The sequence below is a fragment of the Oncorhynchus clarkii genome, chromosome 24, assembly GCF_045791955.1.
Source record: "Oncorhynchus clarkii lewisi isolate Uvic-CL-2024 chromosome 24, UVic_Ocla_1.0, whole genome shotgun sequence".
Lineage (NCBI taxonomy): Eukaryota > Metazoa > Chordata > Actinopteri > Salmoniformes > Salmonidae > Oncorhynchus > Oncorhynchus clarkii.
In genome coordinates this window covers 9,859,813-9,931,901 of record NC_092170.1, presented here as the reverse complement: position 1 = coordinate 9,931,901, position 72,089 = coordinate 9,859,813, and positions in this window count along the sequence as shown.

The following is a 72,089-nucleotide window of genomic DNA, read 5'->3' as shown; positions in this document are numbered from 1 at the left end:
TACCAACTGAGCTACAGAAGACCATTTATAAAGAACATTTTACTGTAACCGTAACTAATATGTCAGTTTAGGTGATTATGTTAGTGATAAACAGAAAAAGTTGCCAAGTAATGATGTAACCAACTGTCTGCAAAGCTTGAGACATAATCATTTGTTTTCCCTAAAGCCTTTTAAAATCATAATCAATAAAGAGCTATATCCAGTGAACAGCAACCAGAATTTGGAATATAATATAATTGAAATATAATCCTCACTATATTTGGAGCCACATGAAGAATGTGACATTTAAAGTGCCAGAGAGCCACCAAGCCAACAACTTCAGTGAAATGTAATGCCACTTGAAATGTCAGTTCTTCTCTGCATTTCCGGTAAGCTTTGAACATTACAAGAAATGATCCGTATCAATATTAGCGCTGGCCCCAATTTATATATAAATATATATATATATATATATATTATTGGACACGCAACGCCTTTCTTATTTGTGGCCATCTCAGTGAACTAATCCATTGCAGAGGCTGAGACTAATCCATTGCGGAAGCAGCAGTAATGGCACAGCCCCCCAAAAAGAGGAGTCTGGAATACACTCTCTCCAGAATACACTCTCTCCTAACAATTTGTGCACATTTGTTATTTCATAACCTCATTGTGTGAATTGTTTGCATTTGATTGTTAGTGTCTATCAATCCCCAAATACATAGGGTACCAGTCAAAAGTTTGGAATGAGTAGGTGTGTCCAGGGTTTTCCTCTATTTTTACTATTTTCTACATTGACATCAAAACTTTGAAATAACACACATGGAATCATGTAGTAACCAAAAAGTGTTAATCAAATCTAAATGTATGTTTTATTTTAGATTCTTCAAAGTAGCCACCATTTGCCTTGTTGACAACTTTGAGTAAAGATCTGAAAACAAGTTTTTGTTAATGTTGTGGTGTATTGACAAAGCTTTGGGAAAGTAATACAAAATAAATAACTATATGGTAGCCTATATTCTAATCCTTTTCAATATTAGATTAAATACTACACTTTTGCTTCATATTATTGGTACAAGGGTAACTCCATAATCGCTTAAATGTACACAGTTTTCTGTGAAGTTGGTCATGGTGTCAGGGGAGTGTTTGTGACAACGAACCCCCAGATACAAATCAACAGAGCTTGACAGTTTGTTGTCAGGAGCATTTACATAACATTAAGACTGCCGCATGAGGCAACAACAGGGAAAAGCAGGCATCATTAAGTACTTTGACAGCATGCATCTGTGATGATGTGCCACGCAGTCTTGCAAGAGGCTGGCGAACACACCCGTCTATTATCTGTCAGCACGTCATTGCCTCTTCCCCATCGATCAGACCCTCCCCTCTATTGTGTGTGTGTGACCTCAATGGATGGGAGGGAACGGAACCAGATCTCCAGCGAGCCACTTCTTCCTTTCTTGAGTCCCCATCCCAGCGGAGGCCCATATCCCAGATGTCTGTCACATTGAAAATTCTCCACCTCGGCATCAACAGATCATCCTGTCTACCTCAAACGTGCTGTGAGGTGGTGAGGTTGCGCCAAGGTGCAGAGAAGAGAGCAGATTAGGAATCAGTGGTTAAGAACATAATACTTTACTGAGAAACGGTAGCCGCAGGATCACAGTACACTTGGGGAGAAAAACAACAAACACTAAGTCTTGCAACCTCACTCAGGAACCAACCACACACAGTAAGCAATTCAAGCTTCTGCAAAGGACAACCGAAAACACACCTCTTTTAACAGGGAAATCATACACATCTGAATGTCGTTAATGTCTCTAGGACACTCTCTGCCTCCCTCTGGTGACAAGTGGAACCATGACATGATGCCTGCTTTTCCCCTACAGTCATGGGCAAAAGTTTTGAGAATGACACAACTGTACATTTTCATAAAGTCTGCTGCTTCAGTTTGTATTATGGCAATTTGGAAATACTCCAGAATGTTATGAAGAGTGATCAGATGAATTGCAATTCATCAACTCACGCCCTGACCATACTAAAACACAGACAAAAAAAGAAGCCACTTCTCTCCAGGAAAAACATCAGGGACAGACTGATATTCTGCAAAAGGTACAGGGATTGGACTGCTGAGGACTGGGGTAAGGTCATTTTCTCTAATGAATCCCGTTTCCGATTGTTTGTGGCATCCGGAAAAAAGCTTATCCAGGGAAGACAAGGTGAGTGCTACCATCAGTCCTGTGTCATGCCAACAGTAAAGCATCCTAAGATCATTCATGTGTGGGGTTGCTTCTCAGCTAAGGGAGTGGGCTGACTCACAATTTTGCCTAAGAATACAGCCATGAATAAAGAATGGTACCAACACATCCTCCAAGAGCAACTTCTCCCAACCATCCAGGAACAGTTTGGTGACAAACAATGCCTTTTCCAGCATGATGGAGCACCTGCCATAAGGCAAAAGTGATAACAAAGTGGCTCGGGGAATAAAACATAAATATTTTGGGTCAATGGCTTAATCCCATTGAGAACTTGACTTGTGGTCAATCCTCAAGAGGAGGGTGGAAAAACAAAACCCCACAAATTCTGACAAACTCCAAGTATTGATTATGCAAGAATGGGCTGCCATCAGTCAGGATGTGGCCCAGAAGTTCATTGACAGCATGCCAGGGCAGATTGCAGAGGTCTAGAAAAAGAAGGGTCAACACTGCAAATATTGACTCTTTACATCAACTTCATGTGATTGTCAATAAAAGCCTGTGACATCTATGAAATGCTTGTAATTATACTTCAGTATTCCATGATAACATTTGACAAAAATATCTAAAGACACTGAAGCAGCTAACTTTGTGGAAATTAATATTTGTGTCATTCTCAAAACTTTTGGCCACGACTGTAGACACTATATTTTGCATAGGTAATTAGAAAAATTCCAAATACAGATTTATATTTATTACAATGACTCTAAGACAGTGTGACATATAGGCACTAGATATAGGAAAATTCACAATAGACTAACTCCTCCCTAACAGCAAACCAATACTCTCCCTGCAGGGGCTCCTCCTCTTCCATTCTGGCTATAAACAGACCCAATCTTAAACAAAGCTCCATCCATAGGCCCTCTCCCTAGTCAGACCGGCCAGAGCAAATGTGTCAGCGTTACCGCAGGAGTTCCAAGGACAGAGCGGTACAGCTTTGCCACAGTGGTGTGTGTCTCCTGGTGAAAGGGATTCTGCTCTCCACTGCTTTGCTTTCACACAATAGAATGCCAGCACTACAAGGGACCCCAAGCGCTGGGCCGAGCCAAGGACATTTGCGCAGTAAAAGTAAACAACTGCACCATCCCACAGATTGAGATGCCTTCCATTTCTGGCATTATGTGGCTGTGTAATCAATGCCTGGCAAAGTCCCCCCATCCCGCTCCTCCGTCCCCCCCTTCCAATGTGTGTGGTGGGCCACTTTACCTGCCAAGAATGTAATCTTTCCTCTGTTTTGCATAAAGCCAGTGTGGCTCTCGTCAATGCGATGGACACATGCCAGGGAACACCTCTTGTCGTTGATCACAGATGTCCACTCGCAGATTTCGATTGGATTCTGAATGCACTGAGATGCCAAACTGGGACGAGAAGCTCCAAAACCACTCACTCCAAATAAACAATCAGCCACTAATGGGACAGAGAGACTAGGTCTAAATCAAATAGCACTGGAATCAAGATGAAAGTCATCCAACCCAATTTAACACTTTACATTAGTAAGACCTGATGGGACCACACAAAACACAAACCTGTAGATGAACATATTTTGGGCTATGATGCCACAGAAAGGGAATACTGTAGGTTAGATTGGGTAACTAAATCTTCTGACAACAGGATCCAATACTGCAGTATGTTTGAATCATAGATCATCATGATTGAATGTAATATGATACAGAATTATCATGTTAAAGCAGATTGACTGGTGACTGTCATCGCTGCTTGCAGCCATATTCATCATCTGATAATGCATCAATTTCAAATCTCCACAGTCAAATGAATGAAATATTATGCTAATTTGACTGTTAATTGACAAAATCCTGTTTAATGACCATGGAGTCGCATTAGTTCCCGATTCTCATGCTGATGAACATTTCAAAGCCCTGGGTTTGTTAGTGTCACATAGGGAGGCTGCTTTTAAGAGTTCCCCATTAACAAGTCAGTCAATTATTCAAGACTACAATCATGCTGGCTAACGGTAAACAAATACAATGATTTCTGGAAATGTAACGGGTGTCTGCCAAAACTCAAACTTTAATATGATGAAAAGAATATGAGCAAAGACTTAAGTTTGATCACCAAAACAAGCTAGACCAGCCAGAGGACTGTGTTCGATGTGGGAAAGATAGCATGATTAAATGAGATCTTTTCTATTTCTCTGGACATATTCAGTACAGGGACAAGTCAAATTACCCCCAAGAGAGTCTTTAGAAAATGCTTTGCGTTATGTGATATGAATTTACCCCTTAAATAATGTTAGATAAATGGTTTGACTGACAAACAGAACAAAATGTAATGGCTGGTGCGCAAATGAATGACCGCCAATGTGCAATGCTTGTCTTTGACCTGAAACATTTGGGCTCATGGTAAAAGCCAAGCACATCATAGTAGAAACTATGGCTGTCTCAAAACGATACTTCAGTGGCTGTCAAATCCTTGCTTCTTCTATCCTTGTTCCTCAATTCCTCTCAAAGTTCATTTGAAATTGAGAAAACAAAAGGTGGAGGGCAAGGACTTGACGGCTAATAACGCTTTCAGACAAAGACTATGTAGTCTATTGTAATGTCTGTAATGTCTGCTTTGTTGCACTCTCTACCTGTCTGGGAAAAAAAAAAAACAAGACAAAAAAACTGTCTGTTTAAATGTTCAAATACAACTTTCGTATTGCGAAGCAAGCATATTTGAAATTTTGTTGCCAGGCTTCAAGTGCCAGGCTTCAATTGTTTTTCAATGTCAGTGCCTCTAGTTTTTCAATGTCAGTGCCTCTAGTTTTTCAATGTCAGTGCCTCTAGTTTTTCAATGTCAGTGCCTCTAGTTTTTCAATGTCAGTGCCTCTAGTTTTTCAATGTCAGTGCCTCTAGTTTTTCAATGTCAGTGCCTCTAGTAATAAAACCCCAACCACTCTGGGGTTAGATGCTTATATATTTTGAGAACGAGGGCTTGGAGTATTCAAGCCGCTCATCGAGGCACTGGAAAGCAGTATCACATTTACAGGAAGAAAAGGACCAGTGAATGTGTCTCATGACAACTGTCCCTACATGAGGTGGAAGCCTCATTTAGATTGTTTTGATAACTGGGGGAGGAAGAAAACTGGGCTGCTTCTTTATTTTCCATGTGGTTCCAAATTCATTTTCTAGTCTCCCTCTTTCTTTTCCCAGGCACATTTTAGCTCCTGAAGGAGGAATGCTGGGCACGATGTCATCCAAGCTCACCCAGACTTACATCACAAACCAATTAAGAATTCCTCCCCTGTTCTCGCTGCCAGCTCTCTGCTCCCACTCCCAGCTCCCTGTAGGAATGAGAAGGAGCAGGAGCAGACCCGAAGCAGTCATGCCTGGGAAATATAATAAACCTCAAATGTGTTATTAGTGGCTGTCATAATGAAGAAATTAAGAACATCAGACCGCCGAACCCAATGACACAACAGACTGGTGGAGCAGTTCTTAACAGGATCACCGTGTCAGCATACTGATTAAGAAAGAAAGAGAGATGAACACCCCATCATTCTTGTCAGAAGAAGATGTCTTTCCTTCAGCGCCCAAACAATAGTACTCTACAAAATGTGTTTATGCACTTGTTATACAGCAATAAAGCTCATAGATTCTCCGACATACTGCTCTGTTCTCAGGTTACCTCATATTGTGCTACTTTGATAAACTATCCTGTTTGGAAGACTGAAGAGATCTACAGTCATACCTTCTGGATATTCATGTTGCTGAAGGAGCAGCTAATGATATCCCATCTTTATGTTGATGTAGCGCACACACACACACACACACACACACAATTAGCTGATCTCACAAAGGGATCAAGGGAAGATTAATTACTACGACAAATAACGTCATTACATGAATTGATACCGTATCAATTATCCCCTGAGCAAGAAAGAAAGAGTTATGATCAGAATGAATTGCCATTACAGGTGCTGTGTAGTACCTAGAGATATCTGGGCAATCATCATTATGTTCCCCTGTGTGAAACTCTATAGTGTTAATAGTCCAGGTAGGCCTCTGTGCTTCAGCAAACAAGGGAAATAGGAGGGGTGCTCAACAATGACAATCCAGTGATAGAGTTTACCCATGGAAAACATCCCATAATGACTAATTCCTGGTAAACAAGTTAGAGCACTCAGTAAACAGGCAGAGATAAATATCTTCTTAACTCAAGACGTTATTCTATGATCAGACGTCACATGACTTCTGTGACGTTTAGACGTCACATGACTTCTTTCTGAGAGATCCATTTTTAATGTCTCACTAGCATTCCAATGTGGAGACCAGATTACCACAGCTCAGGTCCCTTTACAATGGTAGGCAGTGTGTGTCTCACTGATCTTTACGCAATAGTCATCTAATTCCATTCGTGCATTGGGATTTGGTGATTCATTATCGGACTGGTAACAAGATCAAGTTTGAGGAAAACAGAGCTTACAACCATTTTCCTACGACTGAACTCAAAACGGAGAAGTTACTAATGAAAATTAAAAAGTGTAATTTCCTTTAATTAAATCTGAACTCTCCGGAGGATAGGGTTGGCACTCCGATGAACAAGGAAATAGAAAACACTCCCTGCTATACGCATGTCAAATCAACATGCTGTCTGGCTGGTGGAAAGACTGGAAACTAAAACTAAAAGCCTCAGGTTCATAACAACTCTCTAAAGCCTAGAGTCTAAATATTGCAAACACTCACCAAGACAGCACTGTCAGTGGTTGTTTCTTATAGTCTATAACGAGGGAAACCGTGGACTGAAACGGATACATTCTTACATTTATGAAGCCAATCTTAATTAGGGAGCTTTGGGAAAACAGTTAAGGGTCTGGATTCCAGAGGAGAAGGATGGCGGTGGATATTAAAAGAGAACATGAGACAAATTGCTTCCCTGCGAGGTTCACCACACCCTAAAATGTCTTGAGACATTTTGTATGGTTAATAATCTAGAGATTAATAACAATTATTAGCTGAAATTACCCAGCCACATGTGGATAAAATCCCTTTAGTGTACCAGAATCAATTCCAGTTTGAATGATCACCCCTTGTCGCATGAAAAATATATCACTGTCTTCTGGGAATGCTGGAGATGTGCATCTGCCAGTAAAGCCAAGATGAAACCAGAAGGCTTGGAACTCAAGAAATGGAGACAAGGAAGAGTTTGTCAAACACTATAAAGAGACAAAATGGAGTATGTGGTTGGGAAACAAGCAGTGTTTTAAGTCCTCCATTGAAAGAGTGTTTTGATATCTTAACGTTGTAAAAAACTACACTCTGGTAGTGAGCTGGAACCTGACAGATGAAACATGTTTCCGACCCTATTCTGGAGTCACTGAAGCACACTATTAAGTATGCCAGGTGTTGTAGAGAGGACTGGTAAAACAAAGGCTGAGAGAAAGATACGTATTAGCACAGGTACCAAACAGAAGCATATGTCCCTTAATATGTCCTTTCTCCTGATGAAACCTAAGTGCCTGTGTGCATGTAACACACACCAACAACATCCTCACCCAGCCAGACAGCAAACAGCTGGGAAGAAATGTACTTAGCATTGGGTTGATGAAAAATGCAGAGGAGTGGCTGAGTAGGCCGGTTATAGAGGTCAGGAATCAGGAACAGACGGGCTTGTTCAAGACACACTCAGAAGGAGTAGTGCTGTCTTCATTACAACAGTGGTACACTACTTCTATACCAGCAAGAGGAAGATGAAAGGAAGAAAAACCTCCTTAGTTGGACTTCAAGATGAGATTCAGAAGCAGAGAGAAAGTTTTGTCAGGGACTGGAAGGCAGAGGAATACTAATACTAATAAGTCTCATTTCATCTTCATTGCGCTATTGGAAGACTTTCTCTAAACATAAGTAGTATAGTATTTATCTGCCGAATTCCAACATTGTGTATGAAGATAAATTGATTCGATTTTTGCATGGGGTATATTTTGCGTTCCCTCTACGCATTCGTACAGCTTCTCCATGCTCCTATGTCAGCAGTGATGAATACAGCATGTCAGGTTGCCCTGATAGAACAAACAGATAAAAATGAAATATGTGGATTTCAACTGCACGATAGTTGTAGTGATTATGATTCTCACTGGAATAGGGGTGTTCTACACTGGGTTTCTGTATAAGCACTTTGTGACAACTGCCGATGTAAAAAGGGCTTTATGAATAAATGTGATTGATTGATTGTTCCATAGAGACACAGCTAGAGATCTTACTATTGAGAGATAGAATAGAAGAATACACAAGGTGCAATTTCTAAACTTGGTTGTGCAGAAGCAGTTTTCCTGTAGTGATATTAATCATTGACATTCACTCAATTAGTCCATGTCAGTTTAATTTCAATTTAATTTTAGTTTCATTTACCAACCGATTACTACAACTTGTAGTAATCATGGCCCGAATTACTGACCGGACACGCAGGGCACGTACCCAGGGGCCCCGACCTCCAGGGGGCCCCCATTGATTTTGTTAGCCCCCCTCACTCAGATATCATATTAGAATGGCATAACTTGTGGCAAAATGTGTAGAATTGCAGGATATTAGCTTTTAAAACTGCAAAAATATCCTGGCTACGGCCCTTGTGAATTCACAGTGAGTCTTAAGTGTTATATGCTTTCACTTTGTGAAGGAAATGTCAGCTACATTCAGCGTACTAACAATAAAATGTGATAGTAATAGACCTAAATACAGTCAACAACACTGCCCTATATGCCAAAGGTCAGGGGTATATAGCCTCAGTATAAAGTGGTTTTCATTTCCCAACCTCTTCAAAGTGCACAGATTCTTCTCCTGTGCCCAACTAGGCTGCACTCTGGAAAACCAACAACCCCACTGAGCACATCAAGGTCCTGTAGTGCTAACCTGGAGGGATGAGGAGAGAAGCCCCTCCAACACACACCATGCTTACGGATAGCGATCCATGTTTCACACCAAAGTACCGGAGGATCACGGGCACCAGAAGCATTGTACAGGGAACACAGAGCTAATTGCAATGTTCCTGGTTTGGGGCTCTGAGTAGGGAAGCGTTGCAGACATTAAAGAGGACGAAAGCGTGGTGGCACGGAGGGAGTATAAAGGTGTATTGCTGTGGCTCCGCTCCATTGTGTTTTATTCCAGACCCAACTCAGAACCTGTCTCTGCTTCCCTCTCTCCCTTCCTGTGGCCACAGCACAGCATTTACATAATTCACAAGCCCAGCACATCCTGCCTACAACCAACCACAGAGACATGGTTGGAATACAGGAAGACCCAACAAAACACACTGGAGTCAATTCAGTCAGATCAGTTTAAATAGAGGGAGTCTGTGGACGCCACAGTGGGGAAGAAAATCACTAGTCCCCAAAGAGAGATCATCGTGGACTCCAGTGAAAGGCCCGGCGAGAGAGAGCATCAATACAAATCCTCCAATTTAATTAATTAAATCGGACTGTTTAGCTCAATCTTTCCAATTCATTTGTGAATGAGTGTGTACTCCCTATGCGCCTGACATTCTGAAGGAGGTTTATTTCATGGGTATTGGGTAATGTTTCTTAGTTCTCCGTCCAAGGCTGTTTTGGGTACAGCTCTAGAGTCCATTCCAAACAGATTTTATTTAAGGATCATTCTCTTGTTTCCTATTTTCCTTCAACTAAGCATATTTCAAAATCGTGTTCCTCCCAGGGGCCTAGCGTGCATTGATCGCCATATGAAAGGCAATTATTTGTATTACTGGAAAAAGATGAAGAAATAAATTAAATTCTATTCACTGCTATCCTAATTAACTGCTAATGCTAATTAACTGCTAATGCCATCTCTTTTCCTCAGAAAAGATTAACAGCATCTACACCATTAAACAACTCTGTACCTCAAGGTTCCTAATACTTTCCATCAGAAAAGGATGAACCAAAAAAGAAAGAAAGACAATTCATGGCACAAGGCCAAACTGTTATTTTCGTCCTATTTTTCAACATAAGGGAACAATACACTACTGTATAGTATTGTATGTGCTATGACAGCCCCAAACAGTACATGTGCTATATGAAGCAGCCATACTAAAAACTAGACGTTCTCCTGACTACGATAGTGGTGCAGTTTCATCACTAGTTAACCGTGTTGGCTGCACTGCACTCAGAAGGGGCTCCATCTCCACAGAGAAATGAACAGTTGGCATTTAGAGCAGCATCTTGCCCTGCCTACCCCAATTCATTAAACAAATGAGCATTATGTTAATACACTAATACGGGTAATTTAAAGTTAGATGAAGAGGAAAAGTTGGCCAGCGAGGTGGGCCCGACGTGGTCGACGCCACCGACCTATGACACCGCCCCCAAGGCGTGAGACATGGCCAGACTGGTTAAGCATACAGGGTTCTGTTGGAGATCAATGTCAAAATTCTGCTGTGTCTCTCCTGCTGGGGGTTCCATGTAAACAGACCTAGTGAGGGCTCTACGCTGACCTTTATTACAAGGAGCACGTGTGCGACTAAGTTGAAAAGCGGAGCCGCACACAAAGAAATGTAGGAGCACAATGAAAAATATTTGAGATATTAAAGCTAGAATCTTTCATTTTTCTAAGCGATACTGTTGCTCCTAAATAAAATGACAAGTCGCACAGCAAAATATTTCGACAGATATGCGAGACCTCACATGACAGCCCCTGGCGGTTGCTTATAACATTCTGGTGTCATGATAAGGCTGAATCATGTATTGCATTTCATAGAGAATATATTACACATTTAATGTCACAAGTTAGTGCAAGCCCCTAATGTTATTGACCTGGTGGTTGTGGGTTAATTTGAAGCCATTTCCTAATTAAGCCCCATTGACTTAACTGTACACACAACTTTAGAATCAGACAATTAAACAAATTACTTCAATAGTCATGTCACACGGCAACCATTTACCGAATTAGTCTGCACAGGGGTCATTGGGTACATGGTCACCATCATGAACACCCAAAAGAACACAACTTCTTGGCAACAGCATACAAAAGGAGTTGGACTGAGAGCCACAAGGTAGAAGGTTCAAATCCTGTGCAGGCCAACAATCGAATTTGCTACATTAGTGTTAATAGTGGGATGCTGCCATGAGTCCATCGGATATGTGCTGTGGAACTGTGGAAAGAGAGGGATGACATACTAGTGGACATTACCTTAGTACAACACCATAAATCTGTTGAATGGAGGCGTATTGCTGTTATGTGTAGATGTTGTATTGCACATACCAGCACAAGAAGCTGTCTGAAACCAGGCAGGGATGGGCCTGGTTGATCCCTGTATGGGAGATGGAAAGCTACTGAAAGTGGGTTGGAGGGCCAGTAGGGTAAACTCTTCCCTCTGGTCTAAAGGAGACCCAAATGCCCCAGGGCAGTGATTGGGGTGAGGTCACTGCCCTCAAACAGTTCCATCCCTCGAATGAGACATAGCACCCAAGATCTGACTCTGTGAAAATAGGGTTCCTGGCTTAATTCCCAATACCATCATACTATTTGGGGATGAATGAACCAGCTCCCATTCATTCATTCAACCCCTCTAATGTCCTTTTCCCTGCAACTCTTCCCCAGGGTCATTGTTATAGCCTAAATGCATTCTCAGTCAACTCACCTTGTAAAATAAAGCTTGAATCAATGAATATTAGACATTTTATGTATCATTATTTATGTTATTGTATCAATTAAAGTCACTTGACAATTCACCACCTTGCAACTTCAACCAAACTTGTTACCTGTCTGACACTTGAGTTACAGTGAGGTCTCCCCACAAAGTAGAATGTTCAGTAGGCTACAGTGACAGATGAGGCCATCAGTTCTACAACCACAAAAGAGGGCACAAAAAAATATAGCAACAAGATTCAAATTCAGCAGAGACATCGCAGACATGTCACTTAAGAAATCATTTAAAAACTTGTGGCTTGAGCAATTTCCCATATACACTCGCCACTGAATGAGTCACCCCCCCACTCACTTTGAATCGTATTGGTGTCATCTTCAGGTACTTTCAATGTCTCCCCCTCTGCGTGTGTGTAAGTGTAGCCTACTTCTCCATGTGTGCATAACTACACAGTGTGTCAAGAGAGCAATAAATAGGCAAGGGTGAAAGTCATAGATACAGGGGATAAACAATAAGTAGTAGAAGACACCAGATGTAGCCGATCAGAGCTTCAAAAGCAGAAGCTCAGCAGGCGTAAGAACACAAACTGAAAAGAGGAATGTGACTGGTAATCTAAAGCATCTAAAACATAATTATATTAAAAATGAACTAGAATGGAACTGTACCTTGAAATCCAAAGGAGAAAAAGAACCCAGGTATCCAAATTGTGTGTATCCAGAAAGAATTCATGTTGTCCTCATCAGCTTCAAAACCTCTCCTGACAGTCAGATAGGTCTCTAGCAATAATGTTGTGAGCAGGCAGTATCGTGTTTTGGTAGAAAGGATGCTCAGAGGGCGTACAGCTCCAATGCTATGTTCTAATGCTGCAGAGCACTATACATCTCAAGTGATTGAGCGCTAAATGCATCCTTTTTTGCAATCACAAATAGTGGTGCGCTTCAGATCTTGCCTCTCCTGGTTGTCACTGCCGCCTAGTGGTTAAGCAAGTACCTACAAAAATGGACATCGTTTTCTGATTATTGATATTGATGACGATATGCAGTGGCGACCCGTCATGAGAGCCACATATTAGGTAAAAAAAGCGGGTTGGGCTTGCCTGTTTTGCTTGTTATTTTGGCATTAATACGTGTAACATATCAGTTTGAAAATAGTGTAAAAAGAAAAAATGTAATTGAGTTAATAAAGCGGCATGGTCTCTTTTTTGCTTTCTTGACTAAGGCAGCTCCAAAATGCAGGTGTTTCATCCTAGCTCAGTGCTTTCTGTGGTGGTGGGGCTAGCCAGCAGAAAATACAGAGCGTCGCGCCTGATTGGCTCGGTTTTCTGTCACTCATGGGACAGTACGTCATCACCAATTCTACGGTTAGAGTTTGAAAATTTTAGCCATAGAGCCATAGAGTTATGTTAGAAGTGCCCATCCAAGAAGGCTCAAGGTAATTGACAACAGATAGAATGACATCAAATCACATCAATATCTTACTTTCTAAATCTTAGCTAGCGGTCATCATCAGTTGTCATCAAGTTGACAATCTACTGGCAAATCCTCTTTAATCTTTGTCATATGAAGAGAAATAATGAAGAGAAATTATAAATAAAACGTATCGGTGCTCATTAGCCATTGCACATAAAGATTACACAACAAGTTGGAAATTGCAAATTCAACAATGAGTCGTTTGGAAGGAATCAGTGGCTAACTGCAAGCGCTGCAAAGAAACCACTAACGTTAGCCTGCTATTCAATGGAGTGGCATTGTTTTTTCCCCCTGAGTTCCCACCATAAATCCAATGACAGACTTTGATTACAAAGTTTGATGACAAAGGACCGCTGCGCCACCTTGAATCCAAAAATGTATTGTAGGCTGCTGCATAAATTCTGTAATATGCCAGGGAAAAAATGTATACCGTAGCTAAGAAAGTAATACTAAGTGTATGTTGTGTAGCAAGCTGTTGGTAGCCCATTTGCCTCACCCTAATCATTTGGTCTATTTTCACCAACTCGATATTCACCAACGTCGTGGCCCGATGTGTGCTTGTTTGGCTACTTTTTTGTTGTACAGCTTTAACAGTGCTACTGATAGTAGTGGTGGTACTTGGCTCGCACGTGCAAATTCAGCACACACAACATTCTATAATAGAATTGTGTTATTTGACGTGTCAAATTAAAAGCGTCAAATAGTGTCACATGACGTGTACTTTCTTTGACACGCAAAGACAGATGCGGACTTCAATGTTCCTCACCCTAATAATTTGGTCTATTTTCACCTCTTAATTTCGCCTACTGTTCTAACTGGGTGGTGCACAGATAGCCTATAACCTGTTATAGAGGAATGTTATCATCAAATATTGTAAGAGCTTTCATTGTCTGTTTATATCCCCCATTTATTTATCCTACGGTGATGACGTATACAGGGAGTACACTGTAAGAACGGCCCATGTTCTGAACTCTGTCGCTGTACATTTCAAAAGTGCTGAACAAATAGTTATATTAACTACGTCCGTCGTCGCCTGCTCATTAATCTCTTAATTGAAATTACGCATCGCCTCTCATCCGCTTTTTATCCCCTTACATCTCAATTGTCAGTAGAAACCACATATGTTTAAGCAAATCTACCATATCAGCTATGTTTTTATGTGTAGTGGCTTTGCTGGAATGCATCCCACATTTTTTTATTTTTTTGCCCACCAAGATTTACATGCTAAAATCGGCACTGACGATATGGACTCATGCTGCACGAAGGGGTCACTGGTCAGCCAGCCTATGTTCCAACTGTGTTCATTGTGCAATTGAATTGGTATTTCAGCAACGCTTTATGGATTGACAGTCACATGAGTGCCTGTCATCTAGAATAGCATTCTGAAACATTGCATAACATCTGACATCCACAATTTCGTGATATCCAATTGGTAGTTTCACGCCGCACTGCTTCTTGACACACTGCTCGCTTAACCTGGAAGCCAGCCGCACCAATGTGTCGGAGGAAACACTGTACAACTGGCAACTGTGTCAGGGTGCATGCGTCCGGCCCGCCACAGGTGTCGCTAGAGCGCGATGGGACAAGGACATCCCTCCCTTAACCCAGACGATGCTGTGCGCCTTCTCTTGGGTCTCCCGGTCGCGCCGGCTGCAACACAGCCCGGGATCAAACCCGGGTCTGTAGTGACACCTCAAGCACTGCGATGCAGACCAAATATGATTAATGATTTCACATCTGACATATTCTAATGAATGTGTGCCTCAGTGTCTAGATCCATGTACATGCTTCCATGATCTATTTTCCCTCTTAACACCACTGTATCTACTCCAGCCATAACGTCCAGGTATCTCAGATGCATAGGCTACTACAAAACCAAGAAAATAAATCCGGACAAATGCACACAATTACAGTTATTTCAATAACTTAATCCAGATTGATTCTCTCATTGCATGTGATATACAATCTGTGATAATACCATTATTTCCAAAATAAAGTCCTACAACAGACTACAACCCATGCAATGAGACAGCCCACACTTACTATGAACCCTTCAACAGCCACACAGCAGTCCTCAAGAGAGGAATGACCTTTTTCTACCCTCTGTAAACCAACGACAAAGGTCCTCTGTACTGCATGAGTTGTGTCCCTACCAGAGGTGAAACTTGGCAGAGGACAGGAGAGGAGGAAAGCAGCACAGAAATCTGTGGAATCCCAATAGTGACATTTGGTTAGAGACCTTCTTCATTCATCCTGCAGGCAAGGTGAGTGGGGGCCGTTTGTAAAGACACGAGACCAATCAAAGTCCAGGGGACCTTACTCACTAGAAAATGGCCTGTGAGAGAGAGGGGAACAGACAGGGAGAGTGGCAGAGGGAGAGAGGCGCGTTTTCCCCATTAATGTGCTCTATTCCTCTCTCTCTACTGCCTGCCAAACACCGTCCTCTCAACTACCGTTGTACATGTCCACGACTGACTGCAAGGATAATTCAGACAAATCCTGCATTTTCATTCAGTGTGGCAACCCTGTCTTTGTTTGTAATCAAGCATTGTTTTTTCTTCCTGAATCTTACTGGATTTATTGTGATGGCAATGAAAGCAGATGCTGCCTGAACGTGTCGTTGTATTCCCTCTTCCACAGCTCAGTCTCCTTTTGTAAACCATGGTGAGCTAAATGACTGGTGTTGCTGAATTCAATTATGCTCAGATCCTAGTCATTTGTTAAGTATGAATGCCAAAGACATTACAGCTTCAATAATTGAAAAGAAAAACAAAAGTGGCTCAGGACGATGTCTGGATGTGATGTGTAACACCTTATTGAATACTGTTCTCTACCTGATATACACCACCATGTGAACCACAAGCTTTTCATGATGCATGTTCTGCTAGAGAATCATTGAGATCCCTGCAGTGTAGCATGCAAAGCTAAACAGCATCCCATTAGAATTGATTTAAGAGCAGCATGTAAGAGCAACGGGCCAAGGACTGCTGTCAATTGTCATAATGTTTTCTCAGTTGTCAGTAGAAATAATATATTTCAACAACACCTCTCATGTGTAGACTCTCTCTATGACTCACATGGTTTGTCATTTCATTTGGATATTTAATTGAAGACATGCAGGTCACAATGAATAACCATGAGGCCACCACAGCTCGCTTGCTCAACCCAAACACGCCACGTGACAAAATGTGAAATGTGTGAAATAGTGTGTTAGTTACTCATGGGAATGCCTGTTATCTGTGTGTAACTCCATACTTCCATTAATTTGTATGGGTTACCTTCAGACGAGTCCCGTGACACTTGTGGGGGTCGTAGAGAAAAACGGAGAAAACCATTGTGTTCGTGAGAGTGTTGGGGTATTTGTTTTCTAAGGTGGGGTATTAGTTTGTAGCCCACACGGTTCTGATGCTACAGGCATCAGCGTTACCGACTTCAGGCAAAACAGTTTGGATGCTACAGATGTTTTTGTGAGAATATCATTTTAGGGGATGTTTCATGGTCTGGCAAACATCGCTATAGGTCGACACCTTCCACCTCAGGTGCGGAAGGCCGACATAGGCGGATGTGGTAAATTGAGACGCAGCCCATGCAAAAAGTTAGCCATTAAGGAAAAACACATTAACGTGGAGTCAGTCGAGCACTACATGTTAGTCCAGAGTAGATCGATAGCCTTGATGAACTCTGAGTTGAGTATTCAGTACTTTTTGAAAGACATATGGAAAAATAAGCCACTGGATTTCTGCACATTGAAAGCACATTCCTTCCGTCAGGACTAGCGGCACTAAACATAAAAGGCTACTGTGATCAGGCTAAATCTTTCCCACAGACACCCCTTCAGAGAGCAATGAGGAAGAGACGCATGTAAGTCGTCTGAGGCTCTTTCAAAGACACTTTGTTCCTCCTAGGACTGGGGTAGTGTCTCTGACAGGCCTGAAATCCTCCTACTATTAGTCTTTGGAAAGTTGCAAGTAAATTAAAATGAGAAGTAGGTACATGGTTATGGCGTTGAACTGAGTGGATGTGTTTTTAGGGCTCTTCTGCCAACTTCGGCTAAACTTCTTTTAAATTATTTTAATCTCTTATTTTAAATCTTCATAACAAGAACAGCAATTTTCATGGACAATTTCAGGTGGATCTATATCCATTGTGAATCAACATAAACATAGTCCTCCTAAAACAAGAAGAACATCTCGTATCAACAACGTGGTCCAAGCTAGGCCAGTTAGCCCTGCTAATTCAGCCAGCTCTACCAACCCAGTTAGCCCTGCAAGCTCAGCTAGCTCCTCACACCACGAGTCTGACATGGCAACCAACGATGTCGACGACCTAAACCAGAACCAAGGGGTTCTGTCAAACTCTAAGGTGTCCTAACAGGGATTAGTGAGTTTAAACGTGATGTTCAAGCCTACTCCACACGCTTGGACGAAGCAGAGGAACGCATTAGCATGGTGGAAGATACTGTCGTCACTGTCAAAACAACGACCGAAAAGTTGGAAAAATTGGTGGCGACCTTATTTCAAAACTAAGCTCCCTCGAGAACCCCCACATGAGGTCTAATTTTAAACTGGTTAATCTACCCGAAAAAGTGAAAAATGGTGATGCAGTTGCATATCTGGATCCCCTGTGCATTGAATGAGCCCATCGGCTTCCGGCTCCCGTAGGCCTGAGAAACCAGCCCTCTCCTCGAGTCCTTATCCTGAAGTTTCTCAACTTTCAAGACAAAATCTGAGTGATACGGAAAGCCAGGGCCAAGGGCAAGGTGATGTATGAGGACCAAGAGATCATGTTCTTCCCTGATCTATCTGCGGACCTGCACCAAAACAGAAAAGGCTATGATGGATAAACAGTAAAATGCCAGCACATGTCCCTGAACATTGCCTTTGGAGTAACCTTCCCAGATAAACTTTGTCTGACTTACAATGGACAGTCACACGAGTTTGAATCTCCCTCTAAAGCCGAGGCGTTCATCCGTGGCATACAACGTGAATCTTCTTCCTAGTCATGTTGCCGCTCTGGACTACGGAGAATTAAACCACCTTGGATTATGTGACTGTTGGCAAGCTAACTAACATTAGCTAATTTATTAGCTGCTACTGTAATACTGCAACTAGCATAACAATTAAGTGAATAATATGGCAAGCTAGCCCACTCAAAGTTTCCTTATATTATTTATCTTCCATTGGATTACATAAAACACTGTTAATGCCGGCAGAGATCTTTAGCTCCATGTCAACGGACTCGAAATGGCTAATGCTACCTCACTTGTTTAGCCAGTGAGCCAGTCTTAACACAGCGGGACCTTATTCATTCATCCTGCACCACCGAGAAGTATCGGGACTACTTTATATGAAGACTTAAGTTTCGGTTATATCCTTGGACTAAAATGAAAAGCCTGACATCATGTGCAAAGGGCCTTTGGGTAACGTAGCACATATTAAATTATCACTTTTACTCACGTAGCTTGTTCATTTTTGATCTTTGATACTTTTTGGGGTTTATAAACTTATCATGGTATACTACATTAACGCTATATGTATGGGCCATTTTGTTTCTCGGTAGCTACTAGCAACAGACCCTGTGTTGTGGATAATCTACAACTATTTTGGACTGTACATACTGTAACGTTAGTCTTAGACTTCACTAACTAGCGTTACTGTTTTAGATGAAGCTATTATTTGCTACTTTTCAAACGAATACTATGTGATATTTCACATATCATCTTGCTAGATGTGTCACGGTCGTCCTCCTCTTCATCCGAAGAGGAGAGACGAGATGGATCTGAGGACCAATACGCGGCGTGGTAAGTGTCCATGGCAAATCTTTAATCAAGAAAAAACTGAACACTATACAAACGAGTAACAAAAACAATAAACCAAATACGACCGTGAAGCTACAAAAATGAGACCTGTGCTGAAATAAGCCATCAACATAGACAATCACCCACAAACAAACAGTGCAACCCAGGCTACCTAAGTATGATTCTCAATCAGAGACAACTAATGACACCTGCCTCTGATTGAGAACCATACTAGGCCGAAAACATAGAACTGCCCCAAAACATAGAAAAACAAACATAGACTGCCCACCCAACTCACGCCCTGACCATACTAAATAAATACAAAACAGAAATAAAGGTCAGAACGTGACAAGATGTGCTTTTTGTTGTGATATTTCACATAACATCTTGCAAGATATGCCTTTTGTTTTGTTTGTGAGGATTAATAGCAGAGAGAAGGCAGGGGACACTTTGTTTTGTTTAGTGTCGCTTAGGTTAGACTGCTCTCTTTACACCTCAAAGGCTGCAAAGAAATTAATCAGGCTGAAATAGTCCTTCCTGGCGTATTAAGAAGTTAAATTCAGACAGAGCCATTAAATAAATATATAATTTACAAAGAGATTTACAATGGATCCTGTAGAAATAAACCAAACATTTGCTTTCTACTACAACATACTTTACAACTCTGAATCTCCAAATAACTTAACTAATCAGACATCATTTTTGGATGGTCTTGAATTTACCTCTATTTCAGAAAACACAACATTGGATCTGGATAAGGAATTGGATGGTGTTGAAATAACTGATGCTATTTTCAATATGAAGGGAGGTAAAGCGGCAGGTCCAGATGGGCTCCCAATAGATATTTATTAGATATTTAAGGACAAACTTCTAGGTCCACTTTTGGATATGTATGCTGAATCCTTTCAGCAAGGTTGTTTCCCCTCCTCTCTAAGGAGTGCTTTAATCACTCTTATTCTGAAGCCTGATAAATCAACAACAAAATGTGAACGTTACAGACCAATTTCTCTTCTGAACTCCGACTCAAAAAATATTGATAAAGCCTTAGCCAGGAAATTGGCTAGAGTGCTCCCATATCTAATACACAAAGACCAAAATGGCTTTGTGAAAAAACATCAAGGTTTTCACAATGTGAGGAGAGTACTAAACATAGTGCACGTGTGTGAAGGGTCCCTTGATACCTGCCGTACTCTCACTTGATGCAGAGAAAGCATTCGATAGATTTGAGTGGTCTTGTTTATTTGAAGTGCTTAAGAGATTTGGGTTTGGGAACTACTTTTGTAAATGGATTAAGATATTATATACCGACCCCACAGCAGAAGTTGCAACTAACAACTTGATTTCACAACCTTTTAAGCTGTTTCGGGGCATGAGACAAGGATGTCCAGCTAGTCCAGGATTCTTTCTTTTAGCTATAGAACCCTTTTCCATTGCAGTAAGGGCCCACTCGTCAATTTGTGGATTTAAAACATCAGATTTTGAACATCAAGTGGCCCTGTATGCCGATGATACCCTCTTATTCCTAACAGATCTAAAGAATTCTATCTCTTCCCTCTCCAATTTAATGAATAACTTGGTCAGTTTTCTGGGTTTAAAGTGAATAAAAGCAAATCTTCCAACCTTTTCCTCAACAAGCAAGAGAGACTGACTCCAGTTGTACAGCTTCCATTTGTGAATACAGAACAAGATTCCACATATATTGGTATTGAAATCACACCAGAAATGAGCTCCTTGAGTTCAACAAATTATGAACCCATGGTAACGAGTGTAACAGAATCCATCAACAGATGGACATCATTGCCTATATCTATTATTGGTAGAATAAATATAATTAAGATGAATATTCTGCCCAAATGTCTATCTATTTCAATCAATTAATCTGGCTCCACCACCTTTAGTTTTTCCCAAAGATCAGAAAGATACTCTCAAATTATATGAGCAACAGAAAACCAAGGCTTAGATTTTATCTTCTTTATTTGCCCAATGAAAGAGGGAGGTTGCAACTTCCAAACCTACAGTTGTATTACTGGGCTGCACAAATTAGGGCTGCAATGTTTAGGTTCTCCAAGAAACTATGCTTAACCTGGCTGCAGACTGAAATGCTGTGCACAAAAGGCTTAACTTTGGATAGATAGATATTTGTACTCTGCTCCATTTAAGAAAACTAAAGAAGAATACTACTAATCCCATTGTTAAAAACACCCTAACTGTATGTCATGTAGTACAGCAATATCTGTCCGAATTCACTGTATTATCCAGTTTTACACCAATTTAGGGCAATAACAATTTCACACCTGGTAAAGACGACTTGGGGTTTAAGGAATGTAATGGAATACCCCCCTGATTTGTACAAAAATGAATGTCAAAATATTGGCATTGGACAAACCATGTACACGATGTCCAATACCACCCAAAGCGGCGTTGATTCGTGCAAAGTATATGGCAAATGCCATATGGCAATTGCCAATTGTAACACCTCAAAAATCCAACAGGGGGCGAGTGCGCTCCACCTGGGTTTTTCATATTGGAAATGCAACCCAAGTCAACATCCAAAAGAAAAATTTTGAAAAAATGATATTTTTTTCAAAAACTTTTTACCCCTTAAAAAAGTGCTTTCTGGGCCTTTTTTCGAATTTCTTTCGCTTTTTTTGTCAATTACACATGTGTAAGAACTGTATGAATATACTTTTGTCCAATTTTGATATCAAATTTTTTTTTTTTTAATTACATGCGCATAAGGCATATGTTTTGTCCATTTGCAATATGATTTCATAGGAAGTCAAAAGTCAAAAGTCAAAAATGTCAAAATTTGGTAAAAAACTTCACACATCCTTAAAAAAGTGCTTTCTGGACCGTTTTTCAAAATTCTTTCAATTTTTATGTCAATTACACATGTATAAGAACTTTATCAACATACTTTAGTCATACTTTATTATCATTTTTTTTTTTTTTTTTACTAGTGCATAAGGCATATGTTTTCTCCATTTGGAATATGATTTCATAGGAAGTCAAAAGTCAAAGTCAAAAGTAACATTTTCCTCCGTGCAACTGGTGATCTGAAATGTGCAACTGGTGATCTGAAATGTGCAACTGGTGATCTGAAATGTGCAACTGGTAACCCCAAAAAAAATAATTTGATTCTATGTTTCCTTACTTTTTCAAAGTCACTGTGCATTTGCAATATGTTTTAATGGGCAGGTACCATCACGAATTTGTCATGCTATAAAAATCCTGCAGGAATGTGAAATTGACTGGCCCGATGAACTCGGGATGGCTTTGCAGTGATTCTGGGTCATCTCAATCGCTCGTTTGGGTTGATTTCAGAATGTCGCTTTTGGTGATGTTTTTTCACTATAGAATCATATTGCAAATGCACGTGCAACTGCTCACCCAAAAAAAAAATGTTTAGATTTTTTTTGTTTATGTTTCCTTACTTTTTCAAAGTCACTGTGCATTTGCAATATGTTTTTTCACTATAGAATCATATTGCAAATGCACATGCAACTGGTCATCCCCCCAAAAAAAATTTAGATTTTTTTTGTTTATGTTTCCTTACTTTTTCAAAGTCACTGTGCATTTGCAATATGTTTTTTCACTATAGAATCATATTGCAAATGCACGTGCAACTGCTCACCCAAAAAAAATTTTTTAGATTTTTTTTGTTTATGTTTCCTTACTTTTTCAAAGTCACTGTGCATTTGCAATATGTTTTTTCACTATAGAATCATATTGCAAATGCACGTGCAACTGCTCACCCCAAAAACATTTTTTAGATTTTTTTTGTTTATGTTTCCTTACTTTTTCAAAGTCACTGTGCATTTGCAATATGTTTTTTCACTATAGAATCATATTGCAAATGCACGTGCAACTGGTCATCCCCCCAAAAAAAATTTAGATTTTTTTTGTTTATGTTTCCTTACTTTTTCAAAGTCACTGTGCATTTGCAATATGTTTTTTCACTATAGAATCATATTGCAAATGCACATGCAACTGGTCATCCCCCCCCAAAAAATTTAGATTTTTTTTATGTTTCCTTACTTTTTCAAAGTCACTGTGCATTTGCAATATGTTTTTTCACTATAGAATCATATTGCAAATGCACGTGCAACTGGTCACCCAAAAAAAAAATGTTTAGATTTTTTTTGTTTATGTTTCCTTACTTTTTCAAAGTCACTGTGCATTTGCAATATGTTTTTTCACTATAGAATCATATTGCAAATGCACATGCAACTGGTCATCCCCCCCCAAAAAAAATAGATTTTTTTTGTTTATGTTTCCTTACTTTTTCAAAGTCACTGTGCATTTGCAATATGTTTTTTCACTATAGAATCATATTGCAAATGCACATGCAACTGGTCATCCCCCCAAAAAAAATTTAGATTTTTTTTGTTTATGTTTCCTTACTTTTTCAAAGTCACTGTGCATTTGCAATATGTTTTTTCACTATAGAATCATATTGCAAATGCACGTGCAACTGGTCATCCCCCCCAAAAAAATTTAGATTTTTTTTGTTTATTTTTCCTTACTTTTTCAAAGTCACTGTGCATTTGCAATATGTTTTTTCACTATAGAATCATATTGCAAATGCACATGCAACTGGTCATCCCCCCCAAAAAAATTTAGATTTTTTTTGTTTATGTTTCCTTACTTTTTCAAAGTCACTGTGCATTTGCAATATGTTTTTTCACTATAGAATCATATTGCAAATGCACGTGCAACTGGTCACCCAAAAATAAAAATTTTGGATTTTTTTTGTTTATGTTTCCTTACTTTTTCAAAGTCACTGTGCATTTGCAATATGTTTCAATGGGCAGGTACCATCACGAATTTGTCATGCTCAAAATTTTTTAGATGTATTTTTTTTTGTTTCTTACTTTTTCAAAGTCACTGTGCATTTGCAATATGTTTTAAAGGGCAGGTACCATCACGAATTTGTCATGCTATAAAAATCTTGCAGGAATGTGAAATTGACTGGCCCGATGAACTCGGGATGGCTTTGCAGTGATTCTGGGTCATCTCAATCGCTCGTTTGGGTTGATTTCAGAATGTCGCTTTTGGTGATGTTTTTTCACTATAGGATCATATTGCAAATGTACAAGAGTCAAGTGGACAAGAGTCCATCAGTCAATTAGATATCATTCTGACCACCAAACTGATACAAACTGACACCAAACCCACTTTTTCCAACTCGTTTAGTAGCCAACTATTACATACTTCAGAGCTGGCCCAAAATTCACAACCCCTTCGGTTCAAACCATAAAAAAACCATAAAACACGTAGTTACGTTCTAGCTGCGGGTCCATTTCTTATGTTATGTGTTGGCCTAGCTGAGGCGACCCCGAATCCCAAGTTTCGGCTCGATAGGTCATTTGGTGTCCGAGAAAAACCCTAATTGGTGCTGAAAATCCACTATTTTCCATGACTTGCTACGGGGTCCTTGAATGAGCTATTGGACAGAAACGTTGGGGTCTGTCTATATGGGCCGAGACGTTCGCAATGCACCTAGTCTTGTGACTCTGGGACATTTCTAAATGTCGTCATTTTCGTGATGCAAAAATGAATTGAAGTTATTTCAAATGTACGAGGCTGTTTCTCGGTCCGAGAACCTTCTAGAGCCACGTAACTCACCACGCACCATCTACGGGAGGTCTAGAACAGGTTTCTAAAGTTTCGGAACTCTAGGTCCGACGGTTCTTTTTTAGCTCCAACAAAGCTAACTATTGGAGCCACTGTCTGTCTCTACGCACCCCAATACGTCCCTCCTTCCAAGTTGTGTTTTAGTGTGATTTTTTTTTCCTTTGAATTTTTTTGGGAAAAATGACTGATTTACAGTTCATGGGGGTTGCCTAATCACACATATGAAGTTTTGGAAAGATCAGACTTTTTTAACCCTTCGAAACAGCCCCTAAGACACCAATTATGGCACTTCCGGTTGGCACAGGAAGTTATAAATCAACACATATCCTCATTGGGGTATGCTGTTACAGAATCCTGAGTTTTAAGTCCTTACGTTAAGAATTGACTGATCTACACAGGGTTGAATGCACTATGTCTATCAAACTGCATGCAGTGTATGGGTAAACACTTTTAGGGGCATTTTAACCACTTCCGGTTGGTCCAGGAAGCTTAGAATCAACACAGGTAGACCTCATAGTGGCCTGATGGACTGGTACCGAAGACAGGTTCATACGGCATTCATAACCCACATAGGCCTCAGGTTGAAATTAGGGGTGCAGGCAATGTATTCCTATGGGGAGAGATGACACTGTAATCTGTGAGATCAAAAAACACTGTTTTACTGTTAAGGGTTAATGCCACACGGTCAAGGTTAGGCTTGTTCAGATCGGGAGGACCTTAGGAACATTCATGTGGTGCAATTTTTCTTCTCACTCTAACGGTTCTCTCACTGTCACCCAAAAGCAAATGACATTGTGGTGCAGGCTTCATTTTGGGCCTACTATTCTAATGCTCGCTGCGCCTAGACCGAGCGAGCTACGGTCAAGCGGGATATCTCGCTGAACTCGGTACGGCCTAGGGATTATGGTAATGCCATTTCCTGCTCTCTGTGTCTTTAAGCACCGCACTTTATCACTCCATCCTTCCTGTGTGTGTGTGAGGGAGCTTTTCTTTGACATCTGTTGGGATTAATGACTGATTTACAGTTCAGAAGGGTTACCTAGTCACACATATGAAGTTTTGGAGAGATGTGACTTTTTTAACCCTTCGAAACAGAGAGTGTGACCCAATTAAAGGCACTTCCGGTTGGCACAGGAAGCTATAAGTAAACACATGTCTTGATTTACATAGCCACTTACAGAATCCCGAGTTTTAAGTCTTTACGTTAAGAATTGACTGATCTACACAGGGTTGAATGCACTATGTCTATCAAACTGCAGGCAGTGTATGGGTAAACACTTTTAGGGGCATTTTAACCACTTCCGGTTGCTCCAGGAAGCTTAGATTCGACACAGGTAGATCTCATAGTGGCCTGATGGACTGGTACCGAAGACAGGTTCATACGGCATTCATAACCCATATAGGCTTCAGGTTGAATTTTGTGGTGCAGGCTATGTATTCCTATGGGGAGAGATGTCACTGTAATCTGTGAGATCAAAAAACCCTGTTTTACTGTGAAGGGTTAATGCCACACGGTCAAGGTTAGGCTTGTTCAGATCGGGAGGACCTTAGGAACATTCATGTGGTGGAATTGTGCTTCTCACCCTAACGGTTCTCTCACTGCCACCCAAAATCAAATGACATTGTGGTGCAGGCTTCATTTTGGGCCTTCTTTTTTTCAAGTTTGCTGCACTCAGAACGAGCTACGGTCAAGCGGGGCGTCTCCTTGAACTCGGCACAGTCTGGAGACTATGGTGATGCCATTTTTTGTGTTGATTTCAGAATGCCATTTTGGTGATGGTCCCTCTCCGTTTAAACATATTGCAAATGTACAAAAGTCAACTAGCAAGTCAGTGTCCATCAGTCAATTAGATGTCATTATGACACCAAATGGATATCAATTGACACCAAACCCACTTTTTCCTACTCATTTAGTAGCCAACTATCACATATGTCAGAGCAGTCCCATAATTCACAGCGCCTTCGGTTTAAAACATAATAAAAAGGTAAAACACATAGTTACGTTCTAGCTGCGGGTCCAGTTCGGACATTATGTGAAGGCCTATGTGAGGCGACCCCGAATCCCGAGTTTCTGCTCGATAGGTCATTTGGTGTCCGAGAAAAACCCTAATTGGTGCTGAAAATCCACTTTTTTCCATGCCTTGCTACGGGGTCCTTGAACGAGCTATCGGACAGACACGTCGGAGTCCGTCTCTATGGGCCGAGCCGGTTTCAATGCACCTAGCCTTGCGTCTCTGAGACTTTTCTAAACGTCGTCATTTTCGTAATGGTCAAAATGAATTGAAGGTATTGCAAATGTACGAGGCTGTTTCTCGGTCCGAGAACCGTCTAGAGCCACGTAACTCACCACGCACCATCAACCGGAGGTCTAGAACAGGTTTCTAAAGTTTCGGAACTCTAGGTCTGACGGTTCTTTTTTTGCTCCAACAAAGCTAACTATTGCAGCCACTGTCTGTCTCTACGCACCCCAATACGTCCCTCCATCCAAGGTGTGTTTTAGTGTGATTTTTTTTTCCTTTGATTTTTTTTGGGAAAAATGACTGATTTACAGTTCATGGGGGTTGCCTAATCACACATATGAAGTTTTGGAAAGATCAGACTTTTTTAACCCCTCGAAACAGCCCCTGAGACACCAGTTATGGCACTTCCGGTTGGCACAGGAAGCTATAAATCACCACATATCCTCATTGGGGTATGCTGTTACAGAATCCTGAGTTTTAAGTCTTTACGTTAACAACTGAGTTATTTACGGAGGGTTTAGTATGTGTGTGTTATTTCAGAAAATCATAGAAAATCACAGAAATCTCGCAGAGCTCCGCAGCACACTTTAAAAAGATTCGTATGAACACCCTGCAACTGGATCTGTAACCGTTGAAAAAAAAAACGCCTATTTGTGACCATCGCCAAGTTGTCATTGTTCCGTTTCTCTTAAATGACGATAGATAAATGGCTGGTTCTTTTTTTATTGACACCGGAGGCTCCTTGACTTTGACCTGAAGTGGAAAAATAATTTCTCTATTTCCATTTAGGACCTTTAATCCCAGAAAAACGGCCATAACTCAAAAACCGTCGAGGCCTAGACGCCATCTTGTTCGGGGCCAACTGCCCATTATGCCAAACCTACGCTCACCAAGTTTCGGCTTCGAAATATTTTCCGTTTTCGAGATAAGGCCCCGTCGTGATTCGTGATGTTTTGCCAAATTGCCATATGATTCCGTATGCCCTCTTGTGGGAAATTCCGGGATAGCGGAAAAACGCTCAAAAACTTGTTTATTTTATAAAACGGAAACCGAATGTCCGACAAAGTTCATTTGATGACTTCCCGGTAGGTCTGGCCCTACCGCACGGCCCGACGCCGACCGCGAATTTTACAAACGATTTCGGACGTCTAGTAAGGGACCGTACATTTGCAATATGGACTTTCTCACTGATCATACACGAAATGCCGAAATGTTCCCTTAAGGTATGGAAAAGGGCTCATATCGTTTGAAGAACTAAAGGGAAGATTTAGTTTACCACTAAAGCATTTTTTCAAATACTTACAATTGAGAAGTTTTATTTTTTCCAGTCTAAAACAATCTGCCCTACAACCTCCTTTGACCACTTTTAGAAACACTCTCTGTTACTATGTTTTATGGGCAGTGGTTGGCGACCTGTCATTCAAGCCAGGTGGGCCCATACATTTGTAGTTTTTTGGGGGGTGGGGGGTTGCCTGTTTTGCATGTTATTTTGACATTAATACGTGTCACATATCAGTTTGCAAACAATGTAAAAAATATATATAATAATAAAAATAATTATTGAGCTAATAAAGCTGTATACAAACTTGGTCTCTTTTTGTTTTTTTGAGTAAGCAGTTCCAAAATGCAGGTGTGGTGGGGCAGCCAGTGGAAAATACGGAGCGTAGGTGTTGGTAATGTTCTATAGTTGTGCCGTGATTGGCTCAGTGCTCTGTCACTCATGCGGACACTACGTCACTGCCAAATCTAAGGGTAGAGCTCGACAAGTCCATCCCCTTGGGTTCTGCCATAGAGTTACATTAGAAGTGCACATCCAAGAAGGCTCAAGGTCATTGGCCACAGATAAAATTGTCAAATCATGTTATATCTACAGTAGCTTTGATTGACTGATCATGTCAACATCATACTTTAAAAATCTTAGCTAGCAGTCATTATCATGAATCAAGTTGACAATCTACCGGCAAATCATTTTTAGTCCTTGTCATATGAGGATAAATAATGAAGAGAAATGATAGATAAAACGTATCGGTGCTCATCGGCCATTGTACATAAACAATACACTAGTTGGAAATCGCAAATTCAACAATGAGTGGTTTGGAAGGAATCAGTGGCTAACTGCAAGCATTGCAAAGCAATCACTAGCCTGATATTCAGTGGAGTGGGTGTGTGGTCCCAATGATGGGTTTAAGGTTATCTTTTCCCTTCTTAAAAGGATAAACATTCAACATTGGCCATACTGTCTATATAGCATGATTTCTGCCCCGCTCAAAACAACTGTTAACTCGGAACAGGCTAATCTGACTTCAATGAGTTCAAGACAACTGGGAACTCTGGAAAAAAATGGGATAATATGATTTGAATGGTCATTCAACTCGAAATTGTAAGTCGGGAAATCAGGCCTCTTTCTAGACCTACCACCTGAAGATCACTAACGTTATCATGATTCACCCTTGTTTTTTTCAGAGTTCCCAGCCTGTTGCCCCTTCTTCGTAATTCGTAATTATTGGTAATCAGCCCTACTACTGTTGTGTCATCTGCAAACTTGATGATTGAGTTGGAGGTGTGCGTGGCCACGCACTCATGGGTGAACAGGGAGTACAGGAGGGGCCTGAGCACACACCCTTGTGGGGCCCCTGTGTTGAGGATTAGTGAAGTGGAGGTGTTGTTTCCTACCTTCACCACCTGGGAGCGGCCCGTCAGGAAGTCTAGGACCCAGTTGCATAGGGCGGGGTTCAGAACCAGGGCCCCGAGCTTAATGATGAGCTTGGAGGGTACTATGGCGTTGAATGCTGAGCTATAGTCAATGAACAGCATAGGGCAGTGCGATGGCAATTGCATCGTATGTGGATCTATTGGGGCGGTAATGACATTGAAGTTGGAAAGGGAAAGGGGCATACCTAGTCAGTTGTACAACTGAATGCCCTCAACTGAAATGTGTTTAACCCTCTCTGAATCAGAGAGGTGCGGGGGCCTGCCTTAATCGACATCCAAGTCTTTGGCGCCCAGTGGGTCTAGGGTGTCAGGTAAGGTAGAGGTGATATGATCCTTGACTAGACTCTCAAAGCACTTCATGATGACAGAAGTGAGTTCTACAGGGCGATTGTAATATAGTTTAGATACCTTTTCTTTCTTGGGTACATGAACAATAGTGGACATCTTGAAGCATGTGGGTATAGCAGACTGGGATAGGGAGCGATTGAATATGTCTGTAAACACTCCAGCCAGCTGTTCTGTGCATGCTCTGAGGACGCGGCCAGGAATGCCATCTGGGCCTGCAGCCTTGCAAGGGTTAACATACTTAAATGTCTTACTCAAGTCGGCCAAGGAGAATGAGAGCCCACAGTCCTTGGTAACTGGCTGCGTCGGGGGCACTGTGTTTTCCTCAAAGCGGGAAAAAAAGGTGTTTGGCTTATCCGGAAGCAAGACGTTGGTGTCTGTGACATGGCTGGTTTTCCCTTTGTAGTCCGTGATTGTCTGTAGACCCCATCACGTCTGAGCCATTGGATTTCGACTCCACTTTCTCTCTGTACTGACATTTTGCCTGTTTGATTACCTGATGGAGGGAATAACTACACTGTTTGTATTTGGCCATATTCCACCTAGCCATGGTTAAATGCGGTGGTTTGCGCTTACAGTTTTGTGCGAATGCTGCCATCTATCAACGGTTTCTTGTTTGGGTAGGTTTTAATAGTCACAGTGGGTACATCTCCTATACATTTTCTGATAAACTCAGTTACCGTATCCATGTATTCATCAATATTATTCTCAGAGGCTACCCGGAACATATCCCAGTCCGCGTGATCAAAACAATCTTGAAGCATGGATTCAATAAAATGGTTGATCTCTGTCTATTACAAGCTAGATGTCCAATTGCTCGCCACTGGAAGTATGTCAGTTCCCCCTCACTTGGTCATTGGTTAAACTTCTTATGGCTGAGATCCCGTTAACGGGATTGATATGACAACAGCCAGGGAAAGTGCAGGGCGCCAAATTCAAACAACAGAAATCTCATAATTACAATTCCTCAAACATACAAGTATCTTATACAATTTTAAAGGTAATCTTGACGTTAATCCCACCACCGTGTCCGATTTCAAATAGGCTTTACAGCGAAAGCACCACAAATGATTATGTTAGGTCAGAGCCAAGTCACAGAAAAACACAGCCATTTTTCCAGCCAAAGAGTGGAGTCACAAAAATCAGAAATAGAGATAGAATTAATCACTAACCTTTGATGATCTTCATCAGATGACACTCATAGGACTTCATGTTACACAATACATGTATGTTTTGTTCGATAAAGTTCATATTTATATAAAAATATCTCATTATACACTGGTGCGTTATGGATTGTACAGAGCCACATCAATTTACAGAAATACTCATTATAAATGTTGATGAAAATAGAAATGTTACACATGGAACTTTAGATAAACGTCTCCTTAATACAAATGCTGTGTCAGATTTCTAAAAAGCTTAATGGAAAAAAGCAAACCATGCAATAATCTGAGTACGGCGCTCAGAGACCCAACAAGCCAAAAAGATATCCGCCATATTGTGCAGTCAACAGAAGTCAGAAATAACATTATAAATATTCACTTACCTTTGATGATCTTCATCGGAATGCAATCCCAGGAATCCCAGTTCCACAATAAATGTTTGATTTGTTCGATAATGTCCATCATTTATGTCCAAATAGCTACTTTTGTTTGCGTGTTTTGTAAACAAATCCAAAGTCACAATGCGCGTTCACTAGGAGCAGACGAAATGTCAAAATGTTCCGTTACAGTCCGTAGAAACATGTCAAACGATGTATAGAATCAATCTTCAAGATGTTGTTAACATAAATCTTCAATAATGTCCAAACCTTGACAATTCCGTTATCTGTAGAAAAGCAATGGAACGCAAGCTACCTCTCATGTGAATGCGCGTGACCAGCTCGTGGCACTCTGCAAGACCACTGACTCAAGGAGCCCTTATGAGCCCCTCCTTTACAGTAGAAGCCTCAAACAAGTTTCTAAAGATGGTTGACATCTGGTGGAAGCCTTAGGAAGTGCAACATGACCAATATCCCACTGTATCTTCAATAGGGGCTGAGTTGACAATTGACCAACCTCAGATTTCCCATTTCCTGGTTGGATTTTTTCTCAGGTTTTTGCCTGCCAAATGAGTTCTGTTATACTCACAGACATCATTCAAACTGTTTAAGAAACTTCAGTGTTTTCTATCCAAATATACTAGTAATATGCATATATTAGCAACTGGGACTGAGGAGCAGGCAGTTTACTCTGGGCACCTTATTCATCCAAGCTACTCAATACTGCCCCTGGCCATAAGATGTTAAAATAATTAACATCAAGCCTGGCTCTTGGAAAATGAACTTATATAGTGAAAAAGAAAGCCCCAGAGTTTCATGATATTTGGGATGTGTTTTGTGAGTTTTTGCAAGCCGGTGAAAATGTAATAGCATTGGAACTGTAAATAAACTCAGCAAAAAAAGAAATGTCCTCTCACTGTCAACTGCGCTTATTTTCAGCAAATTCAACATGTGTAAATGTGTGTATGAACATAACAAGATTCAACAACTGAGACATAAACTGAACAAGTTCCACAGACATGTGACAAACAGAAATTGAATAATGTGACACTGAACAAAGGGGGGATCAAAATCAAAAGTCGTCATCCGGTGTGGCCACCAGCTACATTAAGTACTGCAGTGCATCTCCTCCTCATGGACTGCACCAGATTTGCCAGTTTTGCTGTGAGATGCTATCCCACTCTTCCACCAAGGCACCTGCAAGTTCCCGGACATTTCTGGGGGGGAATGGCCCTAGCCCTCACCCTCCGATCCAACAGGTCCCAGACGTGCTCAATGGGATTGAGATCCGGGCTCTTTGTTGGCAATGGCAAAACACTGACATTCCTGTCTTGCAGGAAATCATGCAGAGAACGAGCAGTATGGCTGGTGGCATTGTCATGCTGGAGGGTCATGTCAGGATGAACCTGCAGGAAGGGTACCACATGAGGGAGGAGGATGTCTTCCATGTAACGCACAGCGTTGAGATTGACGGACCCTCCACCTTCAAATCGATTCCATTCCAGAGTACAGGCTTCGGTGTAATGCTCATTCCTTCGACGATAAACGCAAATCCGACTATCACCCCTGGTGAGACAAAACCGAGACTCGTCAGTGAAGAACACTTTTTGCCAGTCCTGTCTCATGCCTCCGACGGTGGGTTTGTGCCCATAGGCGATATTGTTGCCAATGATGTCTGGTGAGGACCTGCCTTACAACAGGCCTACAAGCCCTCAGTCCAGCCCCTCTCAGCCTATTGCAGACAGTGAGCACTGATGGAGGGATTGTGCGTTGGTGTAACTCGGGCAGTTGTTGTTGCCATCCTGTACCTGTCCCGCAGGTGTGATGTTCAGATGTACCGATCCTGTGCAGGTGTTGTTACACGTGGTCTGCCACTGCGAGGACGATCAGCTGTCCGTCCTGTCTCCCTGTAGCACTGTCTTAAGCGTCTCACAGTACGGACATTGCAATTTATTGCCATGGCCACATCTGTAGTTCTCATTCCTCCTTGAAGCATGCCTAAGGTACATTCACGCAGATGAGCAGGGACCCTGGGAATTTTTCTTTTGGTATTTTTCAGAGTCAGTAGAAAGGCCTCTTTAGTGTCCTAAGTTTTCATAACTGTGACCTTAATTGCCTACCGTCTGTAAGCTGTTAGTGTCTTCACGACCGTTCTACAGGTGCATGTTCATTAATTGTTTATGGTTCATTGAACAAGCATGGGAAACAGTGTTTAAACCCTTTACAATGAAGATCTGTGAAGTACTTTGGATTTTTACGAATTATCTTTGAAAGACAGGGTCCTGAAAAAGGGACGTTTCTTTTTTTGCCGAGTTGATGTATATTCTATTTTCTACGTGAATATTGGCCATAGTCAAAGTGTGAACTGCATTATCTGTGACTGCATATTATACAATTGTTTTATTAGGATTTCTTTATTATTCTGTGTATGTTTGGTTGTTATGTGTTTGTCTATCTTTGTGTTGGGGGGTAAGTTACTGTAAAGAAGTAACATCCAGGATGTTTCTAGCCTGTTGGAGTTTTGCTACTTTTGCTCCTGAATATGTTTGCTCTGTAGATCACCTTTGTGTGAGTGTGAGGGGTTGTGAGTGGTTGTGTGTGTGTGTGTGTGTGTGTGTGTGTGTGTGTGTGTGTGTGTGTGTGTGTGTGTGTGTGTGTGTGTGTGTGTGTGTGTGTGTGTGTGTGTGTGTGTGTGTGTGTGTGTGTGTGTGTGTGTTCTTTTTGGCCAACACTTGTTTTGAGCCTAAACCAAAAATGTTATGAACTCTAACTGTGACCAGGCAAATGGCACCCAGGGGCCAGGGCGTCCATATTGTTCGGTAGTACAAATGTAGTGTGATACATTAGTGAATTATTGCATACAGTACCCATAGAAAATCAAAAATCCATCCAATTAACCAATTGAAACAAATACACACCACATTTGAATGATCAAATGCTAAAATGTTGAAAAGTTTTCCTCTCATGAGGTCTTAGGTAGGAAGTAGGCCTAGCAGACCTCGGCTTCATTTTCCACAAAAGCTGTCTTTTAAATTCTCTATGACAACTGATCAATAATCCGTATCTGAAACCATTAAAACCATCCAACTGTCTTAAAACCAGTAAATATTAGGCCAGGATCCTGAAACTTGGCACAATGACAAAATGTGACTTTGTATGTGAGCAAAAAATGTACAACATTTTAAAAAATCCCCATCTGGAATGTAATTTTAGGTGAGAATGTTTGTGGGGCAGATCTTACTCTAACTCATGAATCCCTCTGGGATTACGTTGGGCTTTGAGATAAAAAAAAAAAAAACAGTTATGACATACAGAAAATAATTAAAAGTTTAGAAATACAATCAAGGACGTTCACTCTAAATACAGACCATGTTTCCGTGTAAATGTGCCAGTTTAATTATTCAAGCCTATAAAGTGTTAGTCAGTCTGCTGTGACTGTGAGCGTACACAAATGTAACCAATTTGCTGTGGTTCCAAGACACAGAGGGAGTTTGCTGTGCAAATAAGGCAGTATGGAAAACCACAATGTGCCTTATCTAAATCAATCATCTGCTCTTTTCCACTGAGTTACGGCGGCAGACTGGGCTGATGCGGAAAGCTGGTCATTAGAGAGAAAATTATTGAACCAAATGACTGCTAAACTCACTTCTTACAGTGGGAGATGGGGAGGAGGACCGGGGAGTTGGAACCACATGTTTATAGAAAAATGATCTCTGTTTGTGCTGAGATGTACAGGAAAATTTGGTACAAACGTACAAGAACGTTTTGCGGTTCAAAAGAATCCCAGTTTACCATGACGAGGTGATGAGAGAATACAGTTTACACAGCACATCAAATCAAGGATCTAAAAATACCTAATGTATTATGAATTTTGTATATTGCCAAGAAGATGCAAGATTTACATGACCAAAGAAATGCCACGTTTCTCTTTGAGGCAGAACATAGATTCAAAGAACACGTCTTGTGAATTAAATGTAAATGATGCCTGGCCTGGCATATACAGTATGCTTTTCATGAACAATTCATGAGTCGACTTGGTATCTAATTGAGAGAGCATATGCATGCAATGTAAGACAATGTTCAGGTTATCTTGACGTACACAGTGACAGGATACTGCACATAGGTCTGTGGAATGGGAGCGGTATCACATTCTCTGAGCCACCTGTGTACCGTCCAATGATACAACCTTTAATCACATTATAAGACCTGCTGTAAAGACCTCCACAACATCTCATTGCACTAAAGGTCTACAGTGGGTATAGAAAGTCACCACCCCCTTTCAAAATGTTCACCTTTTGTTGCCTCACAGCCTGAAATGAAAACACATAAAAGCAGACTTTTTCCGGCTGTATTTACACACAGTAACCCACAATATCCAAGTGAAAAATAAACTGAAAAAAAACACTGAAAATGTATTAACATTTCAACAGTAAAATACCCTATTTGGATAAGTGAACACCCCCCTGGGGTAATATATGGTGGATCCACCTTTCGCTTGAATTACAGCCATGGGTCTCTTTGAAAACATGTTCACGTTGAAACGTGAACCGTCTTCCCATTTTCAACTTCCCAGCAGAGGCCTGCAGGTTATCCTCAAGAATTCTATCCTCACAGGATGCTGCCACCCACCGTGCTTTACTGTAGGCATCATGTTCTTTGGGTGGAAAGATGTACTCGGTCATCGCCAGACATATCGTTTTGCGTTCATGACAAAAAGTTCAATTTTGGTCTCATCTGACCACAGCACATTTTGCCACTTGGCCTCAGACTCTACAATGTGCATTTTGGCAAAGCTCAAAAGAGACTTGATGTGGCTTTTTTTGAGGAGTGTTTTTTTTCTTGCCACCCTCCCATAGAGGCCAGATTTTTGGAGCGCTTGTGATATTGTGGTCACATGCACACATTGACCAGTCTTTGCCATAAAGGCCTGAAGCTCCTTCAAAGTCGCCATTGGCTTCTTGGAAGAGTCTCTGATCAGTCTCCTCCTTGCTCGGTCATCCAGTTTGGAGGGGAGGCCTGATCTATGTAGGGTCTGGGTGGTGCCAAACACCTTCCACTTCTCAATAATGTTCTTAACCTTATTCTGAACTAATCAAAGTCACTACAATTGATGACAGTTGGAAGCCAATTATATGTGATATGTGATCTGGAAGGTGATTGGTTATACCTCAGCAAGTTTGCAATTGCAATTCTAAGAGGGAGTGTTCACTTATCCAAATACGGTATTTTACTGTTTTACTTTTAATTCATTTTCAGTTGTTTTTTTCTCTCACTTGAATATTGTGGGTTACTGAGTGTAAATAAAGCCAGGGAAAAAAATCTAATTTAATGTGTTTTCATTTCAGGCTGGTAGGCAACAAAAGGTTAACATTTTGAAAGCGGGAGGTGACTTTCTATACCAACTGTACATGTATAATACATTGCAGGACCTGTTAAATATTATTTTGTAATGGCTCCTTATAACTGCCTTTATAAAAAACAAATGCCTTAAACACACATTTACCATAAAGATATTGGCATCTACTGTAGATCTACTGTAGGAACATAAACATAAGATTCAGCTGTGTTACTTAACACTAACCTCTTGTCAAAAGCAACAGTATATGCTCAGTGTAAAACCCATCAATCATAACAGACATCTGGATGGGTTTGATACTAGTAAAAAGGCAGCTGTAGTGATGACATGTGACATGTGAAAAGTTCTTCGAGTCTGAATTCCTACATTCGAGCAGCCATACCATAGCAATTCTATGTGTGATGTGTAGCATATTTTTCTCTAGTCATTTCTCTCTAGCCACGGTTCTTCAAGTCTGAAGTCCTACATTCTGGCAAACAGGCACCCATGGATGTTACCATAGCAATGCCATGTGCGATGTGTAGCATGTTTTTCTCTAATAATTTCACACTAGCTAACATTGTGTCTGTAGCCTATAGCCAAGTTTTGTCAAAACCCTCATTCCCATTCTTTTGAAACCCTTTTGAGCTAATTATGCTTAAATCCGCCATTAGACAAAGCTTTTGTAACAGAAAACATTTGTATTTCAGTGAAACAATAGAGTTTGGAGATGCATTTTTCTGTGAGAGTGGGATGCATTTGGACAGGTAATTCTTCATGACCAGGATGCGTTGAGACTACCGCTGTCCTTAGGGGTTGGACAATGGACTGGAACACTTTAGTTTCTTCCATATTGTGCCTCAGCTCCTCATCAGAGAGAGTAAGAGAGCGCGAGTGAGAGAGTGCGAGTGAGAGAGACAGTGTGAGAGAGAGAGAGACACAGAGAGAGAAGAGAGAGCGAGAGAAGTAAGAGAGAGAGATGCAGCCCACATTCTGAAGTGCTGTGTCTCCGGATCAGTCATGCTCGTGCTGGAGACACACAGCTCTGATTCTGTCATGTCTTATGGAGGATGTTTCCTTTGTGACCTCGTATGGAGTGTCCTGAGACATGGGTGTTTTTCCTTAGTGCTCCTAGTCAATTTGTGCCTATTGTGATACAGTAGTCAATAGAGACACTATGGATATTAAAGTATATCAGTTGCTAGTGGCTATCAGGGTTAACCTATCTTGATCTGCAGAGGATGGTAGACAATAATTATCCCTCTGCGATCACAAGTAACAATTATTGAATCAGGTTACAAAAGGAGCAGAAGAAGAAGTCCAGTCCGGTTGTGAGCTTAGCCATATATCCATTTTAAAGCCCATTGGTGTTTTCCTGTTGGCTAATACATGAAAAGTAGAAGCATCGACAGTTCTGAATTTGTAATCTTATTGTCGTAATTTGTAACAATTAAATAAGACTAGTTGCATTGTTTTATAAAAAAATGTAATGTTTTTTTTTTTTAAATGATAATGGATGATGTAATTACAAAAATCAAGAATCTCCTTTCCATGTATTCCTTATATAAGACAACTGCAATTATCTGGCTAAGATAACAACCAGTGAAGGACTTCCTCTTCTGCTCCCTATGCTATTGAACATTTATGATAGTTTAGTCTGGTGTATTTTACCACTATAAACAGTCTCTCCTTGAACCACTGCTAGGCACCACCTTAGTCCAGATTCTGTATGTAGAGGGTGTCGATCAACATGCAGAGAAGTCAAGCTGTCTGTTCAGCACCACCAGAAGACAGAGGCTAGAGAAGTCAGGAACCTGGACAGCTCTCAAGCAGCCTTGCCCTTACAGCAGAGCCTTTGCTCGTCATATTCCCCAGCCAAGAGGGATTACGCAATCATTTATGTGTGGCAAGGCAAAGTGGAAGATAAGTTTTGAGTTCTAGCAAGCAAACCTCAGAGAATACCCCACGTATACAGTGGATTCGGAATGTATTCAGACCCCTTCCCCTTTTCCTCATTTTGTTACTTTACAGCCTTATTCTACAATGGATTACATACATTTTTTCCTCATCAATCCACACACAATATCCTATAATGACAAAGCAAAACAGGTTTTTAGACATTTTTGCAAATGTATAAAATAAAATAAACTGACATTACATTGACATAAGAATTCAGACCCTTTACTCAGTACTTTGTTGAAGCATCTTTTGCAGCTCTTACAGCTTCGAGTATTCTTGGGTATGATTATTGAAGCTTGGCACACCTGTATTTTTGGAGTTTCTCCCATTCGTCGAGCTCTGTCAGGTTGGATGGGGAGCGTCACTGCACAGCTATTTTCAAGTCTCTCCGGAGATGTTCGATCGGGTTTAAGTCCGGGCTCTTGCTCGGTCACTCAAGGACATTCAGAGACTTGTCCCGAAGACACACCTGCGTTTTCTTAGCTGTGTGCTTAGGGTCGTTGTCCTGTTGAAAGGTTTTCATCAAGGATCTCTCTGTACTTTGCTCCGTTCATCTTTCCCTCGATCCTGACTAGTCTCCCAGTCCCTACCGCTGAAAAACATCCCTACAACATGCTTCACCATAGTGATGGTGCCAGGTTTCTTCCAGATGTGACATTTTGCATTCAGGCCAACGAGATCTTGGTTTCATCAGACCAGAGAACCTTATTTCTCATGGTCAGAGTCCTTTAGGTGCCATTTGGCAAACTTCAAACGGGCTGTCACGTGCCTTTTACTGAGGAGTGGCTTCTGTCTGGCCACTCTACCATAAAGGCCTGATTGGTGGAGTGCTGCAGAGATTGTTGTCCTTCTGGAAGGTTCTCCCATCTCCACAGAGAAACTCTGGAGCTCTTTCAGAGTGACCATGAGCACTTCTCCCCCGATTGCTCAGTTTGGCTGGGCGGCCAGCTCTAGGAAGAGTCTAGGTGGTTCCAAACTTCTTCCATATTAGAATGATGGAGGCCACTGTGTTCTTGGGGACCTTCAATGCTGCAGAAATGTTTTGGTACCCTTCCCCAGATGTGTGCCTCGACACAATCCTGTCTCGGAGCTCTACGGGCAATTCCTTCGACCTCATGGCTTGGTTTTTGCTCTGACATGCACTGTCAACTGTGGGACCTTTCCAAATCAATTGAATTTACCACAGGTGGACTCCAGTCAAGTTGTAGAAACATCTCAAGTATGATCAATGGAAACATGATGAACCTGTGCTCAATTTTGAGTCTCATAGCAAAAGGTCTGAATATTTATGTAAATAAGCTATTTCTGTTTTCTGAAAACCTGTAATTATGGGGTATTGTGTGTAGGCTGATGAGGAAAAACATTCATTTAATCCAGTTTAGAATATGGCTGTAAAGTAAAAATAATTGAAAAAGGGAAAAGGTCTGAATACTTTCTGAATGCAATGTATGCTCAAAGTTAAGTCTCATTGTTAGAAACATTGTTCCCCCATTAAAACGGTTGTCCTCGCTGTCTCTAACCATTGCCCCATCCAGTTTAATGTTTTGCAGTGTCTAGTTGCTTTAGTCTAAAGCATGAGCCCTGTAAGGTGCATAGCCAGTTGTGAAACATACTCTACTTCTAGCAACACAAAAGATAGAGGGAACATTATTAGAAGTCTCCCCCTGTAATAGCACCCCTTACACCTTTTTCCTCACCGACAGATAAAATGCTGTTGCCTGTAAATTGATAAGGTGTCAGAAAGGATCAGCTCGTAGCCATTTTATTCAATCATCCCATTGTCCTTGTTCTCTGCCAGGAAGGAAGTCAATGGCTTCTGAAATGAACCTCTAAAAGGAAGAGTGCATCCTGTGATTTGTCAGATTGAGACTTCCCACTTTTAACAGCTATACGGAATATCAACTCAAAGGAAAAGAAGATCGTGGGTGTAATATGAAATGTAATTCAATAATGTGCGTAACCATATTTCATAAGGAAGGTAGATAATATTTCCAGGCTCAATTTCCACACTCACTATAATATAAATTAGGGTTATTTAAAAAATGTAATAGCCATTCCTGAAAAGGTATACTGAGGATAGGAATGGTTGCCATTTCAAAACTATGTCATTTTACTTTATTAACATTGTATAGCTAACATGGCATTATTCATTTTTGGGGTTTTATTGCAATCTATCTCTATCAGTAGAAAATCACAAGATTCTGGGACAGTTTGTGCACATGACTGAAACTGCATCTCAGGAATTGCCAGCTAAGAACTAAAATGAATCCTATTTCATTTTTGCAGATGTGCGATTGAGACCAAATGCATGACTGCTCACCAAGAGAAGCATACAAATAAAAAAACAAGCTATAGCTCCAATTATATTGGAACTAGGGAGCCCAGCCTGAAGAGGAACACTCAGACCTGGCAGAGGGAAAAGATAGAGACTGAGAAGGAAGAGACTTGCATCTTTAGATCTATCTTATTTTTGAAAAGACAAAAAAAAAACGTATCTTGTCTAAAAAATAATAATAATGTCTGTTGGCTAAAACAGTGAGCAACATAGCAAAAAAAGCATTGGCATTTAAGAACAAAAAGCACAGAGGGAGAGTCGTTTCAATCATAATGTTTTTTATGTTCACAATTCATTCTCTATTCTCTATGTTCATCAAAAGATATATTACTTCAGCTATTTTGTCTGTACAAAGTGCATTGCAGCATCAATATATGAAACACAATTACACTGACTGTGGCACAATATATTGTTCAATGGTAGGTTTCAATCATAAACCATCATCTGGATCCACAAAAACGTTATAAAAAATCCTTGAGTGTCATTGTATCTTTTTGTGAGCAGTGATTCATTGTATGTTTGTGACCAGTGCCTGTGTCAGTCAATGACAATGCTTATAATTGCAGCTTTTTATAGCCTTAACATAACGACCACGTCTCAGAGACCTTCCATTATCTTCTGTCCGTCAGATGAAGACTCCTAAGTGCTTTAGTCTGTTTTTCTAATCCGTATTTAACCATCATAGACATCAGTGTCTAAAGAAATACAATTGAAATCTCGTCACCAAGAGAGGAAAAGGATAGAGAAAAGTAACAGTCAGATTCAACATAATCAGTAGAGACATGATTTTTTTAAATATGCTTTGTTTTCTCATCGTTTAGTCTTTCGAGGTCGGCTCACCTGAAATATCAGACAACCCAGAAAAGTGGTTGTGGGGGATCATGGGAGGATGTAAATGATCCGCCCACGCATTCTCAAACAAAATCAAGATTTAATCTAAATCTCCATGGAGCAAACAAACACCCAGGTGTTCCTTCTACCAATCTTTTAAAATAGACTAGTACGCAAAAGCAAAAACCTCTCTCTATTCTTTGCTCTGGTAACCTCTCATCATGACCTTCAGCTGGCTGTTAAAGCAAGCCAATGTTTTTCAATTACTCTTTCCTGATATAGAGATATATTGTATATTGGATGTGGATAGGAATATAATGTTACCTAAATGAGGATCCATGTAATATAAAGATATTATACAGATCTCCTCTATACAATCCTGCCTTCATGTGGTACACGGGTATAGAGTTCAGGGCTTACCATTGAAGCAAAGAAACAAGGTGAACACAAACAGGAAATGAATTCCACTGGAGTGTCTCTCATACAACCAGGAAGACGGCATTATCCCACACCGATGTTGGACTGATTGGAAGAGTCGGTCACAATGGGCCTGTAAAGAAGTCAGTCCAATGAATGAAGACATGGGTCATTGGCCTGGCCCAAATCACCTCTCTAAAGCTGAGATTAAGCTCTCAGCTTAATGTGGTGGACTTGATAGGTAGATAGAGATAGGCAGATGTACCTGTACTGGTTGTGGCTGTGACTGAGAACTTCAACACAGAGTAAGATTCTAGCTCTATCAAAGACATGATTTCCCTCCAGGTCAGTCAGGGGTTGAAGGTAATCAAGTATACTTCTTTAAGAAGTCAATGTAAGGTATCATTATGTTCCTCGGGGGGGAAAGCTTCTCAACATCAATTGTGTACCCTCTCTATATCTGTCTGCCACAGCTGAATGTGCTGTTTTATACTGGCACGGTGCGGACAATTAAAATGAATGATTCAATAAGTATTCCAAGTATAATAGTTGATTATTTCTGATGAAAAAGTGGTGGTAAAAAAAATACTCAATGTAGTCTGTTGTTTTTACTTTGAAAAGTAAAGACCTTGGTGTGTCTGGACTCTAAACAAACCGATCGGGAATCATGCTGTTTTCTGTCTGATGCATTTGAATATGAAAGCTGTTAAATTCAGCAATTTACAGCAGCTACATGCCTGCCCCTCAGTGATAAACAACAATAAAAAAATTGAGAGCATCCTGTCGGGCTGTATCACCGCCTGGTACGGCAACTGCTCCACCCACAACCGTAAAGGCTCTCCAGACGGCAGTGAGGTCTGCACAACGCATCACTGGAGGCAAACTACCTGCCCTCGAGGACACCTACACCACCCGATGTCACAGGAAGGCCATAAAGATCATCAAGGACAACAACCACCCTGCCTGTTCACCCCGCTATCATCCAGAAGGCGAGGTCAGTACAGGTGCATCAAAGCAGGGACTGAGAGACTGAAAAACAGCTTGTATCTCAAGGCCATCAGACTGTTAAACAGCCACCACTAACATTGAGTGGCTGCTGCCAACATACTGACTCAACTCCAGCGACTTTAATAATGGAAAAATGTATGTAAAAATGTATCACTAGCCACTTTAAACAATGCCACTTAATATAATGTTTCCATACCCTACATTACTCATCTCATATGTATATACTGTACTCTATACCATCTACTGCATCTTGCCTATGCCGTTCTGTACCATCACTCATTCATATATTCTTATGTACATATTCTTCATCCCTTTACACTTGTGTGTATAAGGTAGTTGTTGTGAAATTGTTAGGTTAGATTACTCGTTGGTTGTTACTGCATTGTCGGAACTAGAATCACAAGCATTTCACTACACTCTCATTAACATCTGCTAACCATGTGTATGTGACAAATAACATTTGATTTGATAAACACTGAACCTCAGACAGGATCTGTAAGATTGTACTTGATAAGACTTTTTACAAGGTTGTCACACCCTAATCTGTTTCACCTGTTTTTTTGATTGTCTCCACACCCCTCCAGATGTCGCCCATCTTCCCCATTATCCCCTGTGTATTTATACCTGTGCTCTCTGTTTGTCTGTGCCAGTTCAAGTCAACCTGCGTTTTGTCTCAACTCATGCTTTTTCCAGTCTCTCTTTTCTCGCCCTCCTGGTTTTTGACCCTTGCCTGTCCTGACTCCGAGCCTGCCTGCCTTTCCACTCTGCCTGCCCCTGACCCTTAGCCGACCTGTACCTTTGCACCCCTCTGTATTACCAACCTTTGCCTTACCCTGACCCTGAGCCTGCCTGCTGCCCGGTACCGTTGCCCCACCTCTGGTTTACTGACCCCTGCCTGCCTTGACCTGTCTATTGCCTGCCCCTGTTGGAATATTAAACTATTGTTTATTCGATGTGGTTTGCATCTGGGTCTTACCTTTATACCTGATACAGGGATTCTCATCCAGAACACTATAATCGTCTTATGCACACTTAATTTAACGAGCATACCTCAAACAATATGACATAAAGCTTCACTAATATAGCCTCGCATTTGGAGAGTTTATTTCTATATAAATGATGAAACATTCCATATTCATGAAAAATGTATAGATGATTATATTATGTCGTGTTCTTTCTTGGAAAACTGCCAAACAGAAATGCAGTCTCATCTCGTAAGTTTGGAGGGAAAGTTTAATTCAAAGCGAGACTCAAGGTAGTGAATCATAGCATGTACTGGGCTAAACATCTCAACAACACTGACAAATGTTACATGGCCCATTTCTCTTTTAATATACAATCAAAGAGGAATTTTGTCTATTTGCAATTTTCTCTACTTCCTTTCCACTCGCTAGGAAGGAAAAGGACACTGAGGATGCTTTCATCGTCTTACAGTACTTGGAGGACTTGACATTGACAAATATCAAAGGCTATCAATGAATTAAACATTCAAATATAGAAAAAGCAAAGAGAAAAACATGAAATAAGCTGATTATTAAGCTGATTTGAATATGATTTGCATAGCATAAGTCTTTATTAGAATATGAGTGTGGACTTCTATGACATTGAGCTTGAACAGCCTTATCCAGTCACCACCCTGTTTATCTCAAGCGAGCTCAATGGGGCAGCTTAGTTAATGTTCCACACACACACACACACACTCACTGCACAAACACACTCACATCAGCACACAAAAGCATAATCACACACATGCAACTGCACACACACACACACTACATCACAGGCTACCATAATTAGCTCCCCTCTCTAAGTGGCCTCAGGATGTGTTTTTATTTTATCCACCAACACACACTATGAATAATGGAAATGAAAAGAAATGGAATAAATTGACATATATTGATACTTTACTTGAGTTATGACGAATAGACGTGAGAAAGAACCTCAAAGAAAAAAAAAACATACTGGTAATGTAGGCAAAGGAAATTAGCTAACAGTTACCACAACGTTAAAGAGTACAAAGAGTAAAAAGATTCATGAGAGAAACACGTTAGGGAGAAAACCAATGGGTATGGGGTGGATTGTATTTCATGATACAATGAAAGCAAATGGAAACTGAGGATTGCTATGTGGGAGATGAAGTGGCCAAACTGTTTGACCCAGCAGCTGCGATTTTGTTTTTGACTGGAGTTTCACTTGAGATTCCTCTGAGGGAAGTGGGGAATGGATTACAGGGGCATGGATAGGGTGGGACCCAGGGCAGATTGACTATAGCTATAGGTCACGTCCAAAGACGAAGAGGTGAGCAGACTAAAAGTCTATGGGCAGACATGGTCAACTGTGTTTTCCTCCATAGCTTTAATGATTTAACCCTTTCACGATGTTAACTGTCAAGATAGAACCCTACGAACTGTCTCCCTTTGAATGGTCTATCGCAATTGAATTGTGACATAAGTAATATCTCACCATAAGTAATGTCAACGCAGGTGACATACAGTAACTAGAATGGTTAAATATCACTAATAATACCATGTTGGCTAAGAGCTACCTGTAGTTATTTTAGTGATACCTTAATATGCAATATGATTACATGTCACTTTGAATTATTTCAGTTCTCTTAGACAGATAAAAGTCAACTTAACTTCCTCATTACCGATTGCTGTAAAATGTAACAAACCATATCAACCATTTGATCTGTTCCAGGACTTTGCCCTCATTCAGATGTAGGGAAACGTGCCATTTCAGATGCAGCCAGTGTTTCTTAAGTCACTCTGCAGCGGTAGATATATGATGAATTATTGAGTAACTAGTCTTTACGTAATAGTCATCTGCATTGGAAATCTCTGAAGAGCAACAATATAATTATTCCAAAGATCCTTGTTGTACAGTGTTGTACAGAGGCAATCTCTCCAAAACTACTGACTTGGTCATTCCTGCGCCGAAATTGTTCATCCCATCTAATTTTACTCCATTCCATTTCATCTCAGACAGACTTCAGATGGACTTTCTTGACCTCTGCTCTCAGGTTAACAATCTGCTCAAACCTCTCTTCCTGAGCCCCTTTGTACACAAGGGGAACCTGGGGACAACAACAGTGACATCGTCTGGTGGCCAAAAAACTGTTTATATTCTCACTACATCCACCGTAGTGTTATGACTGATACTTGTTTCAAGGACTTCAGCTCATTCTGAATGCACAAAGGTAGTTTGACACAGAGTTGAAATCGTCAGACTGAATTTCTGAAGTGGATAAACGAATGCAGCAGCTACTGTAAGCACTGTGGGATACCAGAGTGTCTTGGAATGATGATTAATCAGCATCTTTAGTTAAGTGTTGTCATTGTTAGGCCTACCCACTTGTTTTAAGGCTACAATATTGTAATCAATATTATTATTCCTTTCTAGTTTTTAAGTTTATGCTAAATTATAGCAATCACCGTGTAACAACGGGCACCCTTGTCGAGTCATATTTTAATGAAAGTGTGGTTGCCTGCTCTAATGGTGAGAGCTTGTAAATTATGCAATAAAGCTGTTGTTCAACTGCCTCAAGAGTTATTTAAGTACAGTCCTTCATGTACCTTTTAGTGGAATCCAACCCTGCCTGACAAAGCAGTCATTAGAAGTCTGCAATCCAATATCAAACACCTCCATTGTGTCTCACGGTGTCGCAATGCCCAACAGTCAAGATTTCCAACGATATATTTTACGACATATGTGTTATCAATGCGCTCAGCTGGTCTGCAAGCTCCTTACTAATTTCATCCTGCATTATGCAGCGCTTTCTTTAAAAAACCCTGTTTCCCGAACGCCGAGGATGTGGATTTCGATTAAGGCAGTTCCCCGCACCTCTCTGTTTCAGAGGGGTTGGGTTTAATGCGGAAGACATTTCAGTTGAATGAATTCAGTTGTACAACTGACTAAGTATGCCCCTTTCCCTTCCTTTCCCTTTCCCAAAGAAATCTGATCCCTCAAGTGAAAAGGGACTACTTATACTAGTGGTGGATTCTCTGATCCACCTCTACGCAAATGACACCATTCTGTATACTTCTGGCCCTTCTTTGGACCCTGTTAACTAACCTCCAGACGAGCTTCCATGCCATACAACTCTCCTTCCGTGGCCTCCAATTGCTCTTAAATGCAAGTAAAACTAAATGCAGGCTCTTCAACCGATCGCTGCCCACACCTGCCCGCCCGCCCAGCATCACTACTCTGGACAGTTCTGACTTAGAATATGTGGACAACTACAAATACCTAAGTGTTTGGTAGACTGTAAACTCTCCTCCCAGACTCACATTAAGCATCTCCAATCCAAAATTAAATCTAGAATCAGCTCCCTATGTCACACCTTGACCTTAGAGAGCCTTTTTATTTCTCTATTTGGTTAGGTCAGGGTGTGATTTGGGTGTGCATTCTAGTTTTTCTATTTCTTTGTTGGCCAGGTATGGTTCCCAATCAGAGGCAGCTGTCTATCGTAGTCTCTGATTGGGGATCATACTTAGGCAGCCTTTTTTCCACCTTTTTTAGTTTGTGTGATCTTGTTTTTGTGTAGTGCCTGTGAGCACTCTAGTTGTTACGTCTCGTTTGCTGTTTATTGTTTTTGTTGGTGAGTTTCATTTTAATAAACATGTGGCACGCTGCGCCTTGGTCCGCTCATTTCAACGAACGTGACATCCTATTTCTCAACAAAGCATCCTTTACTCATGCTGCCAAACATACTCTCGTAAAACTGACCATCCTACCAATCCTTGACTTTGGCGATGTCATTTACAAAATAGCCCCCAACACTCTACTCAACAAATTGCATGCAGTCTATCACAGTGCCATCCGTTTTGTCACCAAAGTCCCATATACTACCCACCACTGTGACCTGTACGCTCTCGTTGGCTGGCCCTCGCTTCATACTCGTTGCCAAACCCACTGGCTTCAGGTCATCTACAAGTCTCTGATAGGTAAAGTCCCCCCTTATCTCAGCTCTCTGGTCACCATAACAGGTTTGCACACACCTCATTTGCACACACTGTATATAGATGTTCTTCAGCTGTATTATTGACTGTATGTTTTGTTTATTCCATGTGTAACTCTGTGTTGTTGTATGTGTCTAACTGCTTGCTTTATTCTTGGCCAGGTCACAGTTGTAAATGAGAACTTGTTCTCAACTTGCCTACCTGGCTAAATATAAAATACTGAATAATAATAATATGAACTGTAACTAAAATCAATTAAATTGTTGCATGTTGTGTTTAGATTTTTTCAGATATAAGTTTCTAATTATGTCAGAAAGTTGCTTTTATTGCAAGTTAAAGCATACTGTTAGTTAGCTAGCAAATGTTAGCTTGCTGGCTTGCTAGCTAATGTTACGTGTATGATCTATCATTTGCTTTGCTAGTTGTAGCCTAATGTTAGCTAGCTAACATTTAACCTAGTTTGTTAGCTTTAGCTACCTGCAGATTCATACTACAGTTATGACAATGTTTATATTGGTAGTAGTATGAGTTGGCTTATATCTGTTGTGTGACAAAACTGCATATTTCAGAGTGGCCATTTAATGTCCCCAGCACAAGGTGCACCAGTATGTGATTGTACGCATCAAAGGGTTAATAATAAAAAGTATTAAAAAATATAACAAGTAAATATATAGGGCCCTCCCGAGCTGACGCGTTACTGCTTTTAATTTCACCTCGTTGAGGAGACAAACTGAATCATCACGAGCAGGGTAATGTTAAGATGGCGCCGGAGAAGAAGGTTGACGTTTTACGTGTTCTTATCCGATTGTTTTTTTGTTCATTTCTTTGCATTGTTTGTAACTTATTTTGTACATAATGTTGCTGCTACAATCTCTTATGACTGAAAATAACTTCTGGACAACAGAACTGAGATTACTCACCACGATCTGGCAGAATCATTTTTTTCCTTTAACAAGTCTGACGAGCCTGACGTGAATGACATACTGCTTTCCGAGGAACAGGCCTAGATCCCTATCATTTTCGTGAAGATACGGTGTAGAAAAAGGGGCCGGAGGGCGGCCAGCCTTCTGAGAATTTGTAGGCGATTGAATAAACACCCACTGCCTTCCATTCTCCTAGCAAACGTGCAATCTGTGGAAAATTAAATCGATGACCTATGCAGAAGACTAAACTACCAACAGAACATTCAAAACTGTAATATCTTATGCTTCACGGAGTCGTGGCTGAACGACAACATTATCAACATACAGCTGGCTTGTTATACGCTGTATCGCCAGGATGGAACAGCGGCATCTTGTAAGACAAGGGACGGCGGAATATGTATTTTTGTAAATAACAGCTGGTGCACGATATCTAAGGAAGTCTTGAGGTTAAGCTCGCCTGAGGTAGAGTATCTCATGATAAGCTGTAGACCACACTACCTACCTTGAGAGGTTTAATCTGTATTTTACGTAGCTGTCTACATACCACCACAGACTGAGGCTGGCACTAAGACCACACTCAATGAGCTGTTATCCGCCATAAGCAAACAGCAAAACGCTCACCCAGAGGCGGCGCTCCAAGTGGCCGGGGATTATAACTGAAACTTAAATCAGTCTTACCAAATTTATATGAGCATATTCAAATGTGCAACCAGAGGGGAAAAAACTCTGGACCTCCTTTACTCCCTTGCCCTCCATTTGGCAAATCTGACCATAATTCTATCCTCCTGAATCTGCTTACAAGCAAAAATTAAAGCAGGAAGCACCAGTGACTCGATCAATAAAAAGTGGTCAGATGAAGCAAATGCTAAGCTACAGGACTGTTTTGCCAGCACAGACTGGAATTAGTTCCGGAATTCCTCCGAACGGCATTGAGGAGTACACCACATCAGTCATTGGTTTCATCAATAAGTGCATCGATGACGTCGTCCCCACAGTGACTACGCACATACCCCAACCAGAAGCCATGGATTACAGGCAACATCCACACTGAGCTACAGGGAAGAGCTGCCGCTTTCAAGGAGCGGGACTCTAACGCGGAAGCTTATAAGAAATCCCTCTATGCCCTCCCACGAACCATCAAACATGCAAAGTGTCAATACAAGACTAAGATTGAATCATACTACACTGGCTCTGACGCTCATCGGATGTTGCAGGGCTTGCAGACTACAAAACCATTACAGACTATAAAGAGAAGCACAATCGAGAGCTGCCCAGTGAGGCAAATAATACTGAAACATGCATGAGAGCACCAGTTTTTCCGGAAGACTATAATCACTCTCTCCACAGCCGATGTGAGTAAGACCTTTAAACAGGTCAACATTCACAAGGCTGCAGGGCTGATTACCAGGACATGTACTCTGATCATGCGCTGACCAACTGGCAAGTGTCTTCATTGACATTTTCAACCTGTCCCTGTCCAAGTCTGTAATACCAACGTGTTTTAAGCAGACCACCATAGTCCCTGTGTCCAAGAACACTAAGGTAGCCTGCCTAAATGACTACCGACCCGTCGGACTCAGGTCTGTAGCCATGAAGTGCTTTGAAAGGCTGGTCATGGCTCACATTAACACCATTATCCCAGGAACCGTAGATCCACTCCAATTTGCATACCGCCCAAACAGATCCACAGATGATGCAATCTCTATCGCACTCCACACTGCCCTTTCCCACCTGGACAAAAGGAACACCTATGTGAGAATGCTATTCATTGACTACAGCTCAGCGTTCAACACCATAGTGCTACCTGTCCCAGACCTGCTGTTTTCAACTCTCTAGAGACAGCAGGAGCGGTAGAGATACTCTGAATGATCGGCTATGAAAAGCTGACATTTACTTCTGAGTTGCTGACCTGTTGCACCCTCGACAACACTGTGATTATTATTATTTGACCCTGCTGGTCATCTATGAACATCTGAACATCTTGGCCATGTTCTTTTATAATCTCCACCTTGCACAACCAGAAGAGGACTGGCCACACCTCATAGCCTGGTTCTCTCTAGGTGTCTTCCTAGGTTCTGGCCTTTCTAGGGAGTTTTTCCTAGCCACCGTGCTTCTACACCTGCATTGCTTGCTGTTTGTGGTTTTAGGCTGTGTTTCTGTACAGACCTTTGTGACATCAGCTGATGTAAGAAGGGCTTTATAAATACATTTGATTGATTGATAGTGCCCTCAAAGCTCATCAGTAAGTTAAGGACCCTGGGACAAAACACCTCCCTCTGCAACTGGATCCTGGACTTCCTAATGGGCCACCCCCAGGGGGTAAGGGTAAGTGACAACACATCTGTCACGCTGATCTTCAACACAGGGGTCCCTCAGGGGTGCATGCTCAGTCCCTCTACTCCCTGTTCACTCATGACTGCAAGGCCAGGCACGACTCCAACACTATCATTAAGTTAGCCGATGACACAACAGTGGTAGGCCTGATCACCGACAACAATGAGACAGCCTATAGGAAGGAGGTCAGAGACCTGGCCATGTGGTGCTAGGACAACAACCTCTCCCTCAACGTGATCAAGACAAAGGAGATGATTGTAGACTACAGGAAAAAGAGGACCGAGCACTCATCAACGGGGCTGTACGGGGCTGTAGTGGAGCAGGTTGAGAGCTTCAAGTTCCTTGGTGTCCACATCACCAACAAACTAACATGGTCCATGCACACAAAGACAGTGTGAAGAGGACAGGACAAAACCTATTCCCCCTCAGGAGACTGAAAAGATTTGGCATGGGTCATCAAATCCTCAAAACGTTCTACAGCTGCGCTATCGAGAGCATCCTGACTGGTTGCATCACTGCCTGGTATGGCAACTGTTCGGCCTCCAACCACAAGGCACTACAGAGGGTTGTGCGTACGGCCCAGTACACTGGGGCCAAGTTTCCTGCCATCCAGGACCTCTATACCAGGCGGTGTCAGATGAAGGACCTAAAAATTGTAAAAGACTCCAGCCATCCAAGTCATAGACTGTTCTCTCTGCTACCGCACGCCAAGTGGTACCGGAGCGCCAAGTTAAGGTCCAAGAGGCTTCTAAACAGCTTATACCCCCAAGCCATAATACTCCTGAACATCTAATCAAATGGCTACCCAGACAATTTGCAATGTGTGTGTGTAGGTGCATTTGTGTGTGTGTGTATGTGTGTGTGTGTGTGTGTGTGTGTGTGTGTGTGTGTGTGTGTGTGTGTGTGTGTGTGTGTGTGTGTGTGTGTGTGTGTGTGTGTGTGTGTGTGTAGGGGTGTGTGTGTGCATCCACATACAGCATGTGTTTGAGTTTGTAAGGATGTAAACACATGCTCCTGTCAATGACAAGGTTGATTATTTGTGTTGATGCTAGCTGTGTGTTTATCACAGTCACCCTTATTGATGCAGGTCGGCCGTCTCATTGGGAACATCAAGTGCCCAGTGTGACTTTCTGAAACGTGCTCTCTTTGACCACACACAGAGGGAATGGCACCCGCCACCACTGAGCATGTCTCTTCTGCCCGTGTCAACAGTCATGCCTGGGCACCGTCTGAAGTGCTAATTGCCTGTCTCTCTCCTGGAAGACTCCTGGTTAAGACGGATAGCCCTTACTATCCTCCCTGGAATCCTGACAGGTTTGTTTGAGGTCTCCTCTCAGTAAACAAAAGTGTCAAGGCTAACCGATGGGGATATATCCCAGAGTGACAGATGTTTGGGGCTTTTTTGTGTTTGCCAGTGAGTACAGGGGAGATTGTGTGAGCATCCATGTGTTTGGGTCATGGCAGTGTACATGAGAGAAGGCATAGATCTGAAATTATGTTTGTGTATGTATAGGTTGTTCAATTATGGGAGATACTGAGAGTACAAAAGTGTTAATGTGTGTGTGTTTCCGCGCAGCCGCATACATTTGTGAATGTATGAAAAACGATACTCATGTCAGTGTCCCCTGAGGTGGCTGGCCCACATATCAGCCTCTCTGGAATCCACACACATACGCGCGCTAGCGTTAATTAGCAGGCTGTTTATGGAGACTGTAATTTGGGATGGCACTTGTCACCAGATTTATTCTGGAGCCTATCGTGTCCCTCAGCTGCTCTGCCATGATTACCAGCCCCTGCACCAGCACATTTCTTTGTTCACCCTCAACATATCCTGGCTGAACTTGTTCTCCGCTCTCCTGCTGTTAATTCTCAGGCTCTGTAAAGTCGGACGGGAGTCAACCTTCCTTCACTCGGTATGCTAACTAACAGCCTATTAATATGGAAGCTTATGTAAATGACAGACCGGGACCGACCCTGTTGTCAAATATTAGTTGTCATACGTCTTCATTAAATTTGTCACTGTGTATTCTGTCGTCATATATGGTGTTTGTTTTTCTCTTGATGACGGGAATACTTTTGGTTGTTGTCAGTAATCAATTGGCAGAGCACCCCCATAAATCCTCATTCCAGAAGGAGTATCGCAATTATTCTGAAGTTAATTAGCTTTGGTTCACCACACAATGGGAAGCCAATATTTTCTATTATGTGTGTGGACTCTCAGAGGCATTTTGAGGTTTACCGATTGTGCAACATGTGAGTACTCCTAAGTCAATACTAATCATGTGTCTATAGTATTTCATTTTGAGATGCTGGGAGTTGGGGACAACGATCATTGGCTGCTTCTAACAGAATAAGAGAATATTGAATTAGTTAAGGACTAGTTCATTCACCAATACAAGTTGCGGATGGCGTGTCCAGACACACTTGACTGTATGGCTCGTTTTTACTGAGATCACTTTTCATGTTCATCCTAACTCTGGTTCGACTTTCTCTAAACATCCACTACAAACTTAAGCTAACATTAGCCACTGCTTTATAAGCATCAATGGGAGTGATAGGGAAAGGGGGATACCTAGACAGTTGTACAACTGAATGCCTTCCACTGAAATGTGTCTTCCGCATTTAACCAAAACCCTCTGAATCAGAGAGGTGCAGGGGGCTGCCTTAATTGACATCCACGTCTTCGTGGAACAGTGGGTTAATTAACTGCCTTGCTCAGGGACAGAACAACAGATTTTTACCTTATCAGCTCAGGGATTCGATCCAGCAACCTTTCGGTTACTGGCCCAGTGCTCTAAGCATGTGTGCAATTGTGCATTTTATGGACAAATTAAATTAACTGCCTATTTTGTCAATGTTATTTGGAAAATCATACATGACCCTATCAATTTGTGGTTGCTATCTAGGGGTGCCTAAAGTTAGCTAAAGTTTGTAGTGGTCGTTTAAAGAAAACCTAACCATGGATGAATTTTGTCTTGGTCCAAAGACTTCTTTCAGGGTAAGGAACCATCTAACATCAAGTTGTAAAATCCTGAACTTCCCCTTTAAAGAGTTTCATGCTGAGACATGTAAGCTAAGCCTTTTAAGGTCTCACATACTGTACATGGGACACACACATTTCAAAGCACTTGCATACCATTGTCTGATGTCATGGACGCCTGCAATTTAACACTTATTGATTAAAGAAGCAAAGTCTGCCTTCAGGAGGAGGAAGGGGAAAAGCAGAAGGAGGAGGACAGGGGGGCGAAGAGGGGGTAGGAGGAGGACAGGAGGAGGGGTGGGGAAGGAGGAGGAGGAGGTGGGAGGATGACAGGAGGAGGGGGAGGGGAGGAGGAGGGGTAGGGGGAGGAGGGGAGGAGGACAGGTAGATGGAGGGAAGGAGGAAAATAAGAGAATAGGGGGAGGAAAGTAGAGAGGAGGAGGGGATGGGGAGGAGGAGGAGAAAGGGTAGGCGGAGGAGGACAGGAGGATGAGGAGGACAGGAGGGGAGGAGGGATGGGAGGAGAGGAGGAGGAATGACTGATACCAGCAGTGAATATATTTAGTTATTAATGGAGCACTCAACAATCATTCTCATGATAGCACATTGGTAGTAGTCAATGACAAATATTAAAGTTGGGCTTGGTTAAAACCCTGGATGGGAGAGCGAAGGCATACTGTAGTTGTAGATAAATCAACTGTCCAGTAGAAGTTGCTGCCCAGCCTTAACCATGTAAACTCATGCCTTTTAAATTAACATTTATATACATATATTGTAGTATTTTTCTTACACAGTCAGGGTTGTTTGTATGCGCTGACATGGTCCATGGCAAGTTGAAACGTCACTTTGGCAGTCCACCAACCCATGCCTCAGCATTGTTCAGGTTATGGTAAGAAGCACTTCTTTCAACTGAAAAAAAGGACAATTTTCTCTAGTCGGTGACCACCTTTCAAAGTGTGTTGCAGTATGGGAATGAAAATGGTCCGACTGCATGAACTTGTGATCAAAGGTCACGCAGTTTTTGATGAAGTCGCCTCAAGTCGCTGTAGTAGGCTGGACAATAGAACGAGTCAAAATTCACCCAAGGCTGAAAAAGGGCAAAAGAATGTTGGCTAAGCTGGAACACTAGTGCGAGCCCATAGAAAATGTATTGAATCGAACGTTTGCAGAGACTCTTCTGGCTGGAGAGGCGCTTAGAATTCCATTTCGCCTAAATGGTACCAAAAAATGTATCCCTTTTTATTTTACCACTACAATCTGTTCTGAGGACGAAACTGAAAAATAACAAGTTGTGTAGAAAGTAAACCTCGATGGTGCCAAGTGTGCTTATGTCGGCATAGCGAGGAAGTAGGAAAAAATGGCAACTTCTGACTATTTCTGGTCTAGCGTTTTTTTGACAACGGAATACACTACCGAGCCTTACATAATTAAAAAGAGGAGATTATCCTGATTAAATGGTGTCCGACTTGAAAAAAATCTAAATATACACATTGCGAGATATTTGGCAAAATACACCAGCATGCCTCTACATAGGAAAACAATCGGGGGAGCTCAGCGTTCCAGGGGTAAAAGGTATTTCGGGGCTAGCGTTTGATGACAACAGAATACACTGCACAGCCTTACATAATTAGAAAGAGGAGAATCTCATGATTAAAATGGTGTCCAATTTTTTAAAAATCTAAATATACACATTGCGAGATATTTGGCGAAAAAGACAGACATAACTATATTTCCCTATAGGAAACAAGGGGACAACCTCAGAGTTCCATGAGTATATATATATTTTTTTTTACATTTACATTTCATCAGCATCATGGGCAGGTCTCATTGCCAACAATAGCAAAGCAGGCATTGTGACGTAGAACAATATGCTGGGAATAGAACGTTCGGAAGGCGAGTTGGTGCCACGGTGCTCAACAGAACTAATAGTAGCTGGCAGGGTGAAAAATGCCCTAAAATAAGGCCTGTTTTTTCGTGATTACTTCAAAACTACGGCAAGCTGCTGGGACATATTGTTATATTATGAAAATGGGCTCCACGGCAGATGCTATGAACTGTTTTTTTATCAGAAAAAAGCATTGTTAAAAATATAATGTGTCCAGCCTTGCTGTAGTTGCTTCACACCAACTGCACCATGCAGCCATCACTGGCATTGTGGGAGGCACTATTTGTCAACCAATCAACTTTGCCGCAATTCTAAAGCTAAAGGATGAGTGATTTTTGAGCCAGTTTCTAACCAATTAATTGTTCACACATTATGTTTCAGTTTGTGAGTGTGTGAAAGGGGTTTATAACATTTAATTTCGACATTTAAAAGAAAATATTTTTAGAAACAATAGCAGCTATGAGGACACTGCCATGTTGATCTCAGAATTGCTGTTGGAAAACCACCAGTGTCCGACTTTCGGCTGTCACAGATGCACCTCTCACGACTTCACTCACCTACTTTCTTCTACAGTCGCCTTTGTTAGCCTTACTGCTCGAACACACCCATTTACTGGATTCTAAATCCAACATTCACAAACACAAAGCAGCCAACTTGCTAGGAGCCATGCCCATGATTGCTCAATCTATAACTCCTGTGTGCTCCACTTCCTGTTTCACTTCCTGACTTTCACAGGAAGTTCCAGGCAGACACACTTTTTCCAGTATGCTGCATCCTGTAGGATGCGATGTGGGGTGTGAGGGTATGCTAATTAATTAGATCAATGCAAGCTAAACTACTAGCTAACTTACATGTGTACTATCTTAATTTAACTGCTTCTCTTCTAGTTTTTATGAGAAGCATTATTAAGGTAATAAAAATTGTCTGCACAATCAAATAACATTCAGCTCAGACACCAATACGTACCACACAAGACTTGCCACAAAGGGTCTCTTCACAGTCCTCAAGTCTTAAACAAATTCACGGCAACGTGGAAAATGTACAACATATCAACAATTCCCTCTGGGCAAGTCTGTTTAAGGTGAGGCACCGCAGACTGAAATGACATTTTTGCATCTACTTATCAATTTTGAGATTCTTGGGTATTTTGGTCCCCTTAATATCAGTTCTTTCAAATGTTTTTGTTTGTTTATTATAGCCTACTAAAGACAAAGTTTCATGAATTTTAACCTCACTCAAATTGTCATAAATCCCTAATTTCAAAGCTCACTACATTTAATCATACATAATTGAAAAGCCCATTTCATAGAGAGTGTTACAAACTGAACTATATTTTTGCAACTTACTTTGAATAGAGGGTGATTTGGTTCAAATAGGAGTTTGGTATTCTGTATTCAGTGGCGAAAACTGCCATTCCTCAAAAGTCAGACTCTTCCCACAGGCAATTTATTTCTCAGCTTTAGAATAATCTGCATTCACCAAACGTTGTGTGGTTATCCTTAGATATATTATATTCTCCAGACTTTCCCAGATAGAATTATTAACATGTTGTACATGTTTTATTATAGATAACATTTTCTTGTGCCAAAAATGCATTTTCCGTAAATGTATCTGGAATTTTCCAGATAGAAAGATCTTACAAGTATTTATCCCCAATCTGTTCTGGACAAGTCCGGTCCAGGAGTGTCTTAACAAAATGAAACCCCATTTTTAGGCAGACTTCATCCAGTGTCCAGAAAAAGTAATTTGTGCAGTATGCAAATATGCACATATTTAATGCGATATGGCTTCATTTGCATATTTAAATCAGATATTTCAGAAAAATGTTAATACATAAAAATTATTACATTTGTGTCCACATTCAACTAGTTAAAGTTAATTGTAATATGATTCAGGGAAGAAAACAATTACCAATGAGGTTCTGGTACCTGGCCTTAAAATTCATTTTCAACTAATCTGGTGTTAGAACATACAGATATTTCACCTTTTGTCTCACCATTATCATTTCTAAAGCCAGAAGATCTTGTTAATAACTATTTTGTTTATGCATTGGCGTGTTATTAGTCCTCATTATGGAAGGCTGAATCATGGCAATATGAAACAATACTGACTCATCAACAGGTCAGCTGCTGAATTTGAAATCAGTTATTCATTTATTATTGGGCTTAAAAACTTCTGGAGCAGACGGTGGATAATGAAGCACCTCTCCTTGGCACTCATGTGTTCCAGTAGCTAGCTGAGATCAAGCCAGAGCAGACCACTGTGAGTTGTGATGTATTCAAATGTCACAGATGACTAGAAACCCACAGACACCTTGAATAGCTATTAGAATAGATTTGAGACATACAAGTAGACCTTCAATACAAAGCTAGGATGAGCTGCTGTCCATTTATGAATCAACTTCCCATTTATGAACATGCCTCAAGGAGACAGGACTTTATAAATTATAAAATTACACCAAATGGACGATATTGCCACTCCTATTTGTCATATATTCAATTTAAACCTACTAGAAAGTGTGTGCCCTCAGTCCTGGAGGGAAGCAAAAGTCATCCTGCTAACCAAGAATAGTAAAGCCCCTTTACTGGCTCCAATAGCCGACCAATCAGCCTTAGTAAACTTTTGGGGAAAATTGTGTTTGACCAGATACAATGCTATTTTACAGTAAACAAATTGACACTAGATTTTCAGCACGTTTATAGGGAAGGACATTCAACAAGCACAGCACTTGTCTAATGATTGGCTGAGAGGAATTGATGATGAAAAGATTGTGGTGTCTGTTTTGTTAGACTTCAGTGTGGCTTTGAAATTATCGATCACAGTCTGCTGCTGGAAAAACGTATGTGTTATGGCTTTACACCCCCTGCCATATTGTTGATAAAGAGTTACCTGTCAGAGGGTGTTGTTTAATGGAAGCCTCTCCAACATAAAATCAGGAATTCCCCAGGGCAGCAGTTTAGGCAACTTACTGATTTCTATCTTTACTAACGACATGCCACTGGCTTTGAGTAAAGCTGGTGTGTCAATGTATGTGGTTAGTTTCAGAATGCAGTTAGTTTCAGAATGGGTGGCAAGGAATAAGTTAGTCCTAAATATTTCAAAAACTAACAGCATTGCATTTGGGACTAAACCCTAAACCTCAACTAAATCTTGTATTGAATAATTTGTAAATTGAGCAAGTTGAGGTGACTAAACTGCTTGGAGTAACCCTGGATTGTAAACTGTAATGGTCAAAACATATTGATACAACAGTAGCTAAGATGGGGAGAGTCTGTCCATAATAAAGTGCTGCTCTGCCTTCATAAGAACACTATCAACAAGGCAGGTCCTACAGGCCCTAGTTTTGTCACACCTGGACTACTGTTCAGTCGTGTGGTCAGGTGCCACAAAGAAGGACTTAGAAAAATTATAATTGGCTCAGAACAGGTCAGAATGGCTGGCCCTTAAAAGTGCACAGGGAGCTAACGTTAATGATATGCATGTCAATCTCTTATGCCTCAAAGTGGAAGAGAGATTTAATTCATGTAAGAAGGGTTGTCAAACTGAATGTACTGAGCTGTCTGTTTAAACTACTAGCACACAGCTCAGACACCCATGCATACCCAACAAGTCCAGAACAGACTATGGGAGGCGCACAGTACTGCATAGAGCCATGATTACATGGAACTCTATTCCACATCAGGTAACTGATGCAAGCAGTATAATCATATAAAACAGGTACAAATACATCTTTTGGAACAGCGGGGACTGTGAAAGATACACACAAAAGGTACAAACACACGCACTCTACACACATGTACATTGTGGTATTGTTGTATGGTGGTATTATACATTTTGTATTGTAGATATGTAGTGGTGTAATAATGTTATATGATGTACTGTTTTACCTTTTGTTTTATATGTAATGTGAGTGCCTTAATGTGTTTGGTCCCCCAAAAATACAAATGGAGTTCTTCACTGTGGCCCCGTGCAACACTCACAGGTTGTTCAACTGATGTACAATGCATTTGACACAATGGTGCCAAAATGCATTGTACATCAGTGGTAAAACTTGAGTGTGTACGGGCCTTATGCTGGGATGCTCGTGCGGTTGGATGACGTAACATTCATTTGTATGTCTGCATTATAGGAACGTTGTTTGGCTGCCTAACTCGGAGTAGAAACCTAGAAACCCCACTGGGCATTAAAATCAATCACAAGTTTCCAAATCCTCCGCCTTGAAAAATATGTATATCTGACTCCCAACCGTCTCCTGCTTGTTAACGTACAATCAAATCACTGAAAAATCAAGGTTTTGTTTGTTGTCAATGTCATTGTTCATGTTTTGTACCCAGTTTGTCTTGAGCGAGAAGGCTTTCATGGGCCTGCCATTTTAAAAACAGCCAGAAGACAGGTTCTCTTTTATCTTACTGACTTGCACCTGCTGTAATGGTGATGATTTTTTACTCTCGACATATCATCCACCTCAAGCGAGAGCTCACTGGAAAACTTCATGGTTGTTGGTTTCTTTTGAACGCCACTTTTTAGTTTGTTTCCTCATCTTTCCCTCGCTGTCAAAGTAGCGTTAAATCCAACAAATATATTTATTTGTTTAAAGATGCCTGTCTTCAAATTACTGTTTCAAATGAAAGGTTTTATATTGAGGTGCATGATCTCATGTAAACAATACTTGTGAATTTATTCTAAATCACTGTACTGACTGTGTCAGTCTAAGACTTAAAAGGCAACATAAAATGCTTTACCTCAAGGCCCTAAAAGTAGGTTTCAGCTGCCTTTGGTTTGACATGGGCTTTTTAGTCTCCTGTCGAGCTGATGGATCTCTTCATCATTGTAATTCTGGAATTTGATTTAAATACTGCGTATGTGAAATACATTGCTAATATAGCAACCTCATCAATAAACACAAAAGTCATGGTTAAATTGTATCACAAAGGTAAAAAAAAATGTGCTGTAGAATAACTAGGAACTAGGAACTTTTAGAGCTTGAGAAACACATGACCTACAATCATACTTATACATTCAGCATATGTGTTGACCCCGAATGACTGTTGAAGTTCCAGTTTGGGTTGCAACACTTATTCTATGTCGTCCATAAAGCATTCCTTTGTCTATTTTCCGTGACGCTACCCTGTGTGCTCGGTCACATGGTCCCCAGTCCAGTTGATTATTTCTGACTCTGTTGAGAGCATTTGATTAATTCATGTTTTGCTCTTGTTATACTTGGACACTTCGCCTCTGGTCTCAGCAACGGTCCCATGCAGCAGCTCCAACAGCTAGACAGTTTCACACAGCTCTCCAGGCTCAGTCAATGCCCCAATACACAGAGAGCACTATTAGGCGGCCATTTCTGCTCCCTGTTTCAAGTTAAGTCACAGAGTTGTGTTTCCTGTCACCAATCTTTAGACTATTGGGATTTGTCTGCTCTTCTCCCGTCTGAAATGAAAAGCAATCAGGCTAAGGGGAAGAAATAAGCCAGAGAGAGAGGGAGAATTACAAGAGTTAGTTCAAGAAGAGTAATTATAAAGCGCTCTTTCTGCTCCACTGGTTTTTCAATACAGAATAGTGTTACATTTCACTGAATAATTTGTAAAAAAAAAAATAATAATAATAAACTTTAAAAATTGAACCTTTATTTAACTAGGCAAGTCAGTTAAGAACAAATTCTTATTTACAATGACGGGCCTCCCCGGCCAAACCCGGATGACGGATGTGATGCAGCCTGGATTCCATATTTATAGAGCAGGCACAAGGTAATGAAGAGTTGAACAATTGTGAGTTAAAGAAGAGTAGGCTGTGATGTCTCTCACAGTGTTGTACCTTGTATCCTGGATACTCGGAATGCATATATTGAATACTGTATATAAAACAGTTCTCTCAATGCTGCCTTCAAAGAAAACCATTGTGTCCGGATTCAAGAAGGTGGAAGTTGGAAACTCGTTCCTACTTCACAGTAGGGCCATTTGAAATACATATTATTATTTTTGTTGTTCCAGAAATGCCTTCATGAACATGTGAACTTTCATGTGCCTTAATAACAAACTGGTATGTGATCTGTAAATAAAAAGGAGAAAGCACTTCGCTATAGGGAGAAAGACAGGATCCTTCCTTGCTTCCTTTTCAGCTCATTTATCATCTGATTTGCTTAACAAAAGGCACATCTCAATAGGCGGTGCAGGTATGTCATGACATTGTACAAGTCAGGGGTGGGCCTTTCCTAATTTGTTCTCTATTGCTCCTCTATTGTTCATCAAGCAATGGGGGAGGCCGATGACATCACAAATCCCCATCAGACCAAGTCATTGAATGCCATACTTCTTGAAGTTTGCAGTTCTGTCTAAAAACACAATTTTATTCCAGACATATTTGTATACCCTTTAGTGTGTGAACTTTACTGTATTTATACATGATATATCGCTTTTCAACAGTAAGATTTTTTTTAAATCGCTGGATAACGTCTTTAAAGAGATGGTTGGTTATGGCTTAAGAGGGGGTCAATGATGCTGAATCGGCGTACACAAAGAAGGGCACTTCAGCAAGTCGAAAAACCTTTACAAAAACTTCAAGACATTTTCTCAAAACGGTGTAAATAAGTATATGAACTTTCATAGCAGCATAACGGCTCTGAGTCTGTACTTTTATAAACTAAAGAACAGTTTATTACAAAAATTACAATGAGCCTACGATCTTGTAACCAGCCACATTTGTATAAAACATTAAATTATTACATATTATGATATGCCAGCTGGCACTTATACTGAAGAAATATATACACTGCTTAAAAAAATAAAGGGAACACTTATACACAATGTAACTCCAAGTCAATTACACTTCTGTGAAATCAAACTGTCCACATAGGAAGCAACACTGATTGACAATAAATTTCACATGCTGTTCTGCAAATGGAATAGACAACAGGTGGAAATTATAGGCAATTAGCAAGACACCCCCAATAAAGGAGTGGTTCTGCAGGTGGGGACCACAGACCACTTCTCAGTTCCTATGCTTCCTGGCTGATGTTTTGGTCACTTTTGAATGCTTTCACTCTAGTGGTAGCATGAGACGGAGTCTACAACCCACACAAGTGGCTCAGGTAGTGCAGCTCATCCAGGATGGCACATCAATGCGAGCTGTGGCAAGAAGGTTTGCTGTGTCTGTCAGCGTAGTGTCCAGAGCATGGAGGCGCTACCAGGAGACAGGCCAGTACATCAGGAGACGTGGAGGAGGCCGTAGGAGGGCAACAACCCAGCAGCAGGACCGCTACCTCAGCAGGAGGAGCACTGCCAGAGCCCTGCAAAATGACCTCCAGCAGGCCACAAATGTGCATGTGTCTGCTCAAACGGTCAGAAACAGACTCCATGAGGGTGGTATGAGGGCCCGACGTCCACAGGTGGGGGTTGGAGGACGTTTTTCATTTGCCAGAGAACACCAAGATTGGTAAATTCGCCACTGGCGCCCTGTGCTCTTCACAGATGAAAGCAGGTTCACACTGAGCACATGTGACAGACGTGACAGTCTGGAGATGCTGTGGAGAACGTTCTGCTGCCTACAACATCCTCCAGCATGACCGGTTTGGCGGTGGGTCAGTCATGGTGTGGGGTGGCATTTCTTTGGGGGGCTGCACAGCCCTCCATGTGCTCGCCAGAGGTAGCTTGACTGCCATTAGGTACCGAGATGAGATCCTCAGACCCCTTGTGAGACCATATGCTGGTGCAGTTGACCCTGGGTTCCTCCTAATGCAAGACATGTGGAGTGTGTCAGCAGTTCCTGCAAGAGGAAGGCATTGATGCTATGGACTGGCCCGCCCGTTCCCCAGACCTGAATCCAATTGAGCACATCTGGGACATCATGTCTCGCTCCATCCACCAACGCCACGTTGCACCACAGACTGTCCAGGAGTTGGCGGTTGCTTTAGTCCAGGTCTGGGAGGAGATCCCTCAGGAGACCATCCGCCACCTCATCAGGAGCATGCCCAGGCGTTGTAAGGAGGCCATACAAGCATGTGGAGGCCACACACACTACTGAGCCTCATTTTGACTTGTTTTAAGGCCATTACATCAAAGTTGGATCAGCCTGTAGTGTGACTCCAAATCCAAACCTCCATGGGTTGATAAATTTGATTTCCATTGATCATTTTTGTGTGGTTTTGTTGTCAGCACATTCAACTATGTAAAGAAGAAAATATTTAATAAGAATATTTCATTCATTCAGATCTAGGATGTGTTATTTTAGTGTTTTTGAGCAGTGTATATATATATTTTTAACACTTTGTATATCTACCTCACTGTTTAATGTATGTGGGTTGCACCGTGGGTTGATGAGGTATTCAGAGAGTGCATTCTTATATGGCAATTTCATTTAGAGGCCAATTATTTGGCCCCTGCATCACCAAGCATCGGGCAGCAGTCTTCCTCTGCATCCCCAAGTTATGAATAACAAAGGCCTAAATAGGGCCATAGTAGACAGCCAGCCAGCGAGGAGAATAAAAATGAAACCCTAGCTCTGGGAGGCTATTATGTTTTCTGTAGATACACAGCTGCTGCTAGCAGAAATTCGGATTTGGGCATGTAATGGATGTTCAAGTGCTTTCCTGAGAGAACCAGTGTGCATTCAAATTGAACCGCGAGGCCCTTTGATGGACTCAATTTGCGCATCCCTGGTTACCCATTTTACACCTTGTCCCTGGTCACCCATTTTACACCTTGTCCCTGGTCACCCATTTGTCTTTGAGATCATGTGATGGATGAAGATGGGGTGTGTTGCTTTGGGGGTAGTGTTTTGGGAACGTTGTAATGATCCACTGCCAACTTAGCACTAATTACTTTATTTTAGGCATATTTTGACTTCTCACATGGCAATGCACAGTATTACAGTATAATGCATATGCCCATTGAAGAGAAAGTTATTCTAATGTTATTCAACAATTGTTGAAAGTTATAATGGAATTAACATTTGAGAGAACAGATAAAAGAGAGTTTTCCATTTGTTTAAATTCAGCCAACGCTATACCCTCAGTATGGATGACATTTACATTCAACCCAAATCAAATGTAAACACTTAGCTTTCCCCCAGGAGAAAGAAATCGAATCAATAGGTGTAACGGCCGTCGTCGGTGGAAGAAGGTGAGGACCAAGGTGCAGCGTGGTAAGTGTTCATGATTTTTAATATAATCAAAACTGAACACTAAACAAAATAACAACTAGGAAGAACGAACAAACGAAACAGTCCTGTCTAGTAAATGACACACAAAACAGAAAATAAACACCCACGAAACACAGGTGGAAAACGTCACCTGCCTCTGATTGAGAACCATACCAGGCCAAACTCAAAAACCAACCTAGAAAAACAAACAGACTATCCACCCCAACTCACGCCCTGACCATCCTAAAACAAAGACAAAACAAAGGAACTAAGGTCAGAACGTGACAGTACTTTCCTATAACCTTAGGAAAGGTTATAGATCAACATTGAAAAGCAAAACATATTTTGTGCCTTCTATCTATAAAGTCTGTCTGTCGTTCACTTGTAAATCTTGAGCTATATATTTAAATATGATATGATACACTGTGAGAAAAGGTTGGATTACGAGTTCAGTCTGAAAAGGCCATAGAAATTTGGTCATATCCAGTCATTGTATTAAAGCCCAATATCTAATGTCCCATTAGTCTCTTTTATAGCAGCAGCACATTTATGGCATCTAATGTAAAACGCTGTATGTCCATGGCCAGGCATAAAAGACTGGCCATGCTCTGACAGTTTAATAAAGTTAAAAGGTTTCTGCAGTGATCAACAGTGGGAGGTGCTTAAATTATACTCCAGATTGTCTTTCCTGGCTGTAAAGACATATATCAGGGGAAAGAAGAAAGAGCAGGGAGACCAAGGAAAAAAACTAAGCCAGAGACAACCCTTTTAGAGCCATGGTCGAGTATGGAGGTTGACAATATGTAGTGTTAACTATTTTCGATTCCTGCTACCCAAATCCTGGAAAGAAGGCTGTTAACCCCAATAAATTGTTTTACCCCATATCCCCCGCTAAAGCCCACACCGCTTGTCTCAAGTACAAATTCACTACTTGAGCGTTATCTCTAAGACTACCTATCTCAATTTCTCTTATCACTCTTATCACAAGAAGTGCAAGTACCTCTGTTACAATCCATTCCTTGTCGGATTCCTTTTGGAGGGAGCTAGAAAAACACTAATGATATAGTACATGTGGAGCAGCACCTTGAGAATGATTGTGATTCAAATATGCTAATTAACATTGCAACAATATATGAACAGAGTTGATTACTCAAACTAACTGCAGAGTGTTTAGCTAATCTAAATCCATCAGCAACAACCACTCCAACCCAGAAAGTCCATTAACATCGAATCAGCACATTGGTCCATTTGAATGACCAATTTCACTGTTTAAGAGAATTCACTTACTTATTCAGAATTATTGCAGGTCGAGATACGTTTGTAATTATTCGTTGTTTATGATTTAGCTGTTTTTTTGTCCAAACGGCTAATATTGGATGGTGACAAAATTGTCTTCCTTTTGGAAGAGCAGCTTTGCAGAGGAGGAAATAGCTTACCTCTCAAAGAAGTTTGGATGGGCATGGATCAGTGAGTTGCCTCTGTCTCCAAATGGGTAGTTGATGTATTGCATTTCAAATCAAATCGTATTTGTCACATGCTTCGTAAACAACAGGTGTAGACGAAAAGGGAAATGCTTACTTTACGGGTCCTTTTCCAAAAATGCAGAGTTAAAGATGAAAAATAAATAAAAAACAATAACCAGTGAAAATAACATGGCTATATAAAGGGAGACCAACACAGAATCGATGTGCAGGAGTACGAGGTAATTGAGGTAGCTATGTACATATATGTAGGGTTAAAGTGACTAGGCAACAGGATAGATAAATATACAGTAGTGTATGTGGTGAGTGTGAAAGTGTGTCGAATGAATGACGTTTTATTTTCGTGTCAAATCGCCAATTGGCAACCCATCCCTTATGGTATTAATTGACACCAACAAACATTACAATTATTCACTATGGTATATAAATGATGATTCTTCTTCCGCCATTCTCTGCATTGCGCATCACATAAAGAGTGAAAAAAATAATTTTAATAATAAGAATAAAATACAGCAATACATAATACTAAACAAGGTTATCCTAACAATAATTACATCCCTCGAGCAGTAAAATAATATAGACATACATACATACATACATACATAGACACTGCATATGTACACATACATACATACATACATACATACATACATACATACATACATACATACATACATACATACATACATACATACATACATACATACATACATACAATAAACAGACAAATATATACAGAAAAAAGAAACAGAAGTCACTTGAACCCAGTCTGACACAAAGAGAAGATTCATATGGGAGACAAGCCTATACACAATCTATATACCGTACACACACACACACCATTAACCACATATAATTAAATATTTCAAATATTTAGCTTCTAAGTAGCCCTTTTCCTTTTATTCCAGGCTTTATCTAAATATTCCACAAAAGGAAATACACGGACAAACATACATGGACAAAAAAAAACATTTCAATTTCTCCTCATCACTCAGCCACATAATGCCAGGGTATATGTCGTGTGCATTCTGGAATAAGAGCAAGTGTATATTGTGGTAGAAAGGGCAATATCTTCATCAAAGTCACAACAATAGACAAAGGGTCTGCTTAAACTAATAACACGCAAACAATTATAGGTTTTCAGGTCTTTATGAACACCCCGTGTAAACATTCACAGCGCAGGGTGGGAAAAGTAAGTGAAACCTTGGATTCAATTACTGGTTGACCCTCCTTTGGCAGCAATAACCTGAACCAAACATTTTCTGTAGACCTGCACACAGGTCAGGAGGAATTTTGGACCATTCCTCTTTACAAAACTGCTTCAGGTCAGCAATATTCTTGGGATTTCTGGTGTGAACTGCTCCCTTGAGGTCATGCCACAGCATCTCAATTGGGTTGAGGTCAGGACTCTGACTGGGCCACTCCAGAAGGCTTATTTTCTTCTGCTGAAGCCATTCTGTTGTTGATTTACTTCTGTGTTTTGAGTCAAAGTACTGTTGCATCACCCAACTTCTGTTGAGCTTCAAATGCAGACAGATAGCCTTACATTCTCCTGTGAAATGTCTTGATAAACTTGGGAATTCATTTTTCCGTTGATGATAGCAAGCTGTCCAGGCCCTGAGGCAGCAAAGCAGCCCCAAACCATGATGCTCCCTCCACCATACTTTACAGTATAAATGAGGTTTTGATGTTGGTGTGCTGTGCCTTTTTTCTCTCCACAAAGTGTGTGTTCCTTCCAAACAAATCAACATTTGTTTCAACTGTCCACAGAATATTTATCCAGTAGCGCTGTGGAACATCCAGGTGCTCTTTTGCAAACTTCAGACGTGCAGCAATGGTGTTTTTGGACAGCAGTGGCTTCTTCTGTGGTGTCCTCCCATGAACACTATTCTTATATAGTGTTTTACCTATCATAGACTCGTCAACAGAGATGTTAGCATGTTCCAGAGATTTCTGTAAGTCTTCAGCTAAGACTCTAGGATTCTTCTTAACCTCATTGAGCATTCTGCACTCTGCTTTCTCCATTTACAGACAATTTGTCTTACCGTGGACTGATGGACATCAAGGCTTTTAGACATACTTTAAAAATATATATTATATACTTTGTTTTTATTGTAGGAACACAAAGAAAGTACAAATAAAGTCAAATAAAAGAACAACAAAAAAAGATCTGGCAGTTACAGTGCACTTCATACCTTCATCATCATATCATCATATTAGTTACATTGACGTCTTTGAATTAGATTTTTTCCCAGTATTCTTGATCTCTCTCCTGTTGAGTTCTTAAAGCAAAGGTCATACGCTCCATGTGGTGTATTTCTTCTACAATGTCTATCCATTGTGTCACTGTGGGAGGGTCTTTTTGTAGCCATTTCCTAGTGATAGACGTTTTACTGGCTGCCAGTAGGACCTTCAAGAGGTACTTTTCTCTATTATGTAAGTTATCAGGTATTCCACCCATGTACAAAGTAATTAATGTTTGTTCTATGTCAAATACTATTATTTTTCCAATGTTAGATCTTATTTCTCCCCAGTAAGTTTCGATTGCGGGGCAAGTCCAAAAGATATGAGAGTGGTCCGCCCTCAATAGACCGCATTCTCTCCAACAAGGGTGTTGTGAGCCAGTCTGTTTTGATTTCAGTTTAGGTGTTATGAAGAAACGTATAACATTCTTCCAACAGAATTCTCTCCATGACCTTGAGTTGGTGGAGCTTTGTTGAGTCTCTAATATGTTCAACCATGTTTCATCAGTTATTTCAATGTTAAGTTCCTCCTCCCATTTCTTTTTAATATAGTTTGTAGAATGTTTCTTTGAGGATTGAATACCCAAGTAGAGATTTGAAATAGTTTTTTTGTTACTCCCCAAGTATGCGTTAGTGAATACTTGGATTAATTTTGGAGGTGCTCGAGGGTCAGTCACTTTTATCTCCCTTAAGAAATAGTGCTGAACTTGTAGGTATCTGTAAAAATCTTGTTTATCCAAGCCATGTTTTTTACTTAGGTCCTGGAAGTTATCTAGGTTCCCATTCCTTATAATTGTACTGAATGATGTGATGCCTTTCTGCGTCCATTGTTTAAACCTGCTGTCCTGAGTTGCAGGGATGAAGCTGGGGTCGTATGCGGGCCAACTCAGCAGTTTGATCTCTCTGTCTAAATGATTTTGCTTAACTACCCTAAACCATGTCTTCAGAGAGAAATTAATCCACTGATTTTGTCTGTTGTATATTTATTTTACCATGTCCTTTTTTCCCAAAACTGACTGTATGGCTTTCTCTGTCAAAGTAGTCTCGATGTCTTTCCATTTGGATTCGTATTCTGAATTGCACCAACACACCAGAGTTCTCAATTGGGCTGACACATAATAATATTTTAGGTTTGGTGAGGCCACACCCCCACAGTTTTTTGGTAACTGTAGTGTTGTATATGTAGTTCTTGGTCTCTTACTGTTCCAGATAAACCTTGATATCCGTTTATCCCATTCCCTAAACTGTTTAGGTGGGATTTCTATGGGCAGTGATTGGAACAAATACAGTAACCTTGGCAGGATGTTCATTTTGATTGTTTCAATTCTACTACTAAGATCTAAGGGAAGTGAATTCCACCTGTCATCATATACAGTGCCTTGCGAAAGTATTCGGCCCCCTTGAACTTTGCAACCTTTTGCCACATTTCAGGCTTCAAACATAAAGATATAAAACTGTATTTTTTTGTGAAGAATCAACAACAAGTGGGACACAATCATGAAGTGGAACGACATTTATTGGATATTTCAAACTTTTTTAACAAATCAAAAACTGAAAAATTGGGCGTGCAAAATTATTCAGCCCCCTTAAGTTAATACTTTGTAGCGCCACCTTTTGCTGCGATTACAGCTGTAAGTCGCTTGGGGTATGTCTCTATCAGTTTTACACATCGAGAGACTGACATTTTTTCCCATTCCTCCTTGCAAAACAGCTCGAGCTCAGTGAGGTTGGATGGAGAGCATTTGTGAACAGCAGTTTTCAGTTATTTCCACAGATTCTCGATTGGATTCCGGTCTGGACTTTGACTTGGCCATTCTAACACCTGGATATGTTTATTTTTGAACCATTCCATTGTAGATTTTGCTTTATGTTTTGGATCATTGTCTTGTTGGAAGACAAATCTCCGTCCCAGTCTCAGGTCTTTTGCAGACTCCATCAGGTTTTCTTCCAGAATGGTCCTGTATTTGGCTCCATCCATCTTCCCATCAATTTTAACCATCTTCCCTGTCCCTGCTGAAGAAAAGCAGGCCCAAACCATGATGCTGCCACCACCATGTTTGACAGTGGGGATGGTGTGTTCAGCTGTGTTGCTTTTACGCCAAACATAACGTTTTGCATTGTTACCAAAAAGTTCAATTTTGGTTTCCTCTGACCAGAGCACCTTCTTCCACATGTTTGGTGTGTCTCCCAGGTGGCTTGTGGCAAACTTTAAACAACACTTTTTTTATGGATATCTTTAAGAAATGGCTTTCTTCTTGCCACTCTTCCATGAAGGCCAGATTTGTGCAATATACGACTGATTGTTGTCCTATGGACAGAGTCTCCCACCTCAGCTGTAGATATCTGCAGTTCATCCAGAGTGATCATGGGCCTCTTGGCTGCATCTCTGATCAGTCTTCTCCTTGTATGAGCTGAAAGTTTAGAGGGACGGCCAGGTCTTGGTAGATTTGCAGTGGTCTGATACTCCTTCCATTTCAATATTATCGCTTGCACAGTGCTCCTTGGGATGTTTAAAGCTTGGGAAATCTTTTTGTATCCAAATCCGGCTTTAAACTTCTTCACAACAGTATCTCGGACCTGCCTGGTGTGTTCCTTGTTCTTCATGATGCTCTCTGCGCTTTTAACGGACCTCTGAGACTATCACAGTGCAGGTGCATTTATACGGAGACTTGATTACACACAGGTGGATTGTATTTATCATCATTAGTCATTTAGGTC